The sequence below is a fragment of the Sapajus apella genome, unplaced genomic scaffold (genome assembly GCF_009761245.1).
Source record: "Sapajus apella isolate SASKATOON/1434 unplaced genomic scaffold, GSC_monkey_1.0 scaffold31, whole genome shotgun sequence".
In the NCBI taxonomy this organism is placed as follows: domain Eukaryota; kingdom Metazoa; phylum Chordata; class Mammalia; order Primates; family Cebidae; genus Sapajus; species Sapajus apella.
The window spans coordinates 4,864,461-4,936,549 of NW_022436971.1; the positions used below are offsets into that span (position 1 = coordinate 4,864,461).

General features: G+C 44.5%; 1 protein-coding gene across 1 annotated transcript; it reads left to right on the forward strand.

Moving 5' to 3' along the window:
• The first annotated feature begins 2,945 nt into the window (after positions 1-2,945).
• On the forward strand, positions 2,946-45,161 carry APOB (apolipoprotein B). The gene is made up of 29 exons (XM_032293999.1): positions 2,946-3,135; positions 3,418-3,456; positions 4,497-4,612; positions 5,853-5,998; positions 9,045-9,198; positions 9,892-10,047; positions 11,427-11,551; positions 12,192-12,277; positions 13,926-14,145; positions 14,868-15,095; positions 17,393-17,510; positions 17,623-17,769; positions 18,853-19,064; positions 19,330-19,567; positions 20,113-20,289; positions 21,905-22,096; positions 23,311-23,478; positions 23,956-24,167; positions 27,174-27,356; positions 27,942-28,063; positions 29,945-30,155; positions 31,063-31,238; positions 31,348-31,532; positions 32,009-32,154; positions 33,094-33,467; positions 33,973-41,544; positions 41,943-42,057; positions 42,161-42,344; positions 43,288-45,161. The coding sequence occupies exons 1-29, from the start codon at positions 3,069-3,071 to the stop codon at positions 44,890-44,892; spliced, it is 13,674 nt and encodes a 4,557-aa protein (XP_032149890.1). The 5' UTR covers positions 2,946-3,068; the 3' UTR covers positions 44,893-45,161.
• Positions 45,162-72,089: the final 26,928 nt, after the last annotated feature.

The window sequence follows — 72,089 nt, forward strand, 5'->3', positions numbered from 1 at the left end:
TGTGTGTGTGTGAGACATGCTGTCACTGGGTGAACAGGCCAACCTGGGCATGGTTCCATCTACAATGCTTGAAGTTTATTTTCCAGCTTCTGAGCATCATTTGCAATTACAATGATGTCATACGCAGAAAAGGGATAGGCTAATTAATAATTGTCAACACTCGTCCCTGTTTGATGAGATTTTGGAGGAGCATGGCTGGGAATAATTGGTATAGATTGTATTTCCTTGCTTTATATCACTGAAAATATTAATTTAGCATCATGGTTGCTATGCATAAATATCATTAAAATAGGGTACAGCAGAATAGTGCTGATTCATTCATTCATATTCAGCAAATTATGTACTAAGCACCTACCTCAATATGTGAGCAGCACTTAACTCAGAATATTGGTCTGCTGGGGGCCTGTATTATCCTCCATGATTCCCTGAACTTAGGCAAGACCCTTTTGGTCAGCTGCAGATAGGCACAATGGATAGTTTTGCTTCTAGAGAATGTAACTGAGACATTCAGCATTATCTAACGCCTTGAATTCCTTTAGTCAGGTGGCTTTCTCATGGGTACTCAGAGCCCTATGATTACCCAGATTGATGGTGCACCCAACAGGACTTTGCATTTATGAGCTGATAAGTCACAGTCACTAGCTAAGATTAATCTGTGTGACACCAGAATGTGTCTCTACCTAAAGGGAAAGGAATGAATGGTAATATCTTTGGTCACAAATAAGATATCTCCAAATAGTTTTTGACGAAGGATCTAAGTGGATTTTGTAACTGAAGAACAATCTATGCTCATTGTTAATCTTGACAGTATTTCTGTGAGTGTATTCAAGTCAGCTCAATAATTTAACATTTGTTTTAGGGGGTTGTATGCTGGACCCTATCATGGGATAAGTACTGCTGGCTGGGGCCCAGTCCAGGGGGGGACTTGCCAAAGACCACCAGGAAAAAAGGGAACCTGAGCCCTGTAGCTGAGTCTTAGGTTTCCTCCTTTAGAGATGGTGACAGTCCTCTCAGCTCATCCAAGCACGTCACAATGTTTCCAGTCATCAGATGCATTTTTAATTCCTACTTTGTAAAAATTATGTTCTCTATTGATGCTGACCATAGGACCCTGGCTTCATCTGCACCTAACAGATAAAGCCTGGACTTGTGCTTGTAAATTAAAGCTCCCCACCTCCTTTTGGCTTCTCTGTACCTGAATATTCCTACCCATTCTCCTTAATGGGAATGTGCATGGGAGCAGGACCATTTCCTCAAACACTAGCATCAGTGAATCCTGTGGAAAGTCAGTCCACATAGAATAATTCAAATCAAGTGTTCAGAGAAATGAGGTTTCAGAGCAATTACATTTTCCAGACCCTTCACAATTCAGTGGTGTAGGTATGACCAGCCTTGAGTTGAGACCTCTGTAATATCCATCTTTAACTAACATTAATATGCTGTGGATGCAAAGCAACTGATCACTGGAGGGAGTTTGGCTGCCTCCAGGAGTTCACGGGTAATAACAGTATCTGAATAAGGACAGGTATGGAGCCCACGCAGGCGAAGATCTTTCTGTGAGTCTCCTCCAAGGGAACTGGGTATTTATACAGAGAAACTTCTTTCAGAGTTGACCCTTCAGGAATCATCAGTCTTCCCCAGAAGCTTGTTATATCTGGAGGTATCTCATAATTCAAACAAAGCTGACAGGTTGTAACACTGAGCACACACTGGCTTCTGCAACAGGCACGGTCCACTTCCCATCCCCATTCATCCAGCTTGCCCCTGGCCGCCTCCCACTTGCCTTCCTCGGTGGCCCAGCGCCCCCTCTATCCTACCTCAGTTGCTAACCAGCAGTTTCCTGCAGAGCTTGTCTTCCTGACCAGATTGCAGGTGCCTTGGGAACACGGCCAGGTTCAGACATTCGTTCAGCCCATCATAGCACCATCCCATCAATAACCCCTTCTGAGTGACCCTGGGTTAGTAAAATGAGTGTTGCTGAAATTCTACTAAGGCTGATTCCCTACAGCTGGGCAGAGGCAGCCAGCGCTGGCTGAAGTTTCCTGTGAAAATGGACAGTGCCTAGAAGAGACGGAAATGATGCATGGAGAAAGTTCCAGATATCTGTGAGGAACATGACGTGTCCTCTCTGCTGCCCTGCTTTTCCTCGTTGGCCTCCCCACCACTGGAGGAAACCCAGAAGCTGGTGCAGGTAGGGAAAGCCCTCTCTCAACTTCCTAAGAAGACCTTGCCCAAGAGGGGTGGGTCCTGGGAGGCTGCCCTTCCCCAGAGGCCTCTCCTCATTGGGGTTTCTTGAAGATAGGCACTTGGGCTCCTGCTGGGACCAGTCAGGCCACCCATCCTCAGCGGCAGTGGCTGGTCACTCGCCAGACCTCCCTGCATCCCCTTTCTCTCTCTGCCCCCAGCACGTGCTGAACCCCACAGCCACAGATACTGATCAGGATTAGGGTATCTGTGCAAATCCAAGGTCCACCAAAATGGAAAAGAAGGAGCCGGTGAGAACATGTCTCCACCAAGACAGTGTTCAGTATTGGTTCTCCACGTGGCTCCCAATTCAGTGCAGGAGAAGCAGGGATTTTGTCCCCGGGGTGGGTCGTCTCCTGAAGAAGGCACCCCTGGTCAGGGCAGGCTTCTCAGACCCTGAGGCACCGGCCATGGCCCCACTGAGATACAGGAAGGGCCCGCCACAACCTTGAAGACGCTGAGGGGAGGGAGCACAGCGGGGACCCAGCTCCGGGTGGCTGCGGCTGCATCCCAAGTGGGCCCCCTCCCCTGAGGCTCTTCAAGGGGAGGGGGCCCTTGAAGAGAAGAGAAAGAGAAGACCGTGCAGTGCGGAAAAGTAAACAGGCCAGGCCGGGCACGCGCCCTTTGGACCTTTTGCAATCCGGGAGCCCTTGCAGCCTGGGCCTCCTATAAAAGGGGTGCGCACGCCGGCCGCGCATTCTCACCGGGGCCTGCGGGGCTGAGCTGCCCTTCTCGGTTGCGGTCCCCGAGGAGCCCGTCCAGCCAGCAGGGCCGCGAGGCCGAGGCCAGGCCGCAGCCCGGGAGCCGCCCCACCGCCGCCCGCCATGGGCCCCTCGAGGCCCGCGCTGCCGGTGCTGCTGCTGCTGCTGCTGCTGGCGGGCGCCAGGGCGGGTGAGTGCGCGGGCGCTGCGGGCAGGAGGGGTTGGCTGGGGCAGTCCGGGGCCAGGCCAGGGGGAGGGCAGCCCCAGGGGCCAGGGCGAGTGGGGGGACTGGACCAGCTGGCGGCTCCTGCAGGCTCAGGATGGGGGCGCGGGATGGAGGGGCTGACTAGGGGCGCTCCGGAGCCTGCCGCCCTCCTAAAAGGTGAGACCTGTGCCGGGGTCCTTCACGTCGGGCCCCAGCACCCGCTGGGAAGACGTGGGACGCTCACGGATTTCTTTCTCTGTCTTACAGAAGAGGAAGTGCTGGAAAATGTCACCCCGATCTGTTCACGTAAGGCATCTGCGCATGGGGCGGGGAGGGGCGCCCAGACCCGTAACCCCCCTACACCCGGGTCCCTGAGGGCCTCTCACTCTACAGGGCTGAAATGGCTCCGTGCTGTGCCCGGCCCTGACCCCAGCAAGCAAGTTCCTTGAGCTGCTGCGCACCCCCAAGGGATGCCAACTCTCTTCTACCTGCCCTTCGGTGCTGTCCCAAAAGTTCAGCCTGGGGGTGGGGGAAGGAAGGGATTGTCACTCTGTTGACCTGGGCACGCTTTGAAGAAACATCACTGTCCTATTTATCAGTGACTAGTCATTGATTCGAAGCATGTGAGGGTGAGGAAATGCTGACTTTAACCTCTGTGCAGAAGTCGGACCTCCACCCCCTCCCTATTTACCTGACCCCTGGGGATCAAAGGAGCTGGCCTCGAAGCGGGATCCTGTGTGCTGGAGCCGCTGGGCCGGCGTCTGATGGGGCAGCACCGCCATCTGGTGGGCATCTGTCATCACTGCAGCTGGGCTCAGCACCCAGATGTTTTTTTTCTTCCCTTGTTCGGAAAATTACTCTCAAGCACAGTGGAAACCTCCAGAAACTCCTTTCTAGGAGTTTCTTAAGTTAGTTACGCCTAATGCTTAATTGAACTTTGCCTCAGGTATTTGGTAGTCTCAGAGTCACGGAATTACTACGTTTTCAAGTTAAAGCATTAGAGATAGTACTATATTTGCTTTACGTTGCCATCTCTTAAGTTATCAGAGGGCCTCTTCTGCAGATTTTCTGAGCCCCATTACTTGATACTTGTCACTCCCTTCCCTGTGCCCCCGATGATATATTCAAGACATGCCAGCTAATTTAAACATTAGCCTCAGCAAAAACATAACGGAGAAGTCAAATCTATAAAGGCAAATTAAGTATAATGTGAAGTCAATTTAAAAATAATTTGTGTTTAATTACCATTTTTAATTTCCTATGTCACTGCCCCTCTCTGCCCAGAATTGACTGTCCTTGGGAGAGCTATTTCTGTTATGTGGCTGACGTATTTCTCCCCATTTTAGGAGATGCAACCCGATTCAGACACCTCCGGAAATACGTGTACAGCTATGAGGCTGAGAGCTCCAGTGGCGTCCCTGGGACTGCTGATTCAAGAAGCGTCACCAGGATCGACTGCAAGGTATGGAGGACACGAGCAGGAGGAACCTGGAGCCCACAGCTTTCCCCAGCCCTGTTCCAGCAGGCACCCAATACACGACCTTCCCGGAGGTTGTGTACTGAGTAAACACAGAACTTCCCAGAACTGTTGTAATCTCATCAAGGTGCTGGAACTTTGCCTCTGTAAGTCTGACACATTGCTGAGATGTTGTCTTGCCCCCAAAATTTTGCAAGCCAGATGTATTTTCCCATGAACTTCCTAGATGCAATGGGAGTACATCATCTAGATTAGCAGCAGTGTGGGTCTGTAGATTTCAGCATGCGAGAAGCCCAGCAGGTGAGCTAAGGGAGGTGGGCATCTTGGAAATGCACTGTGAAATGCAGTTTTTATAATCTAAGTCAAACAGAATCTGTTGCTAATAAATGAATGGACAGAAGAAAGAATGTAAACATGCAGTTTGTTCTAAAATAAAACTTTACTTATTGAGACTAGTTGTACTCATGTCACGTACATCTGGAGAAGATCTATAGGTTGCTGTAGGGGTTTGGGTGGGAAAGGGAATTCAGGCTGAGAAGTGGCCTTCTTTACAGAGTGCTGTAGCTCTTGTGTGCTGTCCAATGTGCTAGACATGAGCCACATAGGGCTATTTAAATGGAATGAAATTAAAATTTCATATTTGTTTTCACCTTAGCTGCATTTCAACTGCTCAACAGCCACCCTGACTGTTGGCTCCCATGTTAGACAGCACAGATGTAGAACATTTCTATAAACTTATTTGAATAGTGCTGGATAATAAGTAGGCATCCCTTGAAACGCCTGCTATATGTGAAGTTCTAACTACACCCTAATAGATATAACCAGTTTTTTGGGTGACATTAAGGAGACATTTGCTGTGGAAACTAAGGATGGTCGTCTTCCTGTTCTTCTTCACTCTCACTCCTAGTCTACAGCACTTCTATTTAACCACAGCTCTTTATAACTAAAGTGAGTAACTTCAGAACCAATCAAAGGACATCCTCCTTCCTATGCATAGAGGCAAACTTAAGAAACATGTTACCCTGGAGGGGGAAAAGGCCAGCAATAGGACGAAGCCTGGGTTGGGGCCGAGAACCCAGGAGGCATGTGGTGTTGAGGAGCAGGCAATGGTGTTCCCCAGCGGCACTCCATTTGGTGCTCTGATTAGAGATTAAGCCCTGGGCTTCAGGTGCCGCCTCTCATTCTTGATAGACAGCCTCAGTGCTCTGCTACCCTGTATTCTCAGGCTGAGCTGGAGGTTCCCCAGCCCTGCAGCTTCATCCTGAAGACCAGCCAGTGCACCCTGAAAGAGGTTTATGGCTTCAACCCTGAGGGCAAAGCCTTGCTGAAAAAAACCAAGAACTCTGAGGAGTTTGCTGCAGCCATGTCCAGGTAAGGCGGTTGTAGTGAGCACATGCATGCGTGTGTGTCTGCTGAGGTATGAACTTGTGTATTTACACCAGGCATGGATGTGACTCTAAGTATTTGAATTCCGTATTCACCATGGATCAGGGAATGGCTGAGTTTTCACAATCATCAAAAAGAGAGAAGCATTATTTACCCTTCCCTAGTTAGGTTCCTTTAATTATCATTTAAATGTGTTTCTAAAAGATCCCATGCTTTAAACTTCTTGAGATTATAAAACTGAGATGGTTTGTTTAAAGAAGTGAATTCTTGTTTAAAGAATTAACGAGACTGGTGCTTGGTAGTCTTCGGTGTGGGGTCCCAGAGGGACTGGCTGCTGTGGCCTGCAAATGGCAGGGCAGGGTCTGTTCAGCACAGAGCAGAGGAGCACCAAGGCTTCAGTGGTTCCCCCTCCTGGACTGGCATTCAGCCACTGCACACTGATCAGCCACGGCAGCTGCATCTCTTCTGACTGATCAGGGCCCACGTCACACCCATTGTAAATATTTTCAACATCACCCCTGCCTTATCCTCAATCACAGTTTGTAGGGTCCCAGGGGTGTGTGAATACAGGCGGGATAGAGTTGTTAATTTGGTAGCATCGGAAAACTCCGCCTATATTAGTCTGTTTTCATGCTGCTAATAGAGGCATACCTGAGACTGGGCAATTTACAAAAGAAAGGTTTATTGGACTCACAGTTTCACGTGGCTGGGGAGGTCTCACAATCGTGGCAGAAGGTGAGGAAGGGCGAGTCACATCTTAGGCAGATGGCGGCTGGCAAAGAGAGCTTGTGCAGAGAAACTCTCGTTTTTAAAACCATCAGATCTCGCGAGACCCATTTGCTATCACGAGAGCGGCACAGGAAAGACCCGCCCCCATGATTCAATCACCTCCCACTGGGTCCCTCCCAAAACACCTGGGAATTAAGAGCACTACAAGATGAGGTTTGGGTAGGGACACAGAGCCAAACCATATCACCATCCTTGCCCATTTTTAAGTTTTGCTGAACATTAGATTCAGATACCAGTCCTTTCTCGCCAAAATAGGCTGTGAGGCTTCTTTCTTTCATACGCTTTATTTTCTCTAAGACTTATGAGGGAGACGGGTATGGTGGCAGGAGGAAGGAGTGGTTATTTTTTGGTCCTTGGTCTTCTCTAAACACAGAAGAGACTTCTGCTCTTGACAAGGAGGGCTTCCCAGGTTTGCATCTTCATGACTTTAACTGTCTTTTTATTAAGGGACATATAATAATTATACATATTTATTGAGAACATATGGACGTTTTGATGCATGTGAGGTATGGTGATCAGATCAGTGTAATTGGCATATCATCTCAAACATTTATCATTTCTTCATGTTGGGAACTCTCTGAGAGGGTGTAGTCTGTGGGAGATGAATCTGTCTCCTTTTCCTCCTGATGTAACCAGAGTGGCTGCAGCCAGGTCCTCAGAAACTCAGAGAGTCCCCAATGGGAAATCCATTGTTGACCAAAGTCAACATGGGCTTCAGCCATGGCCCAACACCATGCAAAAGAGTGACTGACCAACAAATGTATGAAAAGGAGCTCCAAATCACTGGTAGTCAAGAAATGCAAATTAATGTAACAACAAAGATTGTTTTTGTTTTTTGTTTTTTTTGAGACGGAGTCTCTGTCTCCAAGATTGGAATGTAGTAGAATGATCTCAGCTCACTGTGACCTCCGCCTCCCAGGTTCAAGCAATTCTCCTGCTTCAGCCTCCCGATAGCTGGGATTACAGGTGCCCACCACTATGCCCAGCTAATTTTTTTGTATTTTTAGTAGAGACGGGGTTTCACCATGTTGGCCAGGCTGGTCTTGAATTCCTGACCTCGTGATTCACCCACCTCAGCCTCCCAAAGTGCTGGGATTACAGGTGTGAGCCACCAACAAGATATTTATCAGCTTATACCCATCAGCCTGAAAAACTGGAAAACAGTGATAGCACCTGTTGCTGGCAGGCCAGTGAGGAAAAGTGTGCTGTCGTGAGCTGCTGGTGGAAATGGGAGCCATCGGGCAATATCTACTCTAATTTAAAATACTTAATTCCCTTTGAGACAGTTGTTTTAGTCTCTGGGCCTTTAGCCCATGAATATAAAAGCAGTAATGTGTGAAGATAGACAAATAGGGATGTTTGTTTTGGAATTGTTTGTGTGGTTAAAAAAAAATCCAGAAAGAGAGAAGGCAAATGCCATCAAATGGGGCAATGTGTGAGTAAATTATATCTAGCCATGGGATGGAATGTTCTGCATGCAGCTTTTAAAAAATCTGTTAGAGCTATACCAAGTGACTCAGAAGGATTTTTGTGAAATATGATTTAGAAAAACAAGATAAAAGTATGCACAATACAATGCCACTTGTATAAAACAATGACAAAACCTTTGTATGACTGTGTTTGCATTCACCCATGTTTACAGAGGATTGTGTGAGTGTGCAGAAACAAATGGAGCAACCACTCAGGCGTCCGTAGGGGGAGATGGGCACAGAGACTGATATGGGTAGAGAACAGAGCAGGGCTGGATGAGCCAAGCCAAAACAAAGAAAAAACACACCTGGACCTGGTGGCTTATGCCTGTAATCCCAGCACTTTGGGAGGCCGAGGCAGCCGGATCACCCCAAGTCAGGAGTTTAAGAGCAACCAGGCCAACATGGTGAAACCTGTCTCTACTAAAAATACAAAAATTAGCTGGGTGAGATGGCAAATGCCTGTAGTCCTAGCTGCTCCGGAGGCTGAGGCAGGAGAATAATTTGATCCTAGGAGGCACAGGTTGCAGTGAGCCAAGATTGGACCACTGCACTTAAGCCTGGTGACAGAGCAAGACTTGGTTAAAAAAAAAAAAATCACCAAAACATATGTATGTGTGCATACTTTTTTGAAAATGTATATGTATAGCTATATTCTATATTTACAAATAAATTATATCAGAAGAACAATGAAAGAAACTATGGTACTACCCAACTTGCTTTCGGTTGTAATGGAGAAGGATGTTTCTGTGACCACCCTTTCTCTGGGACAGGTATGAGCTCAAGCTGGCCATTCCAGAAGGGAAGCAAGTTTTCCTTTACCCGGAGAAAGATGAACCTACGCACATCCTCAACATCAAGAGGGGCATCATTTCTGCCCTCCTGGTTCCCTCAGAGACAGAAGAAGCCAAGCAAGTGTTGTTTCTGGTGAGGATTTAGAAAGCTGATAGCGGTGGTCCTTGAAACTCATCTTCATGTGTTAGAAGTCCCACCATATACAAAGCAGATCATGAGTCAGCTCCATGGCTAGTTACATAGGAAGCCCTGGATTGCCATGAAATTCCTCCTGTCCCTTGGGCTCACTGACAGATCATCCCAAGCAGGCTGATTAGGTTGGGTCTAATTTTAAAACAGTTGTTGAGGAGTCCTGACCACCCACCCCTGCTTTTATTTGATGCTGTTCACCTGTGTTTACTGGGTTATGGTGTAACACAGTAAATCCTTTGTATATTTTAAACACCAAAAATAATGGGATCTGTTGCCAGTCTCTTTTAAGAATTTCAGGTTTCAATCTGAGACAGAATTCATTTCACCTCAGTCCCATGAGCACTTTTGTGCCCATATCTTGTTCTGATTTCTATACGACACCATACTTGGAGAAGACAGCGAAGTATCCTGCAGAGGCCTTTCTGCAGACCCACCCTTAACTGGTTTTCCCACTCCCAACTTGGGCTGGCCAGGCACTAGCAAGAACACACTCTGCATAGGAGGAAAAAGAAAGTCCCTCCCAAAGCTAGATTCCTTCTGCCTTTTCTCTCAGGATCCCCACCCCATCCCTCCCAAGAACCTAAGGATGTTTCCTATGTTGAATGCACGTGGCTGCATCTTCTGCCCCCATAGGATACCGTGTATGGAAACTGCTCCACCGACTTTACCGTCAAGACAAGGAAGGGCAACGTGGCAACAGAAATATCCACTGAAAGAGACCTGGGACGGTGTGATCACTTCAAGCCCATCAGCACAGGCACCAGCCCGCTTGCTCTCATCAAAGGCATCGTAAGTCCCACGTCAGCACTGTCATGCACACCAGGCAGCATCCTCTTATTAACAGAATTCCAGAATGCTTGAGCTAGTGGGGACCTTTGAGGACAGGCTATCCAGGCTGTTTGTTACACAGACTACAGATAGGACACTGAGCAGGCATGGGAAGGACTGCCCAGGCTTCATGACCTAGGATCAGTTGAGCCAAGACTTGAGTCAGGCTCCTCCCTCCCAGCCCAGAGCTCTGTCTTTCCTCCTGTCCTTCTGTCACTGGCACCAAACCATTTTAACTCTCATCACTTCAGAGTAATGACTGCCCATTCCTGAGAAGGCTCCGGGGCTAGACGTAGGGAAGCAAAACCACCTGCTGTTCCTTCCCGCACGAGGACTCCTTGTGCCAGCTCCAAGCCTCTGGCCTTTGAAGAAGTCCCAAGACCTTTGTTCTCCTCCTCTCCCTCATTCCATGAAGTGGAGTCACTTATAGTGCTCTAGCTTCTTGTCCTTTCACCCCAAGTACCACCCTGATCAAACATGGCCCCTCTGCCTCCAGCGCAGAACACCCTCTCCTCTCTGTTAACTGGGGCCATGAAGCACCATATTACCTGACCCCTGCAACGTCTTCCAGATATGAGCCCCAGGCTGTCTCACTAAACATGAAGAACTTGAGTGGTCACTGTCATGCCTGGCACTGTTCCTGGTCATTGTCCTTGGGGCTGAAAACAGGGAGTCTGATGACCAAAAGGGCCACAGTCAGAAGAGGATGATGCACTGGCTTAGGGGTCTTTTCTGAGCATCTGTTGTGTGCTCAACCCCACTCTGGGCAGCGCTGAGGAAGGCACAGTGGTAGATGAACCATAGACCTTCCCCTCAGGAAGCTTCCAGTCTAATGCAAGAGCCAGGTCAATAAGGTATGCATGCTATACTCAATAAGGTGATAAGCTGAGCAGCGCAGGCAAGAAGTCCTGGGCCTGACCAGGAAGGAGAAAGTATTATTCATGTAGCTCAATGGGCAATGTTTCACGGAGGATGTGAAGCAGGAACCTGAAAAATGTGAAAGATGTGTAAATGAAAGAGACACGTAAGAATGGGCTTCTGGGCAAAGAAAACTTACTGAGCAGGTGTATGAGGGACTCTGTGGTGGGATGGGCATGTGGAGGATAAAAGTATAGACTTTGTCTATTGGGGATGGAAAAAGAGGAGTCTACGGCTTGACTCAGCTTTGGGGATGTTGACTTGTTACACCCCCTGGTCTAAATGTCAGGTACCCAGTTCTCTTCTTTCTCTGAGTTTTTCTAGTGGTACAAGACTCCTGCTCCCTTCTACCTTAAAGGTAAATGCTTTTGACAGAAGGCACAGGGACTGATCAAAACGCTTGCCTCCAATCTCATTCACAGACCCGCCCCTTGTCAACTCTGATCAGCAGCAGCCAGTCCTGCCAGTACACCCTGGATGCCAAGAGGAAGCATGTGGCAGAAGCCATCTGCAAGGAGCAACATCTGTTCCTGCCTTTCTCCTACAAGTAGGTCACCTGATGCACCCCTGATTTGTCATTTGATGGGTCAGTGAGAGCTGAACGCTTCTCAAGTGCCCTGTTCAGGCAAAGCTGTGCCTGGGAGGGTGGTATGGAAGGGGATAAAATGCAACCCATTTCTGACCTCCTTTTTAAGCTAACAGGCCATTTGGCAGAAAAGTCCTAGGCATGCAAAACAATCCAAGACCAATAAAAGATATCTAAGACCCAGTCTTTAATGGCTGTAGATTCAGAAAACTTGGGGATCATTGCAGGGGACCCTGGTTAGAAAAGGTTTCATGGAAGATTTGGGATTTTGACTGGAAACTTGTGTATCCAAATCCACTTGCTATATTCTTGGCTGTATGCCGTGAAGATACAAAAGAATTTCGAGACATTGCACTCGTTCCTACCCTCTAGCCACTCCAGACTAGTGGAGAGTATAAGGCACACATGTCCTTTTGATGGGAGGATGACTAGTGTGACCAGGAGGAGGTGGATGTTATTCATTCAGGGCTAACAATGGATTTACCAGTGCTTTGAAAGATGGGCAGGACTTGGGTAGATGCAGAGAGAGGGGAAGCATTCAGCATGGAAAGAATGGTATGTTCTGGCCATCCCTGGCATGATGTGCTTCCTTGGTTACCAGGAATAAGTATGGGATGATGACACAAGTGACACAGACTTTGAAACTGGAAGACATGCCAAAGATCAACAGCCGCTTCTTTGGTGAAGGTAAGACTTTCTGTCTGCATAGTTGCTGGAAAATCTGCTCAAGATGTGCCAGTCATGGCTTAGCCACTTGCCAGGCCCTGTTAAATGTCTGCTGACTAAGAAGTGATATGCACACTCGTGTTCTGGCTACCTCTAGTGAGAAAGCAAACTCATCTCAGGATGTCAAGTTGCAATGGCATAGAAGAAAAGTTCTCAATGCTACCTAGGTGTCTGTAAATAGAAAACAGGAACCCTAGGTTTAACATGACATATTTGGTAGAACTGACATCACCCATCCTGTGATAAGACCCAGAGCTGTCCCATACAAGGTGGACCAAGTGGGAGAGATCCTTCAGTGTCCGGCTTAGGTGTCTTTTCTGAGCATCTGCTATGTGCTCAACCCCACTCTGGGTGTCACTGAGAAAGGGACAGTGGCAGATGAACCATGGACCTTCCCCTCAGGATGCTTCCAGTCTAATGCAGGAGCCAGGTCAATAAATTATACATGGTATACTTGATAAGATGATAAGCTGAGCAGTGCAGACAAGAAGTCCTGGGTCTGACCAGGAAAAAGAAAGTATTATTCATGTAGCTCAATGGCAATATTTCATGGAGGATATGGAGCAGGAACCTGTAAAATGAAAGGATGCATAAATGAAAGAGACACATAAGAATGGGCTTCTGGGCAAAGAAAACTTACTGAGCAGGTGTGTGAGGGGCTCTGTGGTGGGATGGGCATGTGGAGTTAGTCTTTAGAGGTAGAAGAGACTTTAGCAATCTTGAGTCCAACCCTGACCCAGCATTTTATTGTATTTATATCTGTCCAAATTATTTCTTGTGCATTACATAATTGTCCTTTTTGTTCATAGCAATCTGTGATGTCAGGTGGTAGAGACGTGATTTTATACCCACTCTACAGAGGGGAAAGTGACACAGAGAGAGGCTTAGAGCTTGATGTAGTCAAGGCCACATAATATTAGAGGGGGGCAAATAAGTGCCCAGGTGTAATCTAAGCCAGGACTCTTCTCATTACACCACACCTCCATGATGACTTTTACCTCTCTTCCTGGCACAGATCACAGCAGATGGTGGAGGGGATGCAAAAGTGTCACCTCTCCCCACAAGCTGCTGGTAGACCCAATTAGAAGAAATGGTGGTGAGCACCAATGTGCCTGGTCCCAGTTGTAACCATGTTAACGGCAGCACCCCCTCACCAGTCCTTTCAAGCTAAGGGTAATCTGATGACAGACTCAAAGTCTTGATTCCACTTCAGCTCTACCTCTTAACCCTGAGAGCTCTTGGGAAACATAAGTTGCTCATCTCTGGGTCTCAGTTCCTCATCTCTGGGTCTCATCTCTGGAACTCAGAGCTGAGATCCGGGGATGAGCAATTTACATTGCCCAAAAACTCTGTGAGTCTCAGAAGCAAGGCTGAATTTATCTTTAAATTGAACAATAATACCAGCACACAGGGATAGGATGATGAGTCAGCGAAAACAATGAAGTCAGTCATCTATGGCAGAGCCAGATCTAACAGGCATTGAGTACAGGATAGTTTTCTTCTTTTTTCCCCTGTGCTGATACTCCACAATTTCCAGCTTCCAGTAGACAAAGATATGGTTGAGATAAAGAAGTGAGCTAGAGTACTTTTGACACTTTCCAACTTCCAGGTTCTAACAAGATGGGTCTCGCCTTTGAGAGCACCAAATCCACATCACCTCCAAAGCAGGCCGAAGCTGTTTTGAAGACTCTTCAGGAACTGAAAAAACTAACCGTCTCTGAGCAAAATTCCCAGAGAGCTAATCTCTTCAATATGCTGGTCACTGAGTTGAGAGGCCTCAGTGATGAGGCAGTCACATCTCTCTTGCCACAGCTGATCGAGGTGTCCAGGTATTTAATGCTTACAGCTCAATGCTTTTTATAAAACTGATGGTAACTGGCTGAACTTTCAAACCTTGGCCAAATGGAGAATCTCAGGGACCATTTGGATATCAATCCAGTTAATCATTTAGTCATCAGTTCATGACTGCTGGACAGAGAAATATCAGCTGATATGCTAAGAGTTTCATGAAACACACACACACATGCACACAGTATTCAAGGCAGCTATGTATTCGTGTGTTAAAATAGAAGGGGAATGGTTCCCTCATTTTGATGGATATCATTGAATTCCTAGTTCTATTGCAGGTGCTCTCAGAAGCTTATAGGCTGGTGGAGAGAGAACTCAGGTGAACAATAGAATATGATTTATCTATGCTTCAAGGCACTGGCTTTAAGTGCTACGAAGGTCAGAGAAGGGACTGAGGCCAGGACCCAGCTAATGTTAGCCAGGCATGTTCTGTGTGCTGACCAAAGGACAATAGTAAAAGTCTTCCTGTAGCGACAGATCCACAGTTCCCTCTTGGGACTTTCCTCAATGTGTCTTCTCCTGTGGGTAATATTCCCAGGCAAGGCATCATAGTTCTGAGCTCTAAGTTGGGTTTTGAAAGATGGTTAGATTTGAATAGTGAATGAGGGGATTAAGGGCTCTCCTGGCAGAGGACACACCATGAGCCATATTTTACCTGCCCTGAAGGTGGTCTGTATAACTTTATCCACGTCTTTCTTCTCAGCCCCATCACTTTACAAGCCTTGGTTCAGTGTGGACGGCCCCAGTGCTACACACACATCCTCCAGTGGCTGAGTAGTGTGCATGCCAACCCCCTTCTGATAGATGTTGTCACCTACCTGGTGGCCCTGATCCCCGAGCCCTCGGCACAGCAGCTGCGAGAGATCTTCAACACGGCGAGGGCACAGCGCAGCCGAGCCACCTTGTATGCGCTGAGCCACGTGGTCAACAAGTGAGTTTCAGGCTGTGTTTCTCCTCTGAGGAGCAGAGGAACATCTCATACCTCTGTGCATCTCTGTATTAAAATGGAACCCCTCCTTCCACTTTCAGACTCTGCTCCTTCCTCTTTGTTTTTTTCTGATTTGGGGGGTAATTACTTTAAATAAGAAGTCAGCAAACACTATTCAATTTTTTAAAAATATTTTTCTTACATTGCATTATAAAAGTTTTTTAATATAGATAAGTTGACAGAATTATATAGGGAAAACCCCTAGAAAACCAGCTATATCTGACCATTTAAGTGTGATTATATTTGCTCTTTTGCATATACATCGATCCATTAATTTACCTTATTATCTGAAGCACTTCAAAGTAAATTGCAAACATCAACACCCATTCCCTTAAGTACTTCAGCATGCATATTATTAACTTCACTTCAATATTAGTTACAGTTTTTTCTCTATTTATTTATTTATACATTTTTGGAGATGGTCTCTCTGTGTCACCTGGACTGGAGTACAGAGGTGCAGTCACAGCTTACTGCAGCCTCAAATTCCTGGGCTCAAGTGATCCTCCCACCTCAGCCCCCTGAGTAGCTGGGACCGCAGGTGCATGCTACCTACCATGCCCGGCTAATTTTTGTATTTTTGGTAGAGACAGGGTTTTACCATGTTACTCAAGCTGACAGTTTTTTCTTTTGATGAAATTGTTTTTTTTTTTTAATTTTTATATAAATGTATGTGGTACAAGTGTAATTTTGTTACATGAATAGATTTTGTAGTAGTTAAGTCAGGGCTTTTAGGGTATCCATCACCCAGATAACATATAGTGTACCCATTAAGTAATTTCTCATCATCTATCTCCCTCCACTTCCCCACCTACTGAGTCTCCATTGTCTATCATTCCACACTCTATGTCCTTGTGTGCACATTATTTAGCTCCCACTCATAAGTGACAATATGCATTATTTGTCTTTCTATGACTGTCCTGTTTCACTTATGATAACGACCTTCAGTTCCACTCATGTTCCTGCAAATAACTTGATTTTATTCTTAATATGGCTGAATAGTATTTTATCGCCTATACAGTCCACATTTTTAATCCAGTCATCCATTGATGAACACTTAGGTTGATTCCATGTCTTTCCTATTATGAATAGTGCTACAATCAACATGTGGATGCAGGTATCTTTTGGATATAATGATTTCTTTTCCTTTAAGCATATACCCCGTAGCGGGATTGCTGGATTCATTGGTAATTCTATTTTTGGTTCTTTGAGAAATTTCTATATTGTTTTCAATACAGGTTGTACTAATTACAATCCCATCAACAGTGTTTAACTGTTCCCTTTTCTCTGTATCCTCACCAACATCTGTTATTTTTTGTTTTTGAGTAATGGCCCTCCTGACTGTTGTAGGATGTTATCTCATTGCGGTTTTAATTTATATTTCTCCAATGATTAGTGATGTTAAGCATTTTTTCATAAGCCTATTGCCATTTGTGTGTCTTCTTTTGAAAAAATGTCTATTCATGTCCTTTGCCCACTTTATAATGGGATTATTTGGGGGATTTTTTGTTGAGTTGTTTGAATTCCTTGTAAATTCTGGATATTAGTCCCCTGTTAGATGAATAGTTTGCAAACCCATTCTCCCATTCTGCAGGTTGTCCACCGTGTTGATTATTTGTTCTGCTGTGCAGACTTTTTTAGTTTAATTAAGTTCTATTTGCCTATTTTTGTTTTTGTTGTCCTTGCCCTTGAGGTCTTAATCATGAGTTCTTTGTCTAGGCTAATGTCCAGAGAGAAGTTTTCCCTAGATTTCCTTCTCATACTTTTATAGTTTCAGGTCTTACATTTAAGTCTTTGATCCATCTTGAGTTGATTTTTGTATATGGTGACAGATAGGAATCCAGTTTTATTCTTCTGCATATGGCAATTCAACTTTCCCAGCACCATTTATTGAAAAGGGTGTCCTTTTCCTAGTGTATGTTTTGGTCAATTTTGTTAAAGATCCATTGACTCTAAATATGTGGCTTTATTTCTTGATTCACTATTCTGTTCATTGATCTATGTGCCTATTTTTATGCCAATACAATGCTTGTTTAGATTACTATAGCCTTGAAGCATAATTTGAAGTCAGGTAACATGATGCCTCCAGCTCTGTTCTTTTTGCTTAAGATTGCTTCAGCTATTCAGGCTCTTTTTGGATTTCATATGAATTCTATAATTATCTTTTCTAATTCATAAGTTTAGATTTTAAGACAAACCTAACTGTGCTTACTGATTCCTGACTCTCTTCTCTTATTCTGTAGCTATCATGAGACAAACCCTACAGGGACCCAGGAACTGTTAGACGTTGCTAATTACCTGATGGAACAGATTCAAGATGACTGCACTGGGGATGAAGATTACACCTATTTGATTCTGCGGGTAATCTCAGTCTTTTATATGACATACATCATTTCAGAAGCACTTTTCCTGGATACCTTTTGCTTCTCTCTCCTGCACCCTGATGAGTTCTTGTTTCTTTTCTTCAATGCAGGTCATTGGAAATATGGGCCAAACCATGGAGCAGATAACTCCAGAACTCAAGTCTTCAATCCTGAAATGTGTCCAAAGTACAAAGCCATCACTGATGATTCAGAAAGCTGCCATCCAGGCCCTACGGAAAATGAAGCTTAAAGACAAGGTAAAGTTCACAAGAAGAGGTCTGAAAGTGAAAGTTTGCAAACAAGGATTTGGAAGGTACTGGGGAAATGAGATTCTAAATTTCATCTACTGAGTTGAGTCTGTTGCTTTTCTTTTTGCCTTTCTTTCTTTTCCTTTCTTTTCTTGTTTCCTTCTTTTTCTATTTTTTTGAGATGTAGTCTCTCTCTGCTGCCCAGGCTGGAGTGCAATGGCAGGATCTTGGCTCACTACAACTTCCACCTCCTAGATTCAAGCAATTCTCCCTTCCTCAGCCTGCTGAGTAGCTGAGGTTACAGGCACCCACCACTATGCCTGGATAATTTTTGTATTTTTTAGTAGAGACAGGGCTTTTCCATGTTAGCCAGGCTGATCTTAAACTCCTAACACCAGGTGATCTGCTCGCCTCAGCCTCCCAAAGTGCTGGGATTACAGGCATGAGCCACTATGCCTGGCCTCTGCTGTTTTCTAATTGCAAATTTTAACAGGCCTATTGACTTGACTGCCTAGCAGTATGTGACATGAGAGAAATACTTGACCTTGCTGCTATGTCAACATGCAGAATGTGAGATGTTTTTGCCACCTACCATCTGCCTACCAGATTGACCATCACCCTCATCAAGGAAAAACATGCTTAACTTCCCCCCAATAACCTTACGCTAGGATAGTCAAGTTGACCTCTTCTTAGATGGCCATGACTCCAGAGTTTTGGAAACTACCTTATTTGTTAGCCCCAAACTCTTACTATCCCTTCTCATCTTGACCCTCACATTGAAATAACTTGTGTTAAAACAACTTTATTTTCACTTAGTAGTGGATCTCCAAACAAATCATAATTTGGCCATAATTTATGTGTTTTAATGCAATTGAATTCAACAGGCATTCTATAGGCATCTTCTGGGAATCCTCACTTGATAGTATTCTAGGGAACCCTGGCAAGAATATTCAATACCAGCATTTGAAGAGTGATTACAGAGAAATTAAACTCGTGCTTAAGAAAGAGCTAGCAGACCATGCTAGTGTTTGCCAGGCATGTTCTGTGTTCCGACCACAGGACAGTGATAACCAGCTCCTCTTTTGACTGCAGGACCAGGAGGTCCTTCTTCAGACTTTCCTTGATGGTGCTTCTCCGGGAGATAAGCGACTGGCTGCCTATCTCATGCTGATGAGGGATCCTTCACAGGCAGATATTAACAAAATTGTCCAACTTTTACTACGGGAACAGAATGAGCAAGTGAAGAACTTTGCGGCTTCCCATATTGCCAACATCTTGAACTCAGAAGAATTGTATATCCAAGAGTAAGTAAGAGTGATTTTCCCCCATATACCACTGAGGGCCCTGAGCTGGAATTCCAACCCTAGGTTTTGGCATAGCCACTGCCTGCTCTTGCTTCTGAAACAAACACTTGTCCAAATGTGTTGCAGACCCAGACACAAAGCCTTGGGGCAAATGAAATCCAGACATTTTGGTAATGATTGGAAATCCATATTTACCTGGGGGGATACAAGAGTCAAAAGATAATAACATGGTGTGTCAGCTCAAAATATACTTCTTCTTATCTAGTCTGAAAAAGTTAGTGGAAGAAGCTCTGAAAGAATCTCAACTTCCAACTGTCATGGACTTCAGAAAATTTTCTCGGAACTATCAGCTCTCCAAATCTGTTTCTCTTCCGTCACTTGACCCAGTCTCAGCCAAAATCGAAGGGAATCTTATATTTGATCCAAATAATTACCTTCCTAAAGAAAGCATGCTGAAAGCTACCCTCACTGTCTTTGGATTTGCTCCAGCTGACCTCTTCGAGGTAAGTGCGAAGAGTTCGAAGTTCTCTAGCCCATTTTGTACAGCGTCACAAACAGAGATTCCTGGGAGCCAGGAGCCAGCTAGGGAGAACCACCAGGCACTTCCTACCATCACTCTGAGGCGTTCTTCTTTCCCTCTCTCCCCGCCTTCCTTTCTCCCCACTAGGGGTCACCTGCAGTATGATTTCTTAGCATTAATAGAAATGCAGATGTCTCCAAGAGGTCTTTAAGTCCCAAAGCCAAGGAAGTATATGTGCTGCCTAGTCAGATCTGCTTCCAATCTCAAATTCACTCCCAACTCTGAATCCTTGGCTGAATTATTTGTCCTCTCTGAACCTTAGCTGCCTCTTCTAGCAAAAAGCAAATAATAAGGTCAAGATTCTAGTGAGATTTTAATAAAGTAGCTTCTGTGAAGTGCTGAAGTCTGCTCCTGGCCTATGGTATTCAAATACTTGTTTGGATAAATGGACATCAAGAAGGGGAACTACTAGGCTGACATACAACGAAGAAACCTGATGCCATTTTCTTGTCCGATTTTCTTTCTCAGATTGGCTTGGAAGGAAAAGGCTTTGAGCCAACATTGGAAGCTCTTTTTGGGAAGCAAGGATTTTTCCCAGACAGTGTCAACAAAGCTTTGTACTGGGTTAAGGGTCAAGTTCCTGATGGTGTCTCCAAGGTTTTAGTGGACCACTTTGGCTATACCAAAGATGATAAACGTGAGCAGGTGTGTATTTGTTAAGTATCTTCTTAAGGAAAGCTTTCGGTCTCAATGAAAAGACAATTCTTTTCTAAGCATGGAAGTCATCAAAGTACTATCTAACTGAAGGTTTTTATCAACCAGACCTGCTGGGGTAAGGGCCAGTATCCTCTGCAGTTAAGGGTCTTCTGAAATTCAGTGTGCCTAGAAACCAGACTCATGGGAAGTATTCTAGGATAATAATTATGAATTCTGGGCCGGGCGTGGTGACTCACGCCTGTAATTTCAGCACTTTGGGAGGCTGAAGAAGGCGGATCACAAGGTCAGGAGTTTGAGACCAGCCTGGTCAACATAGTGAAACCCTGTCTCCACTAAAAAGACAAAAAAATTAGCCGGGCGTGGTGGCAGGTGCCTGTAATCCCAGCTATTCAGGAGGCTGAGGTGGGAGAATCACTTGAATCCAGGAGGTGGAGGTTGCAGTGAGCCAAGATTGCACCATTGCACTCCAGCCTGGGTAACTGTGCGAGACTCTGTCTTAAAAAAATTTGAAAAGCATATGAACTCTGGGCATAGATTTAATTCTAACTTCACTGTCTTGAAGCTGTGCGCACTTGGGGAAGTTGGCTGATATTCTGTGTATCTGTTTCTGTCTGCATCCCAGACTACTAATAATAGTCCAAACCTCACAAGATTATTTAAAGGCAATGAAATAAGGCATCTAAAATGCTAAGCACAGTTCCCAATGTTGGCAATGATTGTTCAATAAGCAGATACTATTACAAGTTTTAAATTAATATTTTCATTATTATTAACTGCTTTCTTTGGCTCTCACTCCCATTAGTACACTAGCAAATGAGACCAAAATTCCACTTTGAAGCTAGAAATGAGTTTCCATTTAAGAAGTGAAATAGGTTGTAGGATCTGGAGCTTATTCTCGAATTTTTTGCTACCTAAATTGTGGTCTGGTCAGAAATGCAGGTTCTCAGGCTTCGCCGACAATCTACTGAATCAGAAGCTGCATTTTAGCAAGACGTCATGTGACTTGTATGCACATTCAAGTTTGCAGAGCAAGGAAGTAATTTGCCCCTCCATGCTTACTACTGAGCACCAGCTCCATCTTCTAATTTCCTGACCCCCACTCGAGGCCAAGGGTCTTTGATCTGCTTTGAGTCTGTCAGTTTCACATTTTTTTTTCTCAATGCCTGGGCATCTATCTCTAAGATTCTTCTTCTCTCTAAGAAGAACTTATCTAGGATCAAGTGTTTTTCAGACTTTTGGTCAATTTATATAGCAGCTACATTTTCTTAAGAAACATCTTGGAGTCTCCACTAGTCAAAGAAGAGAAGGCTAAGCAGGCAAGGGGTGGGAGACAGAGGATCTCTATCTCCCTCACCCCACATTCTTGCTATGTCTACAGATTTTTAAATTAAGAATAGTTTTGGGAGTGCCACTGTCCCTGACAAGACCTTAGTTCTTTCATCTCTGTTTAGAGGAATTAGTTTGGACTTCAGTGTCTCCCTGTTCCTCACCTGGAGCATTTTTCAGGCCCATCCTGGCTGCAGCAGACAGGTCCCACATCGAGAACTGAAAGGTGTTTGACATTGCTGACATCTCACTGTGCATTTTATTATTAAACTCTCAGGACATGGTAAAAGGAATGATGCTTAGTGTTGAGAAGCTGATTAACGATCTGAAAGCCAAAGAAGTCCCGGAAGCCAGAGCCTACCTCCGCATCTTGGGAGAGGAGCTTGGCTTTGCCAGGCTCCATGACCTGCAACTCTTAGGAAAGCTGCTCCTGATGGGTGCCCGCACTCTACAGGGGATCCCCCAAGTGGTAAGTCAGCAGGCCCCATCGGGGGTCTATGAGACCAGAGGTTGGTCTTTTTAGATCTCCCAGACTCGTCACAATCCTAGCTGCACACACCAGAAAAGATGCTTGTACTTATTTCAAAGATGCAGGTTTGCCTTGAATTTCACTGAAGATGACTCTTGGATTGCAATGATCTGTTAACATTTAGAAATTAAGCTATTCATAACATTAGCTCTATTTTTAAGAGCATTAATTTATTCATCTGGAAAACAATGTTCAGTATACCTTCCTTACCTTTGCTAAATGCCCTTTTATTTTAATTTTTTTAATTTTTTGAGATGGACTCTTGCTCCCAGGCTGGAGTGCAGTGGCACGATCTCAGCTCACTACAACTCCGCCTCCCAGGCCCAAGCGATTCTCCTGCCGCAGCCTCCCAAGTATCTGGGACTACAGATGTGCACCAGCACGCCCGGCTAATTTGTGTATTTTTAGTAGAGGCAAAGTTTCACCATGTTGGCCAGGCTGGTCTCGAACTCCTGACCTCAAGTGATCTGCCAGCCTGGACCTCCCAAAGTGCTGGGATAACAGACGTGAGCCACTGCACCTGGCCTGAAGTTCCTTTTAATATTGAAATGATACAGTGATTATATTTGCCAAACGATAATTCACTATCTAAATATGCTATAATTTTTATTATTATTTATTAATAAAAGAGGAAATATATAAACATACTCCTATGGCTTGATAAAAAAAAGTGTTGGCTTTAAGAAAACAGATCTCAAGCTATTTTATAGAAATATTGTTTAAAACAATAAAATCCAATGCAAACTGATATGTACATCATCTCAATATGTCTTTGGTTTCAAAAAAATGATTTTATCATAATATATTTCAAGTACACCTTCACTTACACTTAGACTCCAGAACACCAGAATTAAGCCATAGCATATATGATACTTAAAGTCCATAAAGCTCTGAGGCCCAGCAATATTCTTAAGTGCTTTCTGAATCCAGTTGAAAATGACATGCTATCTATTATTTCTTATATCCTGATTCACTGAAAGCAATAAAAGCATCAGTTTGATCTTTATTTATCAAACTATCCAGCTCATCAAAATATGCTAGTCCTTCCATTCTAGATAAAGAAGAATTACTCTCCAATGTATGGGAGGTTGCATTTAACAAAACCCACTTTAAAAATACTTACTTTAAGTTTCTCTCCCCTGCTGTATCTATAGATTGGAGAGATCATCAGGGAGGGCTCAAAGAATGATTTTTTTCTTCACTACATCTTCGCGGATTTTGCCTTTGAACTCCCCACTGGAGCTGGATTACAGTTCCAAATGTCTTCATCTGGAGTCATCACTCCCGGAGCCAAGGCTGGAGTGAAACTGGAAGTAGCCAACGTAAGATTCTTTTTTACTTCTGTTGTCTTAGGTTCTTATTTTCTCAACAGTGGGTTTCTTGTTAAAACACATTTTAAAATGTGTTTCTAGTTCAAGACAAAATGCATCATCATTGTAAACCCCTCATTATTTTTTATGAAAAACTGCAAGCTTCCGCCAGAATGTGCCACCTCACTAGCTCTAGTAGTGGTATGGCCATAAGACAAGTACTCAGTTCTCCCAATAAATGAGTATTCCTATCATCTTTTTAATCTGGTTTTGCCTAACGTTAAGTCAGGTACTTTCTAGTTCGGTGTAGTGTAGTTCAACTCTAGAGAACTGAGAAATTGCTTTCCTTCCTCCAAACAAATGCCAGTAATGTTTCCTAAGGTGTGAGTTATCCACATGTTTGCCCAGAGGTGAGAAAGGGTGGTTGATCTGACTGACAGAGGACTGAAGTATTTAATGAATCTGAATAGGTTGTTTTCTGACTTATAGATGGAGGCTGAATTGGTGGCAAAACCCTCCGTGTCTGTGGAGTTTGTGACAAATATGGGCATCATCATTCCGGACTTCGCGAGGAGCGGGGTCCAGATGCACACCAACATCTTCCACGAGTCGGGCCTGGAGGCTCGTGTTGCCCTGAAAGCTGGGCAGCTGAAGTTTATCATTCCTTCCCCAAAGAGACCAGTCAAGCTGTTCAGTGGCGGGTAATTCTTTCAGCCAATTCTCCTTAGCCAGTTTGAAAGAGAGAACTGAGAAGGTATCTGCAGGATTTTGCCAGGCTAAAGAGTTGATTAAATCATTCAGGTCCTGAAGAAGGGGGAGAGGACGAGAGAGGAAAGGTTCCGGGTTACCTATTTTAATTCTAGCCTAAACTCACTGCATAATTACCTTTCCTCTACTGGTCACATTTTACTGGTCACAAATTGTCCTTTATCTTTCTGCAGTGAGACATACTAAGACCTACTGCTTAATTAGTTTCTATTAAGTTACAATTTTTTGTTATGTATTTGTTTTCAGAACGAAGACATAATAGCTCTAGAGAGATCATCTTTGGGAAATGAATATTTCCCCCCCCCCAAAAATACCAAAGAACATACCGATTTGAGGTAGCTAGCTCAGTAGGTAAAGCGCAAAACTCCTAACCTCGTGATAATGGGATACAGCCTCTTACGGAGAGTTCCATTTTAAGTGGTACCCTCAACCATTGACTTATCTTAGTTTTCATATTTTAGACACATTCATGTGTTCATTCAAAAATAATATTTAATTGGCCAGGTGCGGTGGTTCACGCCTGCAATCCCAGCACTTTGGGAGCCCCAGGTGGATGGGACTCAGAGACCAGCCTGGGCAACATGACAAAACTCCATCTCTGCAAAAAAGCAAATAAATAAATAAATAACAAAATTAGCCAGGTATAGTGGTGCATGCCTATAGTTCCAGCTACTGAGAAGGCTGAGATGGGAGGATCAATTGAGCCCAGGAGTTCAAGGCTTCAGTGAACCATGATTATACCACTGCACTGCAGCCTAGGAGAGAGAGCAAGACCCTGTCTCACAAAAAACAAAAAATAGTATATTTAATTGCCTAATAGGTACCAAGTATGTTGAATGAGAAACACAAGGTCCCTGCCCTTTAAGTGCTTATATTTTACAAGGAAGACATACAATTAAGCAAGTAGTAATCACAGAGTAAGGGCTAAGTTATAAAAAGTATTAGAGTACCATGAAATTTTATATCATGTAGCCTGTGCTAATCAGGAAAGCATTCTGAAACCAGTATACTTGATCTGGTAACTGAGGACTGTGTCAGAGTCACTTAGGCAAAGCAGAAAGGAGTGAGTGTTCCAGGCAAAAGAAGAAGCATGTAATGGCCTGCAGGTAAGGAATATGAGGAAGTGGGAGACGAGAAGTGAGGAAAGATTCTGTGTTACCTATTTTAAGTCTAGCCTAGACTCACTGCATAATTGCCTTTTCAAGGAACTGAAAGAAGTGCAGAATGGTAAGGGGCTCAGGGAACATAAGTGAGGAATGATGGGGAGAGGCAGACCAAAAAGAGAGCATGCCCCGCCATGCAAGCCATCCTAAGGAGTTTAGACTCTTTTGAAGGCACAGGAGTTGAAGAGGGGAGCAGAAATAAGATAGGGGTGATATTTTAGAAGAAATACTCTGACTCCAGTGTGGAAAATGGGTGGGAAGGAGGCACAGCTGGAGACAAAGAGACCACTGGGCATCTCTGACAATGCTGTGTGGCTAAGAGCTGATAATGGCCTGCAATGAGGAAAGCCAGGTATAGAAAGGAGTGAGCAGACTCTAGAGCTTCCTAAGAGGCAGAATCATAAGTACTGCTTCATTATCTGGGTATGGGGATAAGGCAAAAGAAAGAAGCAAAGAGGAAGGAGGTGCCCTTCATTGAAATAAGAACTACAGTGGGAGAACTTCTGGTTTAGAGGAAGGTGACAAACTCAGTTTTGGATGTGTTGCATTTCATGTCCTATAAAACAACCAATTTGTAAATATCTAGCTAGCAGAGACCTATGGATCTAAGCCCAGTAAAGAGGGTTGGGCTCCACACATGGATTTGGGAGTCGTTAGCATAGAGTGATTGTTGTGGTTAAACAGCAACTGGTGTGGAGTGAGACATAAGAGACGAGGACAGAAATGTGGAGAAGACAAATGCAAAGAAAGAGAGGGAATAACCAGCAGTGAGTTAGAAGTGACCAGAGAAGCAGAAGGAGAACCAAAACCATAAAAAGTCACAGCAGCCAAAGGGCATCAATGGGGAGACCATCCCATGGGCAGGTGAACACTGGCATTAGGACTCAAGTACATCGGCAAAGCTTGGTCCTGTGGCACCCCCAAAGTGGAGAAGTAATACTTGGAGGAAAATGTGATATTTCAAACAAAGCATCCTCAGAAGAAACCTGGTCAGTGTTGAACTTTCTTACATGTACTAAGTTTTTAAGTACACACTTGGAAGGAAGGTACCATCATTTCTTCAGATGTGAGAGGCTCCAGCGTCTTCATCTGGTCATGAGTGTGCAACTCTACTGAAGGTTTCTGGGAGGTCAAAGAAGATAAACCTAAATAGGCCCATTGGATGTAGGAGCAAGGAGGGCATTACAGACATTGATGGAAGCATTTTCAGAAGATGGAGTGAGCAGTCACAGCACAGTTCAGTGCAGCGCATTGAGAGGGAGTGGAGACTGCAAAGGCAGACAACTCTCTTGATGGTGAGGGAGACAAGAGAAAGCAAGAAAAGAAAGAAAGGAGCATAGGGGAGGGGCACAGGGGAAGAGACTTGAGTGTGCTTAATGCTGGTGGAAGGAAGCAGGTGGAGTAAGGGATTTCATATGAGAGAGACAGAGTTTCTCTTGCCCTGCACCGTAGGAAGGAAGAGGCACACTGAAGTTCAGCCCCAGCGATCAGCTGTTGAACATCTCTGAGCCTCTGCTTCTGTAAAATGAGAACCCTAAGCCTACTGTTGTGGGGATTACAGGTAACAGATGGAAATAACTCGGTTACAAGCTTTAGAGTCATTCCAATGGCTTGTCATGTTGATGTTCTTTCTATTATTATTTGTTTCTCAGTAAATTAAATAATGAGAGACAGGTGTGTACTGAGGGGAGCTAAGACAGGAGGACCCTGAGAATTTATGATGTTCATTTTGATTCATGACTTGGCAATAACTCGGGTATTTTTGTTCTTCACCAGCAACACATTATATTTGGTTTCTACCACCAAAACGGAAGTGATCCCACCTCTCATTGAGAACAGGCAGTCCTGGTCAACTTGCAAGCCATTCTTTACTGGCTTGAATTACTGCACCTCAGGCGCTTACTCCAATGCCAGCTCCACAGACTCCGCCTCCTACTATCCGCTGACAGGCAACACCAGGTTAGAGATACTCAGTACCCAGTCCAGCATCTCACCTTCCACACCATGACCAACTAGCATGGCAAAGGGAAAATGCTCTGGCCTTCTGGGTTTGTACCATCTTTGGGTATTTAAAGCAGGGTCCTCTGGCCAACACATGGGGTGTCCCCTTTTGCTTCCTTATGCATGGGATAAGATCACAGCACAGATCCCAATTTGCTCCTAATTCAGTGTCCATGCTTCTGAGCCTCCAAACCCATTGCTATGAGCTTCCTGGAGTCCACCAATGTGCCTAAAGCCTTCACTGTACTTAGGCGGCGTCTTGTCTTCAGCCCTCCCCAAGTTCCAGTCCTTGTTCTCAGTTTTGCTGAAACCACCAGTCAACTCCTGCTCTGCTCGTCCAAAGCCTTGGGAATCCTGGCATCTGCCCTTGCCTTGGGTTCTTGCAGGGACTGAGGGATTATAAAGGTCATCGTAGTTAAGGGCAAGAGACAATGTGAAAATAAGGACTATATTTTTGTTGCATTTGAGGCTGAATTGTTTTGGGGACATTATAACCATCCTTGAAAGTTCTAACATGTGCTGTCTTCATTGTAACATCTTTAGATTAGAGCTGGAACTGAGGCCTACAGGAGACATTGAACAGTATTCTGTCAGTGCAACCTATGAGCTCCAGAGAGAGGACAGAGCCTTGGTGGACACCCTGAAGTTTGTAACTCAAGCAGAAGGTGAGTATTCAAAACACAGCTGCTTCATCTCTCCTCTCAGGGTTCAGAATTCGTGAGGAGAACACATGCAATTTAACCTATTTAACAAATATTAACTGAGTGCCCAATAGGCGGCAGGCCTATTCTAAGACCTGGGCCTAGAACAGTGAACGGTGGAGTCTCTGCCTTCATGCAAGTTACAGTGAACAACCAAACAAGTTAATATTTGGAATATCAGATCAGTACTGGGTAGGAAAACAGAGAACAGACTGGTCGAAGGAGGGCTAGGAGTAGGAGGCAGGAAGAAGGGTGGGGAAAGTAGTGCATTTAGAATAATAAGGGAAAGTCTCCCTGGTAAAGTGAGCATAAGAAGACCTAACAGTGATAAGAGGAGAAGCCACATGGAAAGACTGTTACAGGCAGAGGGACCATCAGGTGCAAAGGCCCTGAGGCTGACACATTACTGCCATGTTTCAAGGAAAGGAAGGAGACCAGTATGACTGGAGCAGAAAGACCAGGGAGAAAAGAGGTAGAAGATGAGGACACAGAAATATAGGGAAGTGAAGGAGGGATAGGCCATGGTAAGAACTTTGGTTTTCCTATGAATTAAATGAAAGCCACTGGGAAATCTTCATGATTTGATTTACATTTATGTTGAGAAAAGACTATAGCAGGACAAGGGCAGAGAAACTAATATGTAGGTTATCACAATAATCCAGGCAAGAGTCAGTGTTGTTTTGGATTAGGGCAATGGCAGAGGAAATATGAGAAGGGGTTAGATTCTGGCCATATTCTAAAGATAAGGCTGACAAGATTGGCCGATACCATGGATCTTGAGTGTAAGAGGAAAATGGGAATGAGGACAAATCTAAGGTTTTTGGCCTGGGCAGCTAAAAAACAGAGCTTCCATTTATTGAGATGGAAAGGGCGACTGGAGGAGCAGGTTTTAGGGAATGGGGCAAATTTAGGTGTTCACTTTAGAAAAAAATTTATATAGGTATAGCAAGGAGTAGGTTTTAAGGAATGGGGCTAATTTAGGTGTTCACTTTGGAAAAAAATTTGTATAGGGATAGCGTATCACAAAATTAAACAAGGAAGAAGATCCCATGAGAGAAAGCATTGGAGGAGCAGGGTATGCTGGGGAACTAGAGTTTGGTAAAAGGTTTTACAAAGGATATAAAATGGACGGGCCTATGGATCGAAGGACGCCTGGGAATCTTGTTACAAAGAAAGGAAGAGTTGGGGAGAGGAAGCCCAGGGCAAGGGCAGCAAGGAATCAGGACAGGCACCTTGGATGGAGAGTCATGTAGAGATGTCATGTCTCCCTGGCCCAGAAGGACTGTGAGCCCTCACTGTTCCATAAACAGGCCAAGTGCTCCCCATCTCAGGGCCTCTGTATTTCTGACCCTCTGCCTGGAATGTGCTCCTCCCAGAACTCATCATCGCTCCAACCTCTCTTCATTCTGGTCTCTGCCCACATGTCCCCTTATGAGGACATGAGAGAGAACTCCTCTGACCACCAAGTATGAAATAACACTTCTATTCTTTTCTATCTTTCATCCTTGTATCCAGTTTTGCTCTTCTTCATAACATTCATTACCAACTGACGTGTGCAAGTGACTTGTTTATTGCCTCTACACCTTTCCCACTAGAAAGTAAGCCCCATAAAAGTAAGGACTCCCCAGTGCCAAGAGCAGGGCCCAGCACAGAATAGGCTCATGATAGGCAATCCATAAAGACTTGCATGCATGAACACCACTGAGTTTAACATTTTCAGTAAAATCCTGAACTTTTTGTTTAAGCACATTGATTTCCTTGGGGTTTTTCTACCTTTTCCTCTTTTTCCTTCCAAAACATAGCTTCTTACCACACATCTCTTCATTTTCTTACACACTCATGAAGGTGTGAAGCAGACCGAGGCTACCATGACATTCAGATATAATCGGCAGAGTATGACCTTGTCCAGTGAAGTCCAAATTCCAGATTTTGACGTTGACCTCGGGACAATTCTCAGAGTTCATGATGAATCTACTGAGGGCAAAAAGTCTTACAGACTCACCCTGGACATTCAGGACAAGAAAATTACTGAGGCCGCCCTCATGGGCCACCTAAGGTAAGGAAGGCTAAGGGTCATCTAGCCTGAGCTGCAGGCCTGGGTGGTTCTTTTTCTATTCCTTTTCCACTCTACACCTGATCAAGCCATGTTTGTCCCTGGTCTACAATCAGAGTGGCAGATAGAGCCCTCAACATTTTTTTTTTTTTTTTTTTTTTGAGATGGAGTATCCCTCCTTTTCCAGGCTGGTGGAGTGCGGGGAAACAATAGCAGAGGACTGCAAACTCCTCCCCCCCGGGTTAAGAGATTCTCCCCCCCCTCCCCCCCCCCCCCAGTAGCTGGGACTACAGGCATGTGCCACCATGCTTAGCTAATCTTTGTATTTTTAGTAGAGACGAGGTTTTATCATGTTGGTCAGGATGGTCTCGATCTACTGACCTTGTGATCCACCTGCCTTGGCCTCCCAAAGTGCTGGAATTACAGGCGTGAGCCACCACACTCAGCTGAGCTCTCAACATTTTAATCCTCTGCGCATGTCCAGTTGGATCTTCCTACCATTTATCAGGCACTTACTATTAATGTATCAAGCACAGTCCTGTGTGCTTTAAAGAAATTATCTTGGACCTCACAGTAAACTGCAAGATCAGTGTGAGTTTTCCTGTTTCACAGATAAGGAAATGGTAGCTCAAAGGGGTTAAATCATTTGGCCAAAGCCATAGAGCTAGTAAATAGCAGAGCGGGATTCAAACCGTTTTCAAAAGGCTTCTCTTTCTCCTAAACCTGCTTGCAAAGTCCTTAATTTGTGCTGAATGTTGGCTTTAGAAGTCAATGAGTTTGATCTATGGCTGTTTCTCTGAAGCATCTATGTATCTGGTTTTGATCACCACAAATGGAACTTCGGTTGAATCCTGCATATGTCCTTTGAAAGGATAAAATCATTAGTGCCAACTGATTTTCTTTCCCATAGTTATGACACAAAGGAAGAAGGAAAAATCAAAGGTGTTATTTCCATACCCCGTTTGCAAGCAGAAGCCAGAAGTGAGATCCTCACTCACTGGTCGCCTGCCAAACTGCTCCTCCAAATGGATTCGTCTGCTACAGCTTATGGCTCCACAGTTTCCAAGAGGCTGGCGTGGCATTATGGTATGTGCCTCTTCACCTATGTGAGCACTTCCAAAGTAATGCAGGTGCTGAGAGCTGTGGTTACAGGCTGACCTCGTACCATTCATAACTATTTCCTATGTATTTTCAGACGAAGAGAAGATTGAATTTGAATGGAACACAGGCACCAATGTAGATACCAAAAAAATGGCTTCCAATTTCCCTGATATCTCTGATTTTCTTTGGAGCTTGGCTTTTAATGTCATTGATCTCCTGGATACCAGAATTCCTCCAACAGACATGAGTTTATGGTACATGGGTTCCAAATTAATAGTTGTAAGTATGAATCTGCCAGTCAATAAATACATGGATATAAGTGCTAATTACATCCTCAACTCTGAGCTAGGTGCAGGAGGGTATCCAAAGATATATAAGGCATGCTTTCTGCCCCCAGGGAATTCTTGGGGAGGAAAAAAACATTCACACATGTGTAGTTACCCAGTTACACAAAGCTGAATGTGATACAAATCAAAGAAATGCTACTAAGCAAAACAGCTCTTTGCCTAGTGGTATCGAAGGAAGTTTCAGGACACTAGCTAGGAGGCTGACTATGTTAGATACTCCTTTTATACATGTGGGCAGAGATCAGTGACTGGCAACCAAGATTCATAATTTTCTGTGATTTATTTTTAACTTTCAGTGCATTGTCCTGCTTAATAATTAACTTATCAAATCTGGATTTTTACCTAATATTTATTGCTCTTTGAGGCTCATCATGCCCATTACCTTAAAAATCTCCTGTCATTTTGTAGACAACGCAGTCGTGGCTTCAGCAGGCATCTGAGAGTCTTCCTTATGCCCAGACTTTGCAAGATCACCTCAGTGGCCTGAAGGAGTTGAACCTCCGGAACATGGAATTGCCAGACTTCCACATCCCAGAAAACCTCTTCTTAAAAAGGTAAAAGAAGAAACCAGCAAAGCTTCTTGAACCATGTGAAGTAAATGAAGGATTTTACATAGCATGTTTTAGACATTTTAAATTTAAAATTTCAAGGGAAATAATTTAAGCATTTTAAGGAGGTTACTAGCTATCGCACAAACACCATGGCATTTTTGCATTATTAAACATGTGAACGCCAACCCTGTCAGGAAGAATCTAAGAAAGTAATAGGATTCTGTTAGTTTCACCCTAAGATATTTTATTCAGTACAACTTGAATTGGAAAACCATTCAACTTTCTTCCATTACAAGCAAATTCCCCCTCTGACTGTGAAGAGTTCAGTATGGCTAGAGGCATTACTGACGGCAGGTTTGCTGTTAAACTACAGAGAGTCAGAATAGCCAATGAGCAGTAAATGGAAGCAGCATTCTAAGAAAATCCTTTAACCCAAGCTTTCTGACTTCCACACCTATCTTTCCACAAATCAAGTTGCCTCAATTCAGTTTAGCAAAATTGTATCAAGTGTCTCCTATGCGAAAAATGCTAGACTAGGTACAGTGAGAAGATAGAAACTGGATAAGGTATAGTCCCTTTGCTTAGGAAGATACCATGTAGACACCCAGAAATGACAAATAATTAATTATATAAGCAAAATTATGACATGCTCTTTGAGAAAGGTGCAAGGGACTATGGAACTGGAAGAACGAAACAGATTAGTTTTAACTTCGGTGGGATGATAATGATAAGCAGTGGCTCTTAGAAGAGCTTTGTAAGGATTTGAGTGTTTGACAGGTGGAGGTAAAAACAAAGGAGTCCAGGCATAGGAGTAGCTCAAGGAAAAGTGCAGAGTGGCTTTGAGAATGGGGCAGGTACAATATTTCTGTGAAGGTCAGAGGCAGATAACTTTGAATGATTGATGTCTGACTGTGGGGATGTTTTCTTTGTTGTTCATTTCAGCGATGGCCGGGTCAAATATACCTTGAACAAGAACAGTTTGAAAATTGAAATTCCTTTGCCTTTTGGTGGCAAATCCTCCAGAGATCTAAAGATGTTAGAGACCATTAGGACACCAGCCCTCCAATTCAAGTCTGTGGGATTCCATCTGCCATCTCAAGAATTCCAAGTCCCTACTTTTACCATTCCCGAGTTGTATCAACTGCAAGTGCCTCTCCTGGGTGTTCTAGACCTCTCCACGAATGTCTACAGCAACCTGTACAATTGGTCTGCCTCCTACACTGGTGGCAACACCAGCACAGACCATTTCAGCCTTCGGGCTTCATACCACATGAAGGCTGACTCTGTGGTTGACTTGCTTTCCTACAATGTGCAAGGTGAGCTATGCTCAGGTAAAGGGTGCATAGGGCTAGTTCACTGCAGACTCTAAGAGGAGAGCGTCCTCCAGGGAGGCAAGGACTTGGGCTTTCTAACAGATAATCTTCCTTGCTACTTGGAAGTGTTTTATTTTATTCAACAAATAAAAATATTTATTAAATATATCACATGTATTAAATATTATAGTAGGCAGTAACAGAAAAAAGACAGATACGCCAGCAATTATAATTCAGTGTGAGAAGTATGATGATAGAGTGTAGTTTTTAAGCATAAGGTAGAGTGAAAGCACTCAGTAAATGAACGTAAACAAGGCCTGCAGTGGTCAGGGAAGGCTTCCTGGAGGAATGCCTTTTGCTATCAGATTTTATGTTTGCATTACAGATAGAGGAGTCTGTTGCACAGTTGGCCCAGAAAAATGTGACTTTATTATGAAAGACTTTTAACATACAGATTGCTTTGGAAATGTATTGCTTAATTTAAACAATCTTTTCATTTTTATGTTAGGATCTGGAGAAACAACGTATGACCACAAGAATACGCTCACAATATCATGTGATGGGTCTCTACGCCACAAATTTCTAAATTCAAATATCAAATTCAGTCATGTAGAAAAAGTTGGAAACAACCCAGTCTCAAAAGGTTTACTAACATTTGATGCATCTAGTGCCTGGGGACCACAGATGTCTGCTTCAGTTCATTTGGACTCAAAAAAGAAACAACATTTGTTTGTCAAAGAAGTCAAGATTGATGGGCAGTTCAGAGTCTCTTCTTTCTATGCTAAAGGCACATATGGCCTGTCTTGTCAGAGGGATCCTAACACTGGCCGGCTCAATGGAGAGTCCAACCTGAGGTTTAACTCCACCTACCTCCAAGGCACCAACCAGATAACAGGAAGATATGAAGATGGAACCCTCTCCCTCACCTCCACCTCTGATCTGCAAAGTGGCATCATTAAAAATACTGCTTCCCTGAAGTACGAGAACTATGAGCTGACTTTAAAATCTGACACCAATGGGAAGTATAAGAACTTTGCCACTTCTAACAAGATGGATATGACCTTCTCTAAGCAAAATGCACTGCTGCGTTCTGAATATCAGGCCAATTATGAGTCATTGAGGTTCTTCAGCCTGCTTTCTGGATCACTGAATTCCCATGGTCTTGAGTTAAATGCTGATATCTTAGGCACTGACAAAATTAATAGTGGTGCTCACAAGGCAACACTAAGGATTGCCCAAGATGGAGTATCTACCAGTGCAATGACCAGCTTGAAGTACAGTCCTCTGGTGCTGGAGAATGAACTGAATGCAGAGCTTGGCCTGTCTGGGACATCTATGAAATTAACAACAAATGGCCGCTTCAGGGAACACAATGCAAAATTCAGTCTAGATGGGAAAGCCGCCCTCACAGAGCTATCATTGGGAAGTGCTTATCAGGCCATGATTCTGGGTGTTGACAGCAAAAACCTTTTCAACTTCAAGATCAGTCAAGAAGGACTTAAGATCTCAAACGACATGATGGGCTCATATAACGAAATGAAACTTGACCACACAAACAGTCTGAACATTGCAGGCTTATCACTGGACTTCTCTTCAAAACTTGACAACATTTACAGCTCTGACAAGTTTTATAAGCAAACTTTTAATTTACAGCTACAGCCCTATTCTCTGGTAACTACTATAAACAATGACCTGAAATACAATGCTCTGGATCTGACCAACAATGGGAAGCTACGGCTAGAACCCCTGAAGCTGAATGTGGCTGGTAACCTAAAAGGAGCCTACGGAAACAATGAAATAAAACACATCTATACCATCGCTTATGCTGCCTTATCAGCAAGCTATAAAGCAGACACTGTTGCTAAGGTTCAGGGTGTGGAGTTTAGCCATCGGCTCAACACAGACATCGCTGGGCTGGCTTCAGCTGTTGACATCAGCACAAACTATAATTCAGACTCACTGCATTTCAGCAATGTCTTCCATTCTGTAATGGCCCCATTTACCATGACCATTGATGCACATACAAATGGCAATGGGAAACTATCCCTCTGGGGAGAACATACTGGGCAGCTGTATAGCAAATTCCTGTTGAAAGCAGAACCTCTGGCATTTACTTTCTCTCACGATTACAAAGGCTCCACGAGTCATCATCTCATGTCTAGGAAAAGTATCAGTACAACTCTTGAACACAAAGCCAGTGCCCTGCTTACTCCAGCTGAGCAGATGGGCACCTGGAAACTCAAGACCCAATTTAACAACAATGAATACAGCCAGGACTTGGAGGCTTACAACACTAAAGACAAAATTGGTGTGGAACTTAGTGGACGAGCCCTGGCTGACCTAACTCTACTAGACTCCCCAATTAAAGTGCCATTTTTACTCAGTGAGCCTGTCAATGTCATTGATGCTTTAGAGATGAAAGATGCCACTGAGATGCCACAAGAATTTACGATTGTTGCTTTTATAAAGTACGATAAAAACCAAGATGTTCACGCCATCAGTCTCCCATTTTCGGAAACCCTACAAGAATATTTTGAGAGGAATCTACAAACCGTTATAATTATACTGGATAACATGCAGAGAGGCCTGAAGCACATCAATATTAATCAATTTGTAAGAAAATACAAAGCAGCCCTGGGCAAACTCCCACAGCAAGTTGATGATTATCTGAATTCATTCAATTGGGAGAGACAAGTTTCATATGCCAAGGAAAAACTGACTGCTCTTACAAAAAAGTACAGAATTACAGAAAATGATATACAAATTGCATTAGATGATGCCAAAATCAACTTTAATGAAAAACTATCTCAACTGCAGACATATGTGATACAATTTGATCAGTATATTAAAGATAATTATGATTTACATGATTTGAAAATAGCTATTGCTAATATTATTGATCGAATCATTGAAAAATTAAGAAGTCTTGATGAGGATTATCATATTCGTGTAAATTTAGTAAAAACAATCCATGATCTACATTTGTTTATTGAAAATATTGATTTTAACAAAACCGGAAGTAGCACTGCATCCTGGATTCAAAATGTGGATACTAAGTACCAAATCAGAATTCAGATACAAGAAAAACTGCAGCAAATTAAGAGACACATACAGAACATAGACATGCAGCACCTAGCTGGAAAGTTAAAACAATATGCTGAGGCTACTGATGTTAGAGTGCTTTTAGATCAATTGGGAACTACAATCTCATTTGAAAGAATAAATGACATTCTTGAGTATGTCAAATACTTTGTTATACATCTTATTGGGGATTTTGAAGTAGCTGAGAAAATCAATGCCTTCAGGACCAAAGTCCATGAGTTAATCGAGAGGTATGAGATAGACCAAAAAATCCAGGTTTTAATGGATAAATCGGTAGAGTTGGCCCACCAATTCAAGTTGAAGGAGACTACTCAGAAGCTAAGCAATGTCCTACAACAAGTTAAGATAAAAGATTCCTTTGAGAAATTGATTGGACTTATCGATAATGCTGTCAATCTGCTTGATGAATTATCTTTTAAAACATTCATTGAAGATGTAAACAAATTCCTTGACATGTTGATAAAGAAATTAAGGGCATTTGATTACCACCAGTTTGTAAATGAAACCAATAACAAAATCCATGAGGTGACTCAGAGACTCAATGGTGAAATTCAGGCTCTGGAACTACCACAAAAAGCTAAAGCATTGAAACTGTTTTTAGAGGACACAAAGGCCACAGTTGAAGTATATCTGGAAAGCCTACAGGACACCAAAATAACTTTATTCATCGATTGGTTACAGGATGCTTTAAGTTCAGCATCTTTTGCTCACATGAGGGCGAAATTCCGAGAGACCCTAGAAGATACACGAGACCGAATATATCAAATGGACATTCAGCAGGAACTTCAACGATACCTGTCTCTGGTAGGCCAGGTTTATAGCACACTTGTCACCTACATTTCTGACTGGTGGACTCTTGCTGCTAAGAACCTTACTGACTTTTCAGAGCAGTATTCTATCCAAGATTGGGCTAAGCGTGTGAAAGCATTGGTAGAACGAGGGTTCACTGTTCCTGAAATCAAGACCATCCTGGGGACTATGCCTGCCTTTGAAGTCAGTCTTCAGGCTCTTCAGAAAGCTACCTTCCAGACACCTGATTTCATAGTCCCCCTAACAGATTTGAGGATTCCATCAGTTCAGATAAACTTCAAAGAGTTGAAAGATATAAAAATTCCATCCAGGTTTTCCACACCAGAATTTACTCTCCTTAACACCTTCCACATTCCTTCCTTTACAATTGACTTTGTAGAAATAAAAGTAAAGATCATCAGAACCATTGATCAGATGCTGAACAGTGAGCTGCAGTGGCCTGTTCCAGAATTATATCTCAGGGATCTGAAGGTGGAGGACATACCTCTAGCGAGAATCACTCTGCCAGACTTCCATTTACCAGAAATCGCAATTCCAGAATTCGTAATCCCAAATCTCAACCTTAGTGATTTTCAAGTTCCTGACCTTCACATACCAGAATTCCAGCTTCCCCACATCTCACACACAATTGAAGTACCTACTTTTGGCAAGCTGTATGGTATTTTGAAAATCCAATCTCCTCTTTTCACTTTAGACGCAAATGCGGACATACAAAATGAAACCACTTCAGTGAACGAAGCAGGTATTGCAGCTTCCATCACTGCCAAAGGAGAGTCCAGATTAGAAGTTCTCAGTTTTGATTTTCAAGCGAAAGCACAACTCTCAGCCCCTAAGATTAATCCACTGGCTCTGAAGGAGTCTGTAAAGTTCTCCAGCAAGTACCTGAGAACAGAGCATGATAGTGAAATGCTGTTTTTTGGAAATGCTATCGAGGGAAAATCAAACACAGTGGCAAGTTTACACACAGAAAAAAATACACTGGAGCTTAGTAATGGAGTGATTGTCAAGATAAACAATCAGCTTACCCTGGATAGCAACACTAAGTACTTCCACAATTTGAACATCCCCAAACTGGACTTCTCTAGTCAGGCTGACCTGCGCAATGAGATCAAGACACTGTTGGAAGCTGGTCATGTAGCATGGACTTCTTCTGGAAAAGGGACATGGAAATGGGCCTGCCCCCAATTCTCAGATGAGGGAACACATGAATCACAAATTAGCTTCATCATGGAAAGACCCCTCACTTCCTTTGAATTATCCAATAAGATTAATAGCAAACACCTAACAGTAAACCAGAACTTGGTTTATGAATCTGGCTTCCTCAACTTTTCTAAACTTGAAATTCAATCACAAGTTGAATCCCAGCATGTGGGCCGCAGCGTTCTAACTGTTAAAGGCACGGCACTGTTTGGAGAAGGGAAGGCAGAGTTAACTGGGAGGCATGATGCTCATTTGAATGGAAATGTGATTGGAACTTTGAAAAATTCTCTTCTTTTTTCAGCTCAGCCATTTGAGATTACTGTATCCACAAACAATGAAGGAAATTTGAAAGTTAGTTTTCCATTAAGGGCGACAGGGAAGATAGACTTTCTGAATAACTATGCACTGTTTCTGAGTCCTGGTGCCCAGCAAGCAGGTTGGCAAGTAAGTGCTAGGTTCAATCAGTATAAATACAACCAAAATTTCTCTGCTGAAAACAACGAGAATATCATGGAGGCCCATGTAGGAATAAATGGAGAAGCCAATCTGGGTTTCTTAAACATTTCTTTAACAATTCCTGAAATGCTTCTACCTTACACAACAATCACAACTACCCCACTGAAAAATTTCTCTTTATGGGAAGAAACAGGCTTGAAGGAATTATTGAAAACAACAAAGCAATCATTTGATTTAAGTGTAAAAGCTCAGTATAAGAAAAACAAACACAAGCATTCCATCACAAATCCTTTGGCTGTGCTTTATGAGTTTATCAGTCAGAACATCAAATCCTTTGACAGGCATTTTGAAAAAGCCAGAAACAATGCATTAGATTTTGTCACCAAATCCTATAAGGAAGCAAAAATTAAGTTTGATAAGTACAAAGCTGAAAAATCTCACAACGAGCTCCCCAGCACCTTTCAAATTCCTGGATACACTGTTCCAGTTGCCAATGTTGAAGTGTCTCCATCCACCGTAGAGATGTCAGCATTTGGCTACGTGATCCCAAAAGCAGTCAGCATGCCCAGTTTCACCATCTCAGGTTCTGACATCCGTGTGCCTTCGTATACATTAACCCTGCCATCCTTAGAGCTGCCAGTTCTTCACGTTGCTAGACATCTCAAGCTTTCTCTTCCAGATTTCAAGGAATTGTGTACCATAAGCCATATTTTTATTCCTGCTATGGGCAATATTACCTATGATTTCTCCTTTAAGTCAAGTGTCATCACACTGAATACCAATGCTGAACTTTTTAACCAATCAGATATTGTTGCTCATCTCCTTTCTTCGTCTTCATCTGTCATTGATGCACTACAGTACAAAGTAGAGGGCACCACAAGATTGACAAGAAAAAGGGGGTTGAAGTTAGCCACAGCTCTGTCTCTGAGCAACAAATTTGTGGAGGGTAGTCATAACAGTACTGTGAGCTTAACCAAGAAAAATATGGAAGCATCAGTGGTAACAACCGCAAAAGTCCAAATTCCAATTTTGAGAATGAATTTCAAGCAAGAACTTAATGGACATACCAAGTCAAAACCTACTGTCTCTTCCTCCATGGAATTTAAATATGATTTCAATTCTCCAATGCTGTACTCTACTGCTAAAGGGGCAGTTGACCATAAACTCAGCTTGGAAAGCCACACCTCTTACCTTTCCATTGAGTCATCTACCAAAGGAGATGTCAAGGGTTCGGTTCTTTCACGGGAATATTCTGGAACTGTTGCCAGTGAAGCCAGCACTTACTTGAATTCCAAGAGCACACGGTCTTCAGTGAAGCTGCAGGGCACTTCTAAAATTGATGATATCTGGAATCTTGAAGTAAAAGAAAATTTTGCTGGAGAAGCCACTCTCCAACGTATATATTCCCTCTGGGAGCACAGTACAAAAAACCACTTACAGCTAGAGGGTCTCTTTTTCACAAATGGAGAATATACAAGCAAAGCCACCCTGGAACTCTCTCCGTGGGAAATGTCAGCTCTTGTTCAGGTCCATGCAAGTCAGCCCAATTCCTTCCTTGATATCCCCTACCTTGGCCAGGAAGTGGCCCTGAATGCTAACACTAAGAACCAGAAGATCAGATGGAAAAGTGAAGCCCGAGTTCATTCTGGGTCTCTCCACAGCCATGTCGAGCTTTCCAATGACCAAGAAGAAGCACACCTTGACATTGCAGGATCCTTAGAAGGACACCTAAGGTTCCTCAAAAATATCATCCTACCAGTTTATGACAAGAGTTTATGGGACTTCCTAAAGCTGGATGTAACAAGCAGCATGGGTAGGAGACAGCATCTTCGTGTTTCAACTGCCTTGGTGTACACCAAAAACCCCAATGGCTATTCATTCTCCATCCCCGTAAAAGTTTTGGCTGATGAATTCATTATTCCTGGACTGAAACTAAATGATCTAAATTCAGTTCTTGTCATGCCTGAGTTCTATGTCCCTTTTACAGATCTTCAGGTTCCATCCTACAAACTTGACTTCAGAGAAATTAAAATGTATAAGAAGCTGAGAACCTCATCATTTGCCCTCAGCCTACCAACACTCCCCAAGGTAAAATTCCCTGAAGTTGATGTGTTAACAAAATATTCTCAACCGGAAGACTCCCTGATTCCCTTTTTTGAGATAACTGTGCCTGAATCTCAGTTAACTGTGTCCGAGTTCACGCTTCCAAAAAGTGTTTCAGTTGGCGGTGCTGTTTTGAATCTAAATGAGGTAGCCAAGAAGATTGCAGACTTTGAGTTGCCCACGATCATCATGCCTCAGCAGACTATTGAGATTCCTTCTATTAAGTTCTCTGTCCCTGCTGGAATTTTCATTCCTTCCTTTGGAGCACTGACTGCACGCTTTGGGGTAGTCTCTCCCTTGTATAATGCCACTTGGAATGCCAGTTTGAAAAACAAAGCAGATCATCTTGAAACAGTCCTGGATTCCACATGCAGCTCAACCATACAGTTCCTGGAATATGACCTAAATGGTAAGAAATATCCTGCCTCCTCTCCTAGATACTGTGTGTTTTCAATGATAATTATGAGTAAATAATTATGTATTTAGTTATGAGTAGAGATACAATTACTCAATATCACAAAATTTTAAGAGGAGATATGTGTATACCCCACATGTAAAAACCAAACTGTAGAAAATCTAGTGCCATTCAAGACAAACAGCTTTAAAGAAAATGGATTTTTTTGTAATTGTTTCAGGACTAACAACGTCTTTTAACTATTTATGTTAAAACAACTGTGAGCTGTACATTGCATATTTTAAACCTAAGTAAAGTATCTGGTTAGGATAGAATTCTCCTAGTTTTCACAATGAGAATATTTGCATCCTATTGTTTTGAATCTAATAAAATATAAAATCTCTCCTATACAGTTGTGGAAACACTCAAAATCACAGATGGTAGGTTAACCTGTAAGACTAAAGGAACATTTGCACACCGTGACTTCAGCGCAGAATACGAAGAAGATAGCAAATATGAAGGACTTAAGTATGGAGCTTTTATTGAAACTTTATCCCTTTTGAAAATTCATTGTGATTTTCAACATCTCCATGCCCCTTTTGTGATGGCTCATCTGTTTTTCTGCTTTCAGAGAGTGGGAAGGAAAAGCGCGCCTTGATATCAAAAGCCCAGTGTTCACTGATCTCCATCTCCACTACCAGGAAGACGAAAAAGGCCTCTCCATCTCAGCAGCCTCCCCAGCCATAGGCATCATGGGCATGGATGTGGACGAAGATGATGATTTTTTTAAATGGAACTTCTACTACAGACCTCAGGTGAATACCACCTAATGCGTGACACATCCCCAAGAGCGAGTTGAGAATTGGGGCAGATACATTTCATTCAGGACCAAATATGCATTCAGAGATTCCCCAAACTAAACGAAAGGCAGGCAGTAAGCAGCTTCTTCTCTGATGAAATATTCTTTAGAAAGTATTACAATGAGTCCTTGACTGATTTTAATTTTTAGATGCACATATGATATCATATAGCACTATTATTTATTAATTCTGGGCAAATCCAGAAAGATAGGGGTTATACCTCATCACCCAAATCACAGGCAAGCTCAGCATAGCCAGAGTGTATTTTTCACAGAGTGGTGATTTCTGGAGTAGTGAAAACTTTAAAATTCTTCCCCATAATAGAATTGCTAGATAAGATACATCAAATTCCTCTCATGTCATTTGCAAGCTGTGCCAGGTCAAATCAAGGATGACATTACCAGAGGAGAAGACCAAACATGGTTCTATTGCTGTTACTAAAAGTTTGTCATGGGCTTGGAGAATGTATACTGATATTGGGATTCTGGGCCTCTGCTGGGTGGGCTCCAACTTGCCTTTTATGCTACATCTTTTCCCCTGTCATTTCCTAACTCTTCTTCTTCTCTCTCCTCTTCTTTCTCTTCCCCCTCCTCCTCTTGGCCAGTTTTCAGTCCCAGGAAGGCTTTAATGTTAAGTGTCACAGTGTAAATGCCAAGCGCCAAGCATTTTTTTTATCCTTTCTTGGGCATGTGATAAAGAGAAATTAACAACAGTAGACTTATTTAAACATAAAAAAAAAACGTGAACTGACATATGAAAGATAAATCCCTTTCAGTATGTGAAAGATTCTCTGATCTTTATTTTTAGCTGCTAATGAAGTTTTAGTGTACTGTATTATGTAATTGGAGTAATTGAAAACATGTCCTTTTCTTTTTATTTATTTATTTGCTGTATTTAGTCCTCTCCAGATAAAAAACTGACCATATTCAAAACTGAGCTGAGGTACCAGGAATCTGATGAGGAACTTCAGATCAAAGTTAATTGGGAACAAGAGGCAGCTTCTGGCTTGCTAACCTCTCTGAAAGACAATGTGCCCAAGGCCACACAGGCCCTTTATGACTATGTCAACAAGTACCACTGGGAGCACACAGGGCTCACCCTGAGAGAAGCATCTTCAAAGCTGAGAAGAAATCTGCAGAACAAGGCTGAATGGGTTTATCAAGGGGCCACTAGGAAAATTGATGACATGGACATGTGGTTCCAGAAAGCAGCCAGTGGCACCACTGGGAACTACCAAAAGTGGATGGACAAGGCCCAGAATCTGTACCAGGAACTGTTGACTCAGGAAGCCCAAGTCAGTTTACAGGAATTCAAGGATAAGGTGTTTGACAGCTTGTTACGAGTTACTCAAGAATTCCATATGAAAGTCAAGCATCTGATTGACTCACTCATTGATTTTCTGACATTCCCCAGATTCCAGGTCCCAGGGAAACCTGGGACATACACTAGAGATGAACTCTGCAGTATGGTCATAAGGGAGGTAGGGATGGTACTGTCCCAGGTGTATTCAAAAGTCCATAATGGTTCAGAAATACTGTTTTCCTATTTCCAAGACCTAGTGATTAAAATTCCTTTTGAGTTAAGGAGACAGAAACTATTAGATATAATCTTGATGTATAGGGAACTGTTAAAAGATTTATCAAAAGAAGCCCAAAACATATTTGAAAACATGCAGTCTCTAAAGACCACAGAGGTGCTACATCATCTTCAGCAGCTTTTACAATTCATTTTCCAACTAATAGAAGACGAGTTTAAAGAGCTGAAAGAGACAAAACTTTCTCAACTTACTAATCACATCCGAGACGACATCAACACAATCTTCAATGATTACATCCCATTCTATTTTAAATTATTGAAAGAAATCCTATGCCATAATCTATATACATTCAATGAATTTATTCAAAACAACCTTCAGGAAGCTTCTCAAGAGTTACAGCAGATCCATCAATACATTATGGCCCTTCGTGAAGAATATTTTGATCCAAGTGTAGTCGGCTGGACAGTGAAATATTATGAACTTGAAGAAAAGATAATCAGTCTGATCAAGAACCTGTTAGTTACTCTTAGGGACTTCCATTCTGAATATACTGTCAGTGCCTCTGGCTTTGCTTCCCAACTTTCAACTCAAGTTGAACAATTTCTGCACAGAAATATTCAGGAATATCTTAGCATCCTTACTGATGCAGATGGAAAAGGGAAAGAGAAGATTGAAGAGCTTTCTTCCACTGCGCAGGAAATAATTAGAAGCTGGGCCATTGCAATGAAGGCAATCATTTCTGATTACCACCAGCAGTTTAGATATAAACTCCAAGATTTTTCAGACCAACTCTCTGATTATGACGAAAAATTTATTGCTGAGTCCAAAAGATTGATTGACCTAACCATTCAAAACTACCACACATTTCTGAGATATATCACAGAGTTATTGAAAAAATTGCAGTCAACCACAGTCATGAACCCCTTCATGAAGCTTGCTCCAGGAGAACTTACTATCATCCTCTAATTTTTTTAAAAGCAAAAGCAATCTTCATTTATTCTTCTGTTCCAGTTGAACTTTCACATAGCAGGGAAAAAATTCAAACTGCACATATTGATAAAACCATTCAGTGAGCTAGCCCTGCAGTAGGCAGTAGACTACAAGCAGAAGCACAGATGAACTGGACCTGCACCAAAGCTGGCATCTTTGCAAGTTAAAGAAAATCAGAATCTGAGTTATTTTGCTAAACTTGGGGGAGGAGGAACAAATAAATGGAGTCTTTATTGTGTATCATACCACTCAATGTGGCCCATTTGTATTGAAAGACAGTGAAACAAGGGCATTCATGCAAATGTTCTGGCATTGCAAAACCTCTAGAACATATAGTGTGATTTAAGTAACAGAATACAAATGGAAAGGGAGAAATTGTGGAGGGAAATATGTTGCCACCTAAAAAGAAGAGGTAATTGATCTCAGGAATTGTATTTGCCAAGTGAGAAGGAAAAAGTATTCACAAAGGCTTGTACATACTTTGATCCTGAGAAACACCTTGTGTGTCTTCATGCACCACATAGTCTTCCTCACTGACAGTCTGCCTTTGCCAGGCAAGGCTCTCTGGTACGCTTTGAGATAAAACAAGAGGTCCTTTATTTCACTTAGCCTGCCAGGAGTGGAGAAGGAATAGTTAGGGAGTCCTAGCTCCAAGGGCTTCATGGCAATAGGGACCCCAGATGTCTCCCTCCAACTCTGCCTGCCAGGATCCTTTCAAGGCAAAGGAAGTATGAGTGGGAGAGGAGGGGTGGAGATGTAGATTCCTAACAATTCTGTGACACAGCATACGTGTATGCTCTTTAGGCTTTTAAGCAACCTTATTTTTTTCAAATGTAATATCCAACACTCCCAAGTATAATAAAAACCCAAGGGTTGACTGGGCACAGTGGCTCACGTCTGTAATCCCAGCACTTTGGGAGGCCGAGGGAGTTGGATCACCTGAGGTCAGGAGTTTGAGAATAGTCTGACCAATATGGTGAAACACTGTCTCTACTAAAAATACAAAAATTAGCCAGTTGTGATGGCCGGTGCCTATAGTCCCAGCTACCTGGGAGGCTGAGATGAGAGAATTGCTTGAACCCAGGAGAGTGAGGTTGCAGTGAGCAGAGATCATGCCACTTCACTCCAGCCTGGAAGACAGAGCAAGACTCTGTCTCAAAACAAAAACAAAAACAGAAACAAAACAAGGGTTTCTCCTGTCACATCCAGTCACTTCAAACTCTGATTTTAAACATTGGCAATGTCCAATCAGAGCCTCCAAGCTGAGCTCTAGAAAGAAAAAGCTGCACAAAAAACCTGTGCAATATAACTTGCACTCATATCACTGACAAGGGTAGCTACAAAACAGCACATTCTTTTCCATGACACTGAAGAGTGAAGGAAGAGTGTAACTTGCGAGCAATGAGAAATTGGAGGTCATTACCTTCCAAATCCTATATGAGGTCTGTTTGAAAAAGACCCCCTTTTTTAATTCAAAAATTATTCAACCTCCACCATTCTTTCATAAAGCTTCACATTCTCTTGGTAAAGCCCACTGTTAAAATGTGCAGGCGTTACCTGGAAAAGGAAACACATAGCTTTAACAATAGTCTTCTATCCTGAACTGAGGAGCGAGAAAGAGTCTAGGGAGCTATAATACGTGGTAGCATATGAATCTGGTACTCGAGGAAAGTATGTTGGATGATAAATAAATGGATGGATGGATGGATGGATGGATGGGGGAGCGAATGAATGTGCAGATAAATGAGGGGTCAGTTTTGAGAGTGAGAGAGACATGGAAATTAGACCCAAAGCCCAGGTCACCACATGGAATAGTTATGTAAGAGTTTCCCTGATGAGCTATAAGCAGCAAGAATCCAGTGAGTGTTCATACTGAAAGGAGGCCTGGAATTGTGGCTTAATTTGGAGGGAAAAAGGGAGTTCAAGATTCTCAGTGCTCATTTGTTGATACCTATCCAGGACTGAAAGGAAGAAAAAATAGCCACAAATTCAAAATGATAGTGTAGTCACACAGTGCCCAATGCCCAGTTCCTTGACCAATGTCCCTCATACAAAGGGCCCCTGATGAGCTCAGAATGTCTTTGTTGTGCTGAATGATGTTGGAAGAAGAAGGGATCCTTGTAGGGGCTTGGACTTTGCCTGCTCCCTTCTTTTGTCTTCTACTGCATATCTGGATACTTCTCTGGGTTTGATTAATAGCTACATTTTTATTTGCTTGTACTTTGGGCAACTTTTTTTTTTTTTTACCTCTGCAAGCCTCAGTTCTCTTACCTATGAAAAGGAGATAATATCTATCCTGCCTGCCTTGCAGGGCTTTCCATGAAAATCAGTTGAAATAACATATGTGAAAGTTTTGTAACCTTTAATGTCATGTGGAAGCAAAGTGCCATTATCATTAGATGATTATTAAAATGAGGTTATGGGAAGAAGAAAAAATGGAGGTGGGGCTAGGTGTCCAGTTCATAGAAGAGATGAAGGTCTGTCTGCCCATTTGTCCATCAAATGTGAAATGTGTTGTCTCATGATGGATATACACAAAGTATTATGGGGGATTTAAAAGAGAAAAAGTTGTGAATTGGGATTTTTGTAGAAAAGATTGAAATGGATTTCAAATATACATAGACTAGTAAACAGTTAAAGGAAAATGGACAGTCTAGGAAGAAGATGAGTCAAGAAAGATAGATGGATGTGTTTTAAGGACACTGGATCATCTAGTTTAGCGAAAGCACAGAAAGGTAAGAAGGAGACAGGATTGGAAAGGCAGATCTGTAGTACTGCAGAGGGCTTGAATGTCAGAGTGAAAAGATGACACTCTTTTTGCTGAAGGACAATCCAATGACAGTTTTTGGGCAGAAGGGTGATATGCATTGTGATTTAAGAAAACCAATATGACAACATACGGATAATGAATTATAATGGGGTGAATCTGGATATGAATGTATTAGTCCATTCTAGCATTGCTATAAATAAATACCGAGACTGGGTAATTTAAAAAGAAAAGAGGTTTAATCGGTTCATGCTTCCTCAGGCAGTACAGGAAGCATGACAGGGGAGGCTTCTGGAAACTTATAATCGTGGCAGAAGGCAAAGGGTAAGCAGGCATGTCCTACATGGCTGGAACAGCAGGAAGTGAGGGAGGTGCTACACACTTTTAAATAACCAGATTGCATGATAACTCACTCGCTATCATGAGAACATCACCAGACAGGAAATCCGCCCCCATGATCCAGTCACCTCCCACCAGGCCCCACCTCCATCATTGGAGATTACAATTTGACATGAGATTTGGGTGGGGACACAGACCCAAACCACATCTCTGAGGTTGTACCAGGGTCCAAGTAACAGGTGAGGAGCACCTCAGTTGCCCTAGGGTTGGGAATGGTGATGAGGGTAGGATAAAAGAAGATTGGGGTGGCAGAATTGACAGAATCAGGTGTCTGATTGAGTGAAACACAAAGGATGGGTGCAAAAATGCTTAGAAATGGAACTGCCTTGGTAAGTCACTGGAGCCAGGAATTGAAGGGGTTGCAGAAGAGAGAGGAACAAAGAAGAATGGGTAAAGCAGACTTCAGAGTTAGGAAATTCTGAACCTGTGCAACTCGAAGGACTATGGGGCCTCAGTAGAAATGGGAGGAATGTGTTGAGGGGGAGATTATTAGTATAAGGCATGGACTTATCAATATCACGGCTGGAATGGGACTACGGGATCACATATGAGTTTTCTTTTGCAATGGTGTATCTAAGCAGAGATATCTAGCAGGCCAGTTGGAAATGCAGGCTAGAGAAACAATATCCAAAGGAGTAGGGACAAAGGAGAATTTTAACCAAAAATTGCAAATAATTTTCTGTTTGTATAAACATCTTTAGAAACTTAACAAGAAAACAAAGAGTTTTTCCTTTTGTGCAGTTATTTTCCTGGGAGTAAGTCAACAGGTACATCTGCTAAGAACATACTGTGAGGAGACGTGGAAAGTCCTGCTAAAAACACAGGTATTCCTCCCATTAAACTAATATCTAAAATTTTCAACCAAAGGAGAAATCAAATAATGGAGCCCTGCCCAGGCCCCTGGGGCTTCAGAAGCATGATCAAGCTGTGTGCTTCGGTTGACTCCCAGGTCCCGCCTAGAGCAGTGGTGCTGTCCTCAGCATAAGCCTTCCAAAAAATGGGTCCAATGGGACTCAGCACCACCAGGTGCCTGCAGACCTACCTCCATTCGCCTCTGCTTTTCACCTAAAGGCTGGTCAGTTGAACAGTTCTAATCCCCTTTTTTGGTGAGTTGAGCAAAGCCCCCTCCAACTCCCTATCCTAGGTCCCCTTCTGACTCTAATTTATGACTTAGTCCCAATTCAGTCAGAGAAGGGGCCAAGCTGGCCCTCAAATGGGGCCTGCAATATGGGAGCCAGAGTGGACAAACAGATGTTCCCTCTAAAAGTGTCTAATAACCAGAGATAAATGTGCAGAAACAGACCCTACCCCTTAGCTCATCTCCTTGTATGCTGTTTCACATTAAGAGGTCAACTACAACTCCCTTCAGAGTGCTCCATTTGTTGGTGGGATGGTTGGGTGGTCACCAACAAATAACATTCCAGGGCCTCATAAAAGTTGGTGGAGTAGGTGCACATGTTTCCACAAGGAGAGGGCCCTGCCTTTCTCCTCCTACATAGACCAGCTCCTGCCTTCTCCAGGTCTGAGCAGTGCTTCAGGTCAACAATGCCAGGGCACTAGGCGCTAAGCACTTGTGTCCATTTTACTCCCTGGACTGACACCACCAAAGCCCATTCTTTGAGGGATGACTCAGGCCTTGAAGGTGGACTGATTCGTGAACTGCAGACCTGTGTCCCCACCCTTGTTTTTAAACTGTGGCTTGGGCTGTCTGCTCTGCAGCATGAACACCAAACCACAGTGAGCAGAGGCATCCAGTTTAGACTCTAACCCAGAAACAGTGCCGAAGGAAAGCACAGCTGGACCAAAAGCCCAGCTCCACCAATTCCCTCTCCATTCCTCTGTTTTTCCATCACCCAGGCTGGTGCCAAGGTCTTTCTAGAGTAATGAAGGTCCGTACAGTTCCAGAAGACCTAAAGCCCTTGCACTGGGACTGGGCTAGCTGGGTTGGAGCTAGGGTCATGGAACAGTTCTCTAATCACATGGGATGTTGGATCGTCGTGGAAAGAACAATAAAGAGAGCCGATGGCTGCCCCATAGCTCTGTTGAGCTGAGGTTGGGAACTGGGACAGTCAATACTTCCCTCCTCTCAAAAGAAGTCCCCACTCTCAAATTCAAGCTTCACTTCATGAGTTATGCAACTTCAGTAAAGTCACTTGAGTTTCCTAACCTTCAGTTTCATCATTAAAATAGAAATCAAGAGAGAAAAATAGGTTAAGTGACTGAGCAAGAGGAGAAAGTGGCCCCCTCTTATGTTACAGAGTTGTTGCAAAGATTAAATAAGGTAACATACATGGATCTTGGCACAAAGCAAATGAATGCATCGATGGTGTTCTATTGACAGAAGTCAAGATAAATGACATACAATTACAATTATACTCAACTACATACAGAAATCTGATCACAACATAATAGGGAATAAGAAGGCAAGTCCCAGAAGATGAAATGCAGTGCCAGACTCTTTTACTAAAGTTAAAATCAAGAACAAAATGCTTTGTTTTCTAGGATTATAGTTTTGAAGCCAGGAAATGCTAAACTCAACATTCAGGATAGGCTACGATCTGGTGGGGAGAGGCAGGGAAAGGAGGGTGAGGACTCATGGTTCGATGTGGGTGACCCTCATGACTTCTCATGCTGGGGGATGAGTTTGTAGGTGCTTATGATGCTATTTACTGACTTAGTTATATTATTTATTTAATTAATTAAAACAAGAGGAAAAAGTAAAATCTTGAAGTGCATGGCTCTTAGGAAACACTTAAATTATTTCATGCTTCCTTTTCCTCTTCACCTGAGATTTTTGGGTAGATCAACTCCTTCTTTTCAAGAGAAAATTATTACTTTAGCAGCTATTTACTAAGCACCTTCTCTAGTCCAGGCATTATCCTAAGCATTCAGGGCAGAGAGATAAGCAAATAAATGTGGGAGGCTGGACGTGGTGTTCAGTCGGAGAGGAACCCAAATGAGGAGGACTTATAGGGATTCTGGGATCACAGAGACAAAGGAGGCAGGAGGTAGCAGAGCACACTTGGCAGAGAGGCATGGGTGTGAATTCCAAGTGTGCCACTCACTAGCCATGGAATCCTGGGCCAGTCACCTTGCCTCTCTGATCCTCAGTTACTTCATCTGTAAAATGGGAACTCAGAGAACAATAACATGCTCCAGATGAACTGAATGAGTCCGGGTCCTCCTATACCATCTAAACTTTTCACGTCGGTGACTGGTTCTTTTTATCGTCTCTATGAAACTCCTTCAAGGCCCAGAAAAGAATGTCTCTTAGTCCTTGAAGACGCCTCTGATCCCTGCTGAAGCACACCCAGGCCACGTGCTTGCCTTGATGTAGATGTCTTCACCTGTGTCATTCCCCAGACCAAACTGAAATCGACCAGGCTGTTCCAAGGGGCTTCCCCTGAGGCCTTATCAGTTTTCCTCCATGTCTGCCCTGTGGCTGGCTAGTCGAAGGGCCTCCTCTTGGAGAATCCCTGAGTTTGCTGAAAACAATCATTCCCTTGCATGTTTGCTTCTGAGACAACTCACTCAGCACTGGTGTGTGCTGACGTCCTCTGACTGGCTAAGCACACACTGAAGTGGCACTTCTAGGCTTGTTCTCTCAGAAAAAGGTTTGGATGGAAGATGGAAGGGGCCGAAGTTCCACGAGGCTGACTGAGGGCTTGCTGTCATGCTGTATTGGGTGAGTTTGCCTTCCACCTTGCCTCCCCGTCCCGGGCACCCTGCCTCCTCACTCACAGGTCCCGCTGTCCATGCAGGGCTGACTCTTTCCTATGCCAGGTACAGAGATAAACCAGAGATGCAGGGCCTCCCCTCAGCTCTGGGAATGGGGCAAAGCCATGATGCTGGGACAAAGTGCACATAAAACCCCAACTCCCCAATAATACCAGAGGCAGAGAGTCATCCAAACATAGGACTCACCCACCGCTAGACTCCCCTTTCCTTCTCCAGACTCCCTGGGGCAATAGGGGGCTGAGTCCTTGGGGGATTGTAGGAGATAGAACTTAAAGACAATTTCTCTGCTGCAAAGAAAGAGGCACTTACTGTAAGCTGATTTCTGAACCAATCACAGCCCCGTGTCACTTTATGCTCTCACCATATCCTTTAAAGTTTGGGCATTTGCTCAAATAAATCAAATAATATTTGAAAATAAGAGAACTTTTTGGAGAATATTCTTGTAAAACAAAGTTTCCTCTCACCCTGTGAACCATTCTACCTAAAATGAGTCTTCTTTGCAGATTTCAGGGTTTCTTTTTTTTAATGGAATTTTCTTAAATCAGGTTGGTCCTGAGCCAGGTCCTACTGAGGGCAGTGAAGATGGTATGCAGCAAAGGCCCTGGGTGGCAGGAAGGATTTTACTCCGCTGTTCCCAAAATCCTTCTGGCCTGGGAAATAATCACTCAGGAGAAATCAAGCCAGTTTCTAGGCTTGTGGGCGCAATGCATTTCCCTCACACTTGCCCCACATGGGCAAGGGAGCAGGAGATATTTCTGTTGCCTCATCCTCGCTGATACATGCAGAGGGCAACGTTTCCCTGGGGAGTCAGTCTCTGAGCCAGGCTCCACTCTCGCCTCCAATACAGGCTCCTCCTGCCACTTAGCATCACTCCATGCTCTGTTCCTCCCTCTCAGGCATGGCTTACTCTCTTTCCCCTCCTAGGTAGGGGCACATCCTCCCCTGACTCTCTACAGAAACATTCAAGGTCCTTTCAAGTGCCACCTCCTCCAGGAAGTCCACTGGGGAAGCTACACTCTCTGATCTGCAGGTCCTCTCCTCAGCATGGGAATGAGTGTCCCTGTCAACTCTCAGTCCACCATGAGGACAGGATTTGGTTGCACTCCCCCAGGAAGGTACAATGGCACACTCTAGCCCCAGAGGTGACCTTGCATGGGGACAGCCACAATTTAGCAGCCTGCAAACCCAGTTGAGTTTCCTCTTCAGCACTTCTGCTAACTGAGATGTGGTGGAAAGAGTAGGTCAGGTGGTAAAGAGCCTGGACTTGAGGATTCGCACACCTGAGTTCTAGTCCCAGCTCTGCCTCAGTGGTACCCTGTTGCATCACCTCCCTGAGCCTCCATTTCTTCACCTTGCAAAATAGCCCTCTCACAGGAGCACCCGGTGAGGTCTGAAGGGATTGTACACCCAGAGTCTGGAATACTGCCCAGCACACAGTAGGTGCTTAGGAAAAGTTTGTGGAATGCATGAATTACAGTCCGGAGTTCACACATTCCTGAGCCAAGTAATCACAGCCCCAGGGCTGTGCCCTGACTCTTCCTGGCTTTGACTCTAGGAACCAGCCTGCTCGGCCACTGGTCCAGCACAGGCCAGCTCTCTGCACTATCTCACTTCTTGCAGAAACTTTCTCTTGCTGGACAGAACACACGCTTCCTGTCAGCTTTTATTTCCGTGATGGCTTGCTTACGAGCAGGGCATTCTGTTCTTGGAATTTCTTGTTAAAATATTTCATTTAATTAAGTTTTTACAACCAGCTCTGCTTTGTGTCTGTCATAAGGTAGGGGCCAGTGCAGCCCTACCCTCAGCACTCTGGGAGGCCAGGTCACAGAGACTCCAGGGAGAAGCGGCCCAGGCCTGAAGGCTGCATCCCCGGATCTCCAGGAATTCTCATGTACCCCAAAAGAGATGGGTTTTTCAGAAGATGCATCCCCACAACAGACCCACCGGAGACCGAGGTCCCACGAAGAATGTTGCCTGAGCACCCGGTGGGGTCTCTGTCTAGGGACCAGTCTGTGTCTGAGCCCAAAACACAGTCCAGAGCAAGCATGCTGCACATGATCACAGCCTCCTCTTTGCATACCCAGAAACTCCACCCAAGACCCCCACCTTGGCGTGTTCCTTCCCAGAACCCCTCCTCACCCTGTTCCTCTGACCAGTTCAAGTCCTGCTCGGGCCTTCCTTCTTGGGAGCCCTCCTCGTCCCTCCGTTAGCTGCCGTCCTCCAGCCACGCTCCAAGAGGAGATTACAGCTCCCTGCCCGACCCCATAGTCTTTCCACCTTCTTATCCTCAACCTTTGCACACATCTGGGCCATAGCTGGGACTGTCTCTTCCACAGGCCAGGCTCCAGCATTGCTAAGGAGGCCTCAGGAGGTGCTGAGCCCAACTGAGCATGTTCATCCTTTTCCCACAGAGCCCAGCTGCCACCTGTCAGGAATTTGTGGTAATGGACATGACAGAAGTGTCCTTATTCCCCACTTGTACCTTAAAGGGTTACAGACTATGTGTGCCTAGCAGGCAGAATGTCAGGCCAGTTGCAGCAAGGTGGCGTGAGCAGGGCCCGGTGAGCAGGTGAGAGGGGGCGCTGTGCACGGACGTGGCTGCACTAGGTGCCCAGCTCAGAGCCTTGGGAAATTCTCTCTACACAGCAAACAAACTGCTTCCCTGTGACTCTCCCAGTCTGGCTGGAAAGCTTAGTATCCACCCTGAGTGGGCACCGGAGGTGGGCACTTACGGCCTGTCCAAGGCGCTCCCCTGGCCTGTCACAGGGCCACAGTGGAGGCTGATCGCTGCCTCCATGGGCTCCTTCCTCCCAGCAGCGGTCTCCCGACCCCGCCCTGTACCTGGCCTAAGGGAACCCCCGTGGCCCCTGGATAACTCCAGGCTCCCGGTGGCGTTGCTAAGAGGCCGGCTGCCACCTGTCAGGAATTTTTGGTCAGAGATGTGGCAGAATGCACTGTTTTCCCACACTCGTATTTTAAAAGGTTACAGACCATGTGTGCATAATAGGCAGAACATTAGGTCACTTGTCTCACTTAGAACAATAATCCGTTTTGCTAGGGGTCAGGTTGACACAAAGAGTCTGTCCAGACCAGGTCTCTTGATGGGACTTAGCCCTCCCCTCAAACTAATGAAATTTTCAACTCGTGGGTACTTGAGTTAATAAAGTGTGCCACACATCTGCTGGCAGAAGAAAGCCCTGGGGTTCAATTTTGAGATCACTGACATCATGTTTGAGTGGCTTCCTGCTGGCGCCCGGCGGGACACCAAATTAAGGAAAGCTGCACAATGAATGTGTGAGAAAAAACATTAGTGTATAAACACAGAGGCCAAGGAACCCTGAGGGGAGCGTGAGCGAGGGGAGGCCGTGGAATTACAGAGGGAGGGTCGGCGGGGGCTGCTGCTGGGATTTCACACCAGTGGCCGGCAGGTAGGGAATTATTTTAAAGGAAATTGGCACCAACATGATCTTAGGTCAAAACGCTAAAAAAACTAAAACGAGCATATTTTCGATGACTGTTGAATTAAGTGCTAAAGTATAATTTGAGCAGTTCAGAATGAAGCAGAGAGCTGTAGGTGAGACAGTCAGCCCCAGGAGAGGCTCCGTTCCAGGCCTGGAAACCCCTTAGAATCCAGCCCCTTGGGCTTCTCCTCTGCCAGTGCGCAGGCGAGGGTGAGGCCAGGCCTGCTCAGGGTCAGGAGGAAGGAGCCCATTGCCCACTGAGAGGGAACTTTCCACTGGCTTTTCCAGCTGTTGACACAGAGAAAGCCAAACTTCCAATCCTTCAGGGTATGCAGCTCTCCTTTCTGTCACTTGCAGACTCTGGAGAGGAACGGGAAAGAAGGTGACCCTGATTATCTGTGCCTTCCCTTGGGGAGCAGGTGGAGGCCTTCTTCCTTCCATGGCCTGTCTCAGGCAACTCCGCTGTGTGGCTTTGAGGATCAGACACTGAGGTCACTGTAAACCAAGGCTGGGCCAGGGGTGCCCCTCCCCAGAAGCCGAAGAGTGAAGGGTGCTGGTCAGAGCTGAGGCTTCCTCCTGACACATCCCTGCAGCACCACCAGAATAGTCCTGGGTCCCCCAGACACAAATCCAGATATCTGTGGGGCTGGTAAAGGCCACACCTAACTCCTCTGAGCATGCCCGCCCTCTGCCCCAGGCGAGCTCTGCTGGGACACTAAGGTCAGAGTAGGGGGCCCCCTGGTCACTTTTCCTAAGTTTTTCTTGTTCCCTCAATACATCACCTCCAGTGCCTATCATAAACCTTGGGGGTCTGCCCAATGGGACACACAGAGGAACTAGGGGAGGTGAACAAATGAGGATAAGCAAATGAGCTCAACACTGCTCTCTGCTCGGTCCCGCACACAGGAAGGGGCTCTGTGGCCAGCCCCAGCTGGCAGGACCCCCGACCCCTGAGCAACAGCCAGCCCTTCTGACACCTGGGGAAAAGGGCTCAGCAGATGTGCCTCCAGGGCTCCGGACCCTTTCCCTTTCTTTTCTCAGTGACATGCCACCTCTTCACCCACTTTCTTGCCCTCAAAAAGCTCCCAGAGGCCCCCTCCTCTGGAACCCCCAATCTCCCAACTTGTAGACCTCCCTCTCCTCTAAGCCATCTGTCCTCTCTTTTCCCGTTGCTTTGCCCTGTGCCTTCCCTTGTCTGGCCTGGGTTTCACAGGTCTCATTCTTTCCATAGCCCATGACCGGGGACCCAAGCCCCTGCCAGGGGCTCAACAAAACCCTGTTGATCAACTTTGGGTAGAGTTGGTCCCAAACGTACATCTTCATGGATGCCAGGAGCCTGTGCTCCAAGGAAAAGCTGTGCTCCCTTCCCATCCCTTTCTCTGTGAGAACTCAGCAAGTGAGTGAGGAAAGGCAGTGCGAGGCAGGCCGGTCCCCAGGAGGGGCCACACCGTGATTGATGATGCTTTGTCGTTCCCCAGAGGCTCACCAGGCAACTGAGTGTGGCCGCTGGCTGAGGAATGCAGAGTGAGTGGCCCGGGCCCTCCTCGAAGCTCCAGGGCTGCTCTCTTTGCCTGGAGAAAATGTCCATGCCCACAGTTTCCCAGCATTCAGCCCAAATCTCACCAAGGGAAAGAGGCTTTGTCCTTCTGTCCCAACCTCCATGAGGACATGGAAAGAACAGAGTCTTCCAGCCTGAGTTCTAATTCCAGCTCTCATGTGCACTTAGCAGGTGACCTTGGAAGGTTAGGGAGCTGTTCTGTGCCTCTACTTCTGCACATAGAAAATGGGAATAAGCATTGCACTACCCCAGAGAGTTCTGATGAAGATTTAGAAGTTCATTGTGTAAACTGCTTAAAGTAGTGTCTTACGCAATGTAAATGCTGTCTAAGTGCTTGCTATTTTATCTGATTAACCCTGAGTACTAATCAAACACCTCTACCTCTCTCACCATCCCCAAAAGTTGCAATAGGTTTCTGTCATGTTTAGCACTGGGTGCTGGGAGGCCAATGCCTCTGTTGAGTTCCTGCCTTTGCCACACACACTTAAAGGCAGCATGTATGCAGGCCTCAAAATGTGGAGAGGTGGTTTCTCTGGTGACCAGGCCAGCATAGCCTGCCAACCTGGACAAGCCATGCCACTGCTCCATCCAGCAGGGAAGAGGTCTAGTGATGCCCTCTTTCCTCCTCCCCCAATCTGAAGTCACTAGAAGCCCAGGTCCCTGGAGGATGTCTGCCATAGCACACGTGTGATGAATGGGAGCAAGTTATCAGTAATCAACAGCAACTTACATATCTATTGAAAGTAATGAAACGCACAACCAGCACTGATGTCTCTCCAAGTCCCAAAGTCAGCTGGGCAGCCCAGGGCTCAGCAATGTGGAGAGGCCATTCCCAGCTGGAGGCTGCCCATGCCTCAGTGGGCCCTCAGGTAGCAGCCCCAGGGAGGCCTGAGGTCAGGCTCCCATCACACCTCCACAGACCATGTCAGTCTCATCTATGCAAAAAAACAATAGGACCAAGTGCTCTCTAAAGGCACTTTCAGATTCTGGTAGACTTCAGAAGGCTGCCCCCACAGTATCACCATCATCATCAGGAATACTTTAACAGAACTTAGCTCTAGATCACTTCTTGCAAGGTCATATTAACGGTGCTGGAACAAACACACAGTAACATCCTGTGCCTTTATTTTACAGATGGGGAAACTGAGGCTCAGAAAGGTTAAGTAGCTTCACTTTTAAAACTTATGAACAGCCAAGGAGGCCTAAACTCCAGATCTGTGTGATCTCCATAATCATACCCAGAAACATTTACTATGCCATTTTATAATAAAACAGATGACACCAATATAGTAACAACCTCCACAGGCCAGGCACAGAGCATGGGTGTAAGCTCATTCTGTCTTTACACCAACCTTACATGAAGGTGGTAGGATCATCCCAATTTTTCAGGGGGATTAAATAACTTGTCTAGAGCCAACAGAATACTTGAACTTATCAGATTCAATTGCATCATTCCTTTTGTTGAAAGTCAAACATTAACCAGGACACATCTTCCTAATCACTTACTCAGGTTTATTTTTGATGACAGAAGAACTGATATTCTCCCAATTAGCACAAGGAAGGCCATGCCAGCCATTAAAGTATTGAAATACTTTTGGATCAATTCGTATATAGGGGCTGTCCCCAAGCTCCCCAAACTCCCACACATACCCCAGTCATTCTGGCTCCTCCCATGAGACCTTCTGGCCTCCCAAGACTCCAGCCAATGCTGAACTACTGATAGTGTTTATTCTCATTAGTCAGTGACTGTGGTAGGCTGAGTACTAAACATCCTGAGTAGGTCCCTTGGTAACAGTAATCAGAGCATATAGACACAGGTATGTAGGTGTCCACATTACATTGACCCCTGGCCCAACACATGCACACACAAGACACAGAAATGCAGAAATTCCTACGTACAGACACAGGCTTATGCACAAACACACACAAACACATGCAGTGCAGATACACATATTTGCATGAATGTATGCATGCATGCACACATACATGAACAGATGCACCTCCACACATGCATACCCCCAATATCCTTCAAATTTCAACAGTTTGGTCCTATGACAGGAAGAGCCACCCCATGGACCTGCTCAGGAGACAGAGGGTTCCAAAGAGCTCAGCGCACAAAAAGCATTGCACTAGAAGTCTAGCAGCCGGGCTCTTGCTTGTTATATGACCTTGCGCAAGTCAGATCCGTGGGACTGTAGGCTCAAAAAGATTTACAGCATGACTTAACCTCTTCAAGGTTGAAACAGAATCATAGCCCCCATGTGCCAAGATCCTCGTGGTGTTTCTGTGAGATGCCAAGGTCTTGTTATCCCCATGTTTTCCTCCCTGCCTTTCCTCCTCCCTGGGAAAAAAGCAATAGAAAGTAGGGCTCCAGATGGACAGAGAAGGGTGAGCAGGGGAGCAGGGGACTCTTGCTCCACACCAGAGTGGGAAATAGAAACTGAACCAGCACCTCCCTAATCCTCCACTTGGTCTCTTTTGCCCAAAGTGAAGTCCAAACCATGAGGATTCAAGAATGTGCCTCACAGGCATCCCAAGAACCCAGCTCCTTATTAAACATTTCCATATTCATTTGGGCACAATCAGAATTTTTTAATCATCTCCTGAGCATCAATTTATGGGGATAGATCATTTCCAGATGTTATTCAACATACCAAGAAAAAACTACACTCATTGATTAACAAATGATTTCTAAATGGAGAATAAATGTGACCAGCAATTTCCAGTGGAAATTCTTGCATCCAATTTTTTTTTGAGTGGAAGAAAAGCCAGGAGTCTCCTTGTCCTAGCCTGTCTCCTTTAAGCAGAGGTTTCTTCCCCAGGCTGAGTCCAAATGCATCTGTTTCTGAACAGATCAAACAGGAGCTGAGAAAGAACACTGGCCTTTATCAGATCCTTCCTCTTTCTCCTACCCTCCTTTTGTTGGTGATTTCTCACAGGCCCCATGCTTTGAGCCAAGAGCTAGAGCAAATCACACAAGGGGAAAGAATTCATAGCTGCCAATCCAAAGACTGCCATCTAGTCTATGACCTCGACAAACTGCTCCTGTGACCGGTACCAATGATGACAAGAGAAAGCCTCACCTGTCTGTTTCTACTCTTTATTCATTTATTTGGTTTTTTGTTCTACAAACATTTCTAAATCCCTTACTAGTTCCTGGCTAACCTATGCAGTGTGTGCCCCAATCCATGGAAGATATTGCTAATTGAGGATTGCACAACTTTTCCAGAGGTCCTTCACTGGATGTGCTAGGCACCCACTAAAAATTTGCTCTTGTCTCAGGAATCCAAGTCTGGGTGAGACTTGGGGTCTTTAACCTGGACTGGCAGTCCAGTGGAGAAGCGACATCCAGGTGCACATGCTACAGAAGACAGCATGAAAGCAAAGCTTTCCTGGGCAGATTCTCAGGATTCCAGAAAGAGAAGAACTGGGCTTGGTATTTGGGCTCTGATATAGGAACTTAACTTTACAAAGAGGGATGTGCCCATCCTAGAACAAAAATAGAAGAACTTCGGAGAACGATCTAGATTTTGTCAAAGCCACTAGAGCTTTCGTTCTGGCCACCCTTCAGCAGCAGACTCCTGTCCACGTGGGGGATCATTTTGCTGCTTTTCTTGGCTTTTCCAAGCCCCTGCAGTTCCCCTAGATGCTCCACATTCCATTAGTTAATTGGTTTGTTCCTTATACTCTGTGCGTAGCAGAGATCACATGACATTCGCATTGTTCTCAACCCTCTTTCAAAGGGTATCAGTTCCTCTGATGACCATAAGTGATTCTCAGTTCCTGAATGTTTTACTGGGCCACTGGAAGGGAGAGTGTGCCTATCAAAAAGGAAAATGTCTGTATGTTATGCTGCAACCAAGCCGCAACTTAATTTTCTCCTCTGGCTGTACTTCTTGAGAAGTAACAAAGAAAAATGGGCTGGGGTGTCTTTGTCTCTGATAAATAGGTCACACTCTGTAGCAGGACAAACAAGGTGCTGGGCTGAAAATAAGATGTTTTTTGGCTGGCATCTCCAAAATGTGACAGATTCTTCACGGATGTTATTTAAAGCACGCAGCTAGCTCTCCTGCCTCCATGCACTGCTTATGCCAGACTTCGAGAATCAAGCAGACTGCAAATGTAACACCAGCAATGTTGACACTAAGAAAGCTAATGCTTTTTGAATGCATACTAGGAGCAGTATTTTGTCTGCATTTTTTCCACTTCAACTGTACCACAACCCTCTGATGTTGGTGTTATTATTCCCATTTGACAAATGAGAAAACCAAGGCTCAATGAGATTCAGCAAATTGCCCAAAGACACACAGCTAGTAAATGGTGAAGCAGGGATTTGAATCCAACTCTAACTCCAGAATCTGTGGTCTTAATTGTTCCAGGCTATGTCTATGGACTCTCCAAACAACCCCTGCCATCCACCTCATGCCCAGTGGCTTGAGCTCATTACTATGACAATAAGCATTTATTCAGGCCACAGCAATCCCAAGATACTCAACTAATCAGAACTGCTTTTTGTTCTTCTTCCAAAAAGTTCTGGGGCTGAGTTCCATAGGTGGAGCTTCTGCCTGGCCAGAAAAGCAGAGGGACTCCAATCCAGGCCTCTGCCACAACAGAATTGTCATGACTCCGACAGAGGGACAAAAATGTTTCTGATCAGCATGGAGCAGACTGAGAGGGGGTAGGTGGCTAGTTACTGCCTCACAGCAGCGCAGGAAATGCAGTGTGAAGGCTGAAACACAGACAATTGACAGTCTGTCGCTTTCACAGCCAAAAACTACTTTCTCAAACAGAGCAGGAATTCTATATTGACCATACTCCTTTGTCACAACCCAGGATGATGACTTTCAAACACAAATGTAAGATAATAACATGCAGAAATTTGTCATGAGGTCTCAGTTAATAATTCATGTTGACCCTCCAGACAGATCTATTACCACCGACAGGCACTGCTAGCTAGAGTTTCCTTACATCTTCACCTACAAGTCCAAGGCCCTGGGGAGTCGCTCGAGCCAGGAAAGAGTCGGGGCTGGTGTCTGCACAGGTGCTTCTGGGCTGGATGCCCAAGAACTCCCAGACTGGGGGAAAAGCTACACCCATTTTGACCTCCACATTATCATTACCTGAACTGGGTGGATTTTTCCAGGAGACAAACAGCTGCTCAATGTGCCGTTGGTTTTCTTCGTGATACCAGTTAATTCTCTAAAATGTCTTCTGAGTTAAACTGGACTCCTCTGGCCTGGGGCAAAGTTCTTCCTGGACAGTGTTTGGAAGGCATAGGCTCAATCTTCCCTCTGAGTTACTTTGGTCTTAGACGCTACTCCAGCCCTAGAGAACAATCCCAGTGACCTGTGACCCAGGGATCCCATCCTGGAAAGCCATTGGATTCCAAGCCCTAGGATTCTCCCTCTTCCTTCAGGGCCCAGTGGCTCACATGCTCTTCTTTATGGTTGTAGATCTTGCCCTGCTCGTGATTCCTCGATATCTCTCTCTGCTTCTTGGACTTCTTCCTCGTCGTTACCCTCTTACCTCCAAATTGGCCTTGAAACTAGGGTTTTCCCAACTGTTAGCTGGGCTTCCAGCCACACATCAGATGACCTCAATGAGTGGGGGTCTTCTGGGGGCTCCCAAAACAAACAGACTGTTTCCATTTCAATGGTCTCTTCTCTTAAGGAACTCGGAACACGTTTTCTGAGACTCGACTAGATTAAACCATGTGGCCTGAATTCTCTCCCCACTCACAGTGAGTGATTGTGGTTTAACCTTTTCAAGTCTACATCTCTGTGTCCCAGGTTTCTACCCTGGGAACCCTGCTCTTATATCTGAGCATCCTCCAGAGGGGAGCATGCATGCAGCTTCTGCACCCCCACAAACTTCACTTAATTGAATTAAGCGCCTATTGCAAGAGTATGTCAAACTCAGTGAGTCCCAAACTAACTTTCCCATCATCCCCCAAACACTAACCCTTGAACCTAGTGAACTTCTCACTCTCCATACTCCCCATTTCATGGGTTTCACACCTCGGAGTCCTCCCACCGCGTCACAGGTCAGCCAAAAGTCCTGGGAATTCCCCTCCCTCATTCAACATGCTTTTGCAGTGTCTCTTGCATCTGTCTTTGCTGAAATATTCCCACTGCCCATGCCCCTTTCATGTGAGTTTCAACACAGCCCCAGCTGTGGGCCTGGGTGACTGGGATTGGTAGTGGGAGGGGAGGGGGCAGCATCTGATCAAGGTAAACCACTCTAATAGATCTCTCTCCTTTTTCCTACTCGCTCCAGAATTTGAACTAAGAGGTACAGAAACTATAGCGCAAAAAGCTCAGGGCACTGGCACAGAACGATCACGTAGAGTTAGGGCCACACTAGGTGCCAGAGCAAACCCCAATCCTGAAAGCACTGAAATTCTGAAATTCTAAGAGCACAGAAATGAAGTTCCGCATAGAGGAAACCCCGGAGAAGGAGCCTGAGCTGAAAGAAGCAGGGAAGGGTGGCAATGTCATCCCAGAGGGAGACAGAGGGACAGATGGACAAGCACCACCTGATAGTTTGTCACATTCCAGAAGGCCTGGTAGCACTTCAGCAACCCTCTGTTCTTACTCTTTATCTCTCTGTTTTGCCTCAGTTCATCTGAGTAGTTTTTGTTTCTTATCATCAAATAATCCTCAATGGAGCCAAAAGCTTAGTGTGACTATTTAACTTTTTACATGCTCATGATCGGACTCCCCAGCCAGGATGTACCCCCATGTCCCCCGCATCCCAGTCTCCTCCAACCACACCCAGGCCCAGGAACCCACAGAGGCATTGCCAGCAGCAGCAGCATCCTCTGAGAAGACTTTCCCTTCTTCAAATCTGTTCACTGTCCCAACAGTCCTGGAATATAGGCCACGGCCCAGCATGGTACTTGGCTCTCTTCCTGACACTCCTTCTCTTCCCATTTCAATCCTTCCTGTCACCCAGAGATGCCCTGGGATGGGAGTTACCAGGAAAAGAAGGCAAATATCATACACCCTGCAGGTGGCCAAGAAGTGCCTTGCAGAGTTGTTCATTCTTTCATTACAGATGCATCCATCCAACCATCCACACTTCCACTGATCCACCCATGCATCCATCCATCTATCCAGTCTTATATAGAGCACCATTCCTGGACTCACTGAGCTTGGAGACACAAAGTGAAATAACACTGAGTCCCTGCCTTGTACCCAAACAATTCACAATCTGATCCCACATAACACCCGTCAGGGGCCAGTGTTCTTAAATCTCACCCAAGAGGTACAGCCAGAAACAGAGGAGCAATAAGCTACTGGGGTCTTTCCCAGGAGTCTTCATGCTGACACTGACTCTCTCTAGAGTAGGAAAGGATTTTCAGGCAGCAAAAAAGGAGAGCGGGTGTGGGAGCAGGGCACTCTGCATCTGCTGACACCATGTGACAGGGTGACTCCTTTCCTTGTCCAGGTATAAGGCCAAGCCCATGCATTCAAGGGTTTATAGTGCTGGTCAGTCTCTATTTGCAAGGTGGGCCCTGCAGCTTCCTAACCTGCATCCCCTTCCCAGAGGGACAGGTTCTGAAAGCTCATTCTATGTGGTACCCCAGGGAGTTGCTAGACCAACCTCTGCTGCTTCTGTTTCTGCAGGAGGATGAGGGGAGAGGAGGGATGCAGACCTGAAGATGGTGTGTCCTTCATGTTAATTAGCCTTCCATGATGGGGCAAGTCACAGAGGAAGGGCTATAGAGTCCATGGTGGTGATGCCCCTGATGTGATGGTGGGGATGGTGACACAGGCGGTGGTGGCAGTAGGAATACTTAGTATACAGATGACAGCAGTAGGTAAGCATTCTATAGATGACCCCCCCGACTTACATGCACAAGGAAGAAGCCCTTTGGAGCAGGAGTGCAGCAAAGAAGCCCTACAGAGCAGTTTTTTTAGCTTGCTGGTTGTTGCTGGCATTATCTGATTCCCAGGCACTTCCTGGATTAAATCAAGCTTGAAATTAGGAGTCTTCATTCAGAGCAGGCCCTCGGGAGGAAATGTGAACTCTGAAATGCATTTTTGGAGGAAATGTTAAAGCCTCTTTTAATATCCCAGTTGAAAGAGAAAAATGAAAGTTACAGGCTGCTCCATATTTTATGATAAACTGATGCTAACATGAGTTTGGCTGACAGAGGTGGCATTAGAAGTGGGACTCTCCGAGGAGGGCTGGAGGGGATTCATTTTCCAGGTCTTCATAACAGCCTTGTGCTTTAGAAGTGTGTGGTTGCTCACCTGGGAGAGCACTCTGCAGCCCCCAGAGCTTGTCCCACTGCTGCCCTAAACATCTGACAGCATGCTGGCCAAGTCACGTGGTTGGATGATGACAGTGTCCCAACACAGGAACGTTTTTACCATTTTTCATTTTTGTTCCCAAACATTTGTCTTTGCTTATAAAGCGAGGGATATCTGTAGGTGGTGGACGTGAAGCAGCAAGGATGGAAACCATTGATGAAAGGGGCCTATTTCTACCTGGCTTTGATTCCAAGTCTTTTCGTTCACTATTGAGAACATTTGGCAGGAATGTTTTAAAGAGTGCTATTTTACAAATTGGTGATGGTCTTTTGTCGGTTCAGATGACAACACTGTTCGATTGTATGCCTTTGCTGAAAATATAGGAAATGAAATTACATCTGCCCCGATCTCTGTAATTCAGCAGTCACAAGCCATGAGCAAGCTTGGGAATGTTCTCTGAGCAGCTCTGGATCACCTGGCTCTGCTAACCTGACCTCAGCTTCTCAGCACCTTCACTTGCCTTCATCTACCAAACCCCCACACCCGTGAGGTCTGAGAACTGCTGTTTCACAGCAACTTGTTGGTGACCTTACTGCTTCTGTGCAGCTCCGGGTGGTCCGTCAAACCCGACCATCTGACTCCTCCTTCCCTGTCTTTCTTCTCTTCATTAATCTATGACTCCCCTATGCCACACTTTTTCACTACACTATAATTATCTGTTCATGTGTTGGTTTCCTGTACCAGATTTTATGTCGGGAGAGCAGAGACCATGACTTCAACATTGCAGCTGCCAGAGCCTGGCACTCACAAATATCAAATGAATATGTCTTAATTTGTTAAGCTAATGTGTCTTAATCAAGATTGCCAGAAAAAAAAAATCCACTCAAATTGGCCTAAGTCAAAAGGCAGACGATTTGGACAGTAACAAAGTATCCCATAGCATCAAAGAGCAGAAGTGTAGCTTGGCTGCCAAGATAACCGAGAAGGAGAAAGCCCATGGAAATGGAGAGCCCAGCTCTTTCCTGCTCTCCTCCAGGCTCCTTTCCTGTGGTCTCCTGCCTCTGCTCTGCCCTGCATTTCTAAGGAGGCTGCGCCACAGGGTGACTAGGCTCTAGGCACTCACTGGGATGCTCTGTCCTGGAGTTGCAGGTTCCTAGCGCATTAAACACACTGTCAAATCCCCAAATGTGAAGCAGGGAGTGCCAGCCAAGGTTTTTCAAGGGATGTGCCTCTCACAGTCAATGTTTTTCCAACTGAGGAGGTGGCTCTACCACTGCCAGGAGATTAGGGAGGGGCAGAACAATAAGATCAAATAGAAAGATGAAGGAGAAAGAGACAGCAACTAGATTTTATTTGTGCCTGCCCTGGAAAACACATCTCTTTATTGCCACGCATTTCAGCCTTGACCTTCCTAAAAGGGCCTTTTCAATTCTCATTTCGTTGCAAGAAAACAGAAGCCCAGAACTGGGGAGAGGACTTCCAGTCTCCCACCGCTGTTCAGTGGCCAAGCAGAGCTGCTTCTACCTCTCTACTCTGGTGAGGGGTTGCACAGTAAGCCAAAAAGCTGTGTTTCCATTCTAAGAGACCTAGGCCAGACATGTAAGTGGGAAGGAAGGGGATTAGCTACTCAAAACAGACAAAATGAAAAAAAATAAGAATTCTGCAATATGTAGTGGCTATTTCCACTACATATTTCTCTTAGAATTTCCATTCTAAGAGACCTAGACCAGTAAGCCAAAAAAGCTGTGTTTCCATTCTAAGAGACCTAGGCCAGACATGTAAGTGGAAAGGAAGGGGTTAGCTACTCAAAATAGACAAAATGAAAAAAAATAAGAATTGTGCAATATGTAGTGGCTATCAGAAATAAGATATGGAGGGAGGGATTATGGTGCTGGGTTAATTTTTCAATTCTCATTTCTTTGCAAGAAAACAGAAGCCCAGAACTGGTGAGAGGACTTCCAGTCTCCCACCGCTGTTCAGTGGCCAAGCACAGCTGCTTCCACCTCCCTACTCTGGTGAGGGGTTGCAGGGTAAGCCACCAGTAGTGACCACACACTGTGTTCCTACACCCAGGAGAATTGCATCTTAACCCTGGAAGTTGTAAACTTCAGGTGTAACTTTTCCATAGGGGAATTTCAGACCTCACGGACTGGTTTGATGGAAATATGGTTTGGGAGTCAGGATAGTGGATATAAAGGACCCAGGGCAGTTTCTAGTGCAGTCTGCACAAATGGAAGGTTCCTGTAAGTGTCTATGGACCAAGGGGACTGGGATGCATAAAATTTGATGACATTAGACCAGTTCTTCATTTGGTCTAGAACCGTGGTTCCCATCCTAAGAGCTCTGGATCTTCATTATATCTCAGAGCTATTATTAATACAAAGGACCCATAAGGTTATTTGCACATTAATCTATGCTTGTAGCCTTACTATATCTTACTTCATATAAATGTTAATTACTACTTTTAATACATACTGATGATGCTATGATTAAAAGATATAAATTTATTTCAAAACTTCCTCAAATGTACAGGAACTTTCAGTTATTAAGTAAATTTTCAAACTCTAGGAGTGTGGTTCTAGAGTTCATGTAGAAATTCCTGAACTATTCTAAGGGTCTTGGAAATATTTTGACATTATAAAGGAATTCTTATAATCTCTCAGACACTGGGGTTCTCAGATTTCCCTTTTGTGAATGATCTGATGGACTTCAAAAGGCTGGAAGTAAATCCTTAAAGCTAACAAAAGCACAGAGGACACCTGTGATCAATTGCAAAAAATTGCCCCAATTCTTTGCAGCCTCTCCCATTGAGAAGTAGGATCTATTTCTTGACTTCGTAGTTTGATTTGGATAATAGAATGCAGAGAGTGTGATGTTATACAAGTCCCAAGCCTGGGCCTCAAGAGTCTTTGCACGTTTCAACATGCTCTCTTGGGATTCTACCACCACTGCCATTTAATAAAGTCTAGATTTGCCTAATGGAGGATGAGAGACCACATGGAACAGAGTCGAGCCATCCCACAGAGCCACTTACACAACCAGCTCAGGCTCTGATCGTAGATGCATGGGAGCATCCAACCAGAATCCACCAAGCCGAGCTCTGCCCAGATAATCCCAGTCCAAATTGCGGATCCACTGAATCATGAGGTAAACAAATAGTTGTTGTTTTGAGTCACATTTAAGACTTAAAGCTTGAGAAGCTCTGGCACAACTTTGCCTGTACTGCTCCCATGGGCATTGTGACCACTCCCCAGTGTATTCACATCTTGCTGTCACTATGGGAAACTACTCAAACAGGATCATTGCCAATCACAAAATGCCACAGATATCCAACCATATCAACAAGAGCTCTGCAATGCTCTGGAGAGCAGCTTGTAGGGCCCTGTTACAGCCAAAAACACTATTTCCTTTCCTTTCCTTTCCTTTCCATTCCATTCCATTCCAGAGACAGAGTCTCACTCTGTAGCCCAGGCTGAAATACAGTGGTGCCATTTCGGCTCACTGCAACCTCCACCTCCCAAGTTCCATGGATTCTTGTGCCTCAGCCTCCCAAATAACTGGGATTACACGTGTGTACCACCACTCCTGGATAATTTTTGTATTTTTAGTAGAGATGTGGTTTTCCCATGATGGCCAGGATGCTCTCGAACTCCCGATCTCAGGGGATTCGCCTGCCTCGGCCTCCAAAATGCTGGGATTAAAGGCGTGAGCCACTGTGCCCAGCCAGGAACACTGTATTCTTAAGGTCGGCTCACACTAACCCCTCAGGACAGAGCCTACACAATTGCCAAGAAAGAGTCCCCAAGATTTTAGAATGAAGTTATGTGATTCATTGCACTTAATGTTGGACATCTCTACCTGCTCACTGTCTAAGGAGATCAAAGCTGCATTCAAGCTAGCCAGACCAGAGACTCTGCTTCAGAAAAGTCAGCATTATCTCCTCCTCTCCCCGGTCCCATACATTTCAACTGCCCTTTCCTGTGACTGTGAGTCTCTTTTTAATTCTCTCATCCCTTTTTCTGGGATTTCCTTTGTGACGCATTGTGTTTAAGGTTGAGATTATCCCAAGCCATTCCCAGGAACATACCTCAGATCTTCTCTCCATAGAAGACCTTAACTCCATAGAAGTTAAAGTCCCTAATGCAATTCTGAGCAAAGTGGCTGGGGTCACTGGACCACAGCAGAGTGTTGGGTCCCTGGAGAGAGCTGAAGTCAACACAATACACATAAATTCTCTAATCAATTCAGGTCAGTGTTAGTAAGAAATCTGTGTCCCCCCAGACTGTTCACAGGCCATATCCTCTCCACAGTCAGCTGTTGCAGGGCTAAGAACCAGAACACAGCCTTCCTGGGGAGAGGCTACTGCAGTTCTCAGCCTCAGGCCTGGGTCTTACTCTAGGGCCTTCTTGCCTAGATGTTCCGAATGCTTCATTTTCTCCCACAAGGTCACTACCCACCCAGCAAATCCCTGAGTCCAAAAACCACAACATTTAGGAAAAGTCTATTGAAGAAGCAAATAAGAATTTGGATCAAGCTTGCTTTAATTCAAAACCAAAAAGAGCTCTGAGGGGCCCCAACCTCCCTCCATGGGCCCCCTGCTCACTTCCTCCCACCATGTTCACCCCCAGCAGGACCCAGTCCCCTTCTGACACAGGAAATGGAGTGCCTTTTTGTAACTTTTTAATTTTTCCCCACCAAGGAAACCTGGCAAGCTAGCTCTGACCACTGTTCTCAGGACACAGAGCTGGCAGTGGGACATAACCATTCTTTCCCGGCCCTTTGACCGTCCTGCTCAACAACTTCCAAATATTTGGATAGAGAGATATTTTAGTTATTCACACAATAACACAGGCAGCCTACTCCCAGGAAGGAATGAAAGTTCATAGCCAAAAGGAAAGAGTCCCTTATGTCGTTGGAAATTTTACCACGTGAGTCAGTTCAGCATTACATGGGCCTCCCAGTGGTCCTGCTATGCTTCACAGATCTTTTGAGACCAGCTCTGTGCCCAGGCCTGTGCTGGATGCTGCCAGGCACAAGAGAAGAGATTATCTTCATCTTCCTCATCACATTGCCATCATCGCCCCCACAAACCCTTACATAGCAACTGCTACATGCCAGGCAGAATTAAATATTAACTCATGTAAGCATCTTTATGAGGCAGAGATCATCAATATTCCCACTTCAAAGATGAGTAAGTTGAGGCATGAAAAAGCTTCAGTAACAGGCTCAGGGGTTACTGAGGGGTGGAACTGGGGTTCAACGCTACGTGTCCATTTCTCTGCATCTCGAGACAACCTTGAGAAGTGAGTCTTAGATTCATGAGCAGCTCTGAGCCAACAAGACCTGGGGTGGGAGATGCTGAGGGAAAATCCACACCAGAAAAAAACAGTTACTAAATAAAAGGCAGACAGGAAGTACTAAATAAAGACAGTGTGCACTCTTAAGACTCAAGTTGATCTTTTGAGAAACAACACAGTGATTAGCATCCTAATTGTGGCTTTGTACAATAAAAATTGTAATTTTATTTAGTAACTAATGTTTACCAGACACTTAGCTAAGATTTACAAACAACATAGCACTTTATCCGTCTATAACCCTCACAAAAACAGCAGAAATTGGTTCTAACTTGAATAAAGTCTGGTTTTCTGACACCATCCTAACACAGAAAATCTTTGAAAATCATCTTTTTCTCCTTCCCTCTATTATCGTGTCTCACATGCTTGGCAGATGCCCCCAGATCCTCTCCCTTGCCTCATTCCCTAGTGCCAAGAAAACTGCCCCCAACTGAGCCTGCCTTGGCTCTTTCTCCGGTTCACCTTCCCCCTCTGGCTCTGTCTTTGTCCTCCATTTGTAATAGAAATCCTCTAAGCCTCCATGTTTTGCCCTCACCCACACTCCCAATCTAGATAATAAAGACCCCAGAACTGTCAGCAAAACACAGACGCTTCTCAGCCAGGAAGGGCAGCACACGGGGAGCCATCTGATGGTGGTATGCAGTAAGCTTTTGATAGTTCTGGGACCATTATAAATAAATTCTCAATGATAATTTTCAGATCAGGAAACTGAGGCTCAGAAAAATTTATTAGCTTTTCCAAAACAAACAAATGGATTTGAAACGAGGTCGTTTGCAAATAAATTATAAAAAGCTACAGATAACTATGGCCTATCCCCATGATATTAGTTCCTGTGACCAACACTAGATTTGTGCAATGAGCTCCTCTCACTGCCCTTCCCTGGGTGATCCACAAAATGTCCCTTCCCATTTTCAATCTTTGGCCTCTGGGGTATATACGCCTGAGGCACACATACAGACCTGTACACACACACTCACCGTGATTCACGCTCATGCAGAAAAGAAACACTCACCCAGCCTCGCCTAGTGGCATGGGTGAAACCTCCAGATGCTTCTGCACTGGCAAAGGAGAGGCTGTTCATTGAAATGGCTCCTGAGAATCCAGCACTTCTGCATTTAGCCTTCTCTGCTAACTTGCAAGAAAATAAATCCTGTTCACTAATGCACAGATAATCTTAGGCAATGTTTGCGCCGCAGGGAAGCAGACAGCTGACTATCTTTCAGTTACCAGGGTCAGTGCAAACAGGCTAAGCAGCTAAGGCGGGCCCTGTCACCCACTGGGAGAAAAGAAGGGAGAGCAGGGTTTGCCTCTTGGAGGAAGTGACGTTTTCTTTACATTTCATAATAAATGAACACTTTGCATATTTCCACTTGCAACAGAGCACTATTTTGAAAAATAACAATTTAAAACTATTTTTGTTCTTTTGCATTTTCCTGTACATGACCTATTTCTTAGCCAGTGAAGGCAAGTATTTATTGGGTGGGGTGGGGTAGGGGTGCCCAGCATTGCTAGAACAGGAACGCATAGAGGGTTAATATTCAGCTCATATTACTGAAATGAGATTTCACAGTAAAACAATTAGCCTCAAAGCAAGGCATTGACAAGAAAGGATGTGCTAAATCACTTTAGCTTCTGTTC

Coding starts and splice junctions, on each gene's coding strand:
- APOB (XM_032293999.1), top strand. CDS start 3,069: ATGGGCCCCTCGAGGCCCGCGCTGCCGGTGCTGCTGCTGCTGCTGCTG. Junction 3,136..3,417: donor GCTGGCGGGCGCCAGGGCGG/GTGAGTGCGCGG, acceptor TCTGTCTTACAG/AAGAGGAAGTGCTGGAAAAT. Junction 9,199..9,891: donor CCAAGCAAGTGTTGTTTCTG/GTGAGGATTTAG, acceptor CTGCCCCCATAG/GATACCGTGTATGGAAACTG.